Source organism: Leptosomus discolor, chromosome 2 (genome assembly GCF_034619465.1).
Source record: "Leptosomus discolor isolate bLepDis1 chromosome 2, bLepDis1.hap2, whole genome shotgun sequence".
NCBI classification, from domain to species: Eukaryota; Metazoa; Chordata; class Aves; order Leptosomiformes; family Leptosomidae; genus Leptosomus; species Leptosomus discolor.
The window spans coordinates 16,855,784-16,926,269 of record NC_141392.1 but is presented as its reverse complement, the minus strand read 5'-3'; the positions used below and the strand labels follow the sequence as shown (position 1 = coordinate 16,926,269).

The window sequence follows — 70,486 nt, the reverse complement described above, 5'->3', positions numbered from 1 at the left end:
GCTTTTCCCACGGAACTGATGAAGCCCAACTAATATTTGGCAGTAAAAGGTTCTGATACTTGTTCTACATTGCTCCTTGTGTACTATTACTATTAAAAATTTGTAGAGGTGATGAATCTAGGCTTATTCTAGCAATAAAACGAAACGTGGCCTTTTTTTTGGGCTAGAGAGTTGCTTGGATTTATTGCCCTTTTTCAGCCTGAGCAGAAATTCTGTTGTCAGCCACCACTGCCAATGACTCAGTTATGACAAGTGAAAGTTTAATACAATTAAATGGAGAAAAGACCAAGGATGTAACCTGATAAACTAGGACTTTGTTATCTACTGTACTATTAGACCTGGCGAATTTTAAACAGGATGTTTACCATTCTTCACTGTTTACCTTTTGCTCAGTGTTTGTGAGACTGTCTATTCCTAGAACAGGAAACTCCACCAGTGCTGTGGCGGATTGTTATCGCAGGTGGAAATATTTTTATAATAGTCCTTGATGGATTTTTTTTTTTTATTTTCAAAGTAGGATGAGAATAATGAGGCAACCAGTCTTTTTTTGTATGCTTAGCAGGACAAAGGTTCTAATTCTGCTAGCGTTAATTGTTTTTGCTGAGTTTGTAACAGAGTGGTCTCATTCCCACTGCTGGTATTACTTGCTCTGAAGTCTGATAGCTCCGTCGTGATGTGTACCGTGAGACTAATGTGTGCGTTCAAGTATTGAAGAAAATGGGCTTAGGTTTCTGTGTCCTTTCTAGTGTGTTAGTGTTGAGTGTGTTAGTAAATTCCAGCACTTGAATTATCCAGTCTTTGTCCGTGTTCTTCTGTGGACAAGGCCCTGGGCTTGGACTAGATGTGAACTCCAGAACTTGCTTTTTAGTTAATGTTACTAGAAAGAGGGGGCTTTTAGATCTGTTTCTATAATTACAGTTTAACTACATTAGAAATAACCATTCATCCTCCTCCCTGCTACTGCTGAGGACATATTGGTTATACTCTACAGCAGGCTAAAAAGGGGCTGTTAGCTTTGCCGTGCCTCCAGAAGCCAAGGTTAAGCTCCTGAACTGCTAGGTGAGATGGCAGGCTGTTGGTTTTCATTCACTTTTCTTGGGAGTACTTAACTTCCCTGGGGATAAAAACAGTGTCATTGTCTCCAGAGGAATAGGATTAAATACTGCCACTTTTTTTATTTTATTTTAGTTTTTCAGCACTCCTCAACTGTAAGTAGAATGTGTTAATTCTAGTGGAGTAACTTTAAATGTCCAGCGGTGTTTCTGTCGTTTAACATGACCAGTGATTCTGTCTTGGAGGCTGTGTCCATTGTAAGCCTCAGCACATCTGCAGCTTGGCTGGCTGTGTCAGAGCGAGCCTTTAGCTAGCCAGCAGAGGCACTGTGTGGAGTAGAATTGTAGCAGCACAGTTGGACAGCAGGTATGAAGTCACCTGAGCATTCTCCCTGCTCTTGGGTGTGTTTTCTCCACCAAGATTTGCGTGTTTCACAGTTAGGCTGCTAGCTGGCTTCAGTGTGCTGGTACGTGGTGCAGCAGTACTTTCCCTGGGTACCGTAAGTACCGCTAATAATGAGAATATCTGACACACTGAGACACTGCTCAACTTCATTAAGTAGTTAGCACTTTGAGATAATACTAATTGAAAAAAGCAAAGCATACTGTTTATACTTGTTCCTTCCCCCCACAATTGGGAAGAAAATAATAATGGTCTGATGGGGATGTTTTTCTCTTTGCAGGAGGTGGAACCAATAGACCTACTGGCATTCAACTCTGCTGCTGAAATGGAGGCCCTGGGTTTAGACAAGCTGAAGATGGAATTGATGTCTTTAGGACTGAAATGTGGAGGCACTTTGAAGGAAAGAGCAGCAAGGCTTTTTGCAGTTAGAGGTCTGTCTAGAGACCAGATCGATCCTGCCTTATTTGCAAAGCCCTCTAAAGGGAAAAAAAAGTGATTAAAAGAACCAAACCTATTTTGTATCCATGTGCTTTTAAATTTTTCTTACCTGTTGTCATTCTGTACTGCCACATACAATTCTTTGGCATCCCTGGATAGTTTGTGTTTCTGTTCTTGATGAAGCTCGATTAACATAACACAGAGCAAGTTGCTAGATAGCGAGTTAGTCATGTGTTCGGTGTGTTTAATGGGGAGGGGAACTGCCATCTTTTGATAAGCTTTACAAATGGCTGTAACAAGTCGTAATGCAACACGTAGAACAAACTGTCTGTATATGGAAAGAAATAACTCGAATGTTTTCTGGAAAGTGGTTGTGTGATGCTGTTGTCACCTGTTTTCAGAAAAATGGCAATCCTTCCTTAGCGTTATATTGAATCTCCTTTAATGTGTGTATTTCCAATTAGCACGGTTACAACTGTCAAATGAGAAACATTGCACTTACGATCCAGGCTTAAAAGCTGAAGTTTCTTTAAATAAAAAGAACAATTTTGTGTGGATGAGGTCAGTATAAATAAATATGCCGTTCTGTGAGTTTCTGTGGGATGTCAGGTGTCAGGATGCTATAAATTATTAATGTGTGTAAGTGTGTTAGAAGTTAAACAAGGGTATTTTCTTACTTTGCTCTGAAGAAGTATCAGAGAGGGGAAAGAGAGAATCACATCCTTAAGAAATGAAAAAGAATGAAGTAAGCTTGCTGGCTGCTGAAGGGTATTAAGATACAGAGTGATCTGAAGCTGAAAGGGAAAATCAGGAAGTGTTGTTAGTTCTTTTCCTATGGTAAACACAATGGAAGTGTCTCACAAGGACCCCAAGCACCACCACTGCAGACGTTTATCCTAGGGCAGCATCTGCAGTCTCGGCGCTGGAGTTACCCTGTGAGGCAGTAAGGGCCCCTTGCCGGAAGGGCAGCGTGCTCGCCTGACTGCGGGTGCAGCTGCCACTTCTCTGGTTTGCGAGGCTAGTTCAGAGCCTCAGATTTCAGACTTTACCACCGTATGCCGGAGAATATTATGTTTATGATCTGCTTATCAGATTTTCTTGTAGAGATTCTTGAAAAATTAAAAATGATCACTCCTGTTCTGACACCATACCATCTGTTTATCTGGTTTAAAGTTTGGATCATAAAGTTTTGAAGTGCAGTGCTGGTAGGAAACAGGCTTCAAAAGCTAGGAAATCAGTTCACTATGTGGTATTTAGTGTTTCTGACATGAGCAGTTTGTGTCTGGTATTTCAGTTAGTTTTGCAAACTTACGACCTCTCTCCTCAGAAGCTATTTGGTTTCTGCTGGGAAGTTTTGGATTGAGAGAGGGTGTTAAAGCTCAAGGATTTATTCTTGACAAACTCTACAGACAAGCTGTTATATCAGCCGTGTTGGAGCAGCTGCTCCAAAGTGCTGGTGAACCCGGCTGTTCATCCTTCCGTCACCGGCGTGACCTTCCCAGGCATGCTTCAGTGTAAAATGATGGCGGAAGGCTCGCAGCCCCCGTGGGTGGGTGGGTGTCTGTCGGCCCCCTCCCCAGTGTGGATGGGGAGTCCCGGGTCAGCAGGTGTCGCTGCGGGCCTGGGCTGGGTTTCCTTGGACCCCCCCCCGCCCCTGGCCACCAACCCCAGCAGCTGGCCAGGAGACAGCTCTATTCTGCACAGATCCTGGTTGGTAGGGGAGGAGGCTTGGCCCTACCCCTGCTGAGGATGGCGTGGAATTGGGAAACACAGGATTTATTTCTGATGCAGCAGCTGATGTCTAGGGAAGTCAAAACCACTGTGCCTACTGTAGGTTTTCTACCCGCAAGATGGATTTGAGACTATTTACCTCTCTGCAAGCATATTTGATGTTGAATAAAAGTCCTTGGTATCCTTTCAACTGAGTTATCCCTAACTTCTGAATTGACATCCGCAAGATAAACTTTATTAGCATCCTGAGGAGTTATGAAAAGGATGGGCAGGTATTAGCAGTGGTGGTAATTAGTCACACACATACCCAGCGCTTGTGAATCTCTGGCGCTGTTCAGAAAACATAAATTGTGGCATTTGAGGGCTGAATTGTTAAAGTGCGTTTAAACTCTTCTGCTTACCTGCATATGTGATCCAAAGGAATTGCACTTGGCATTTTGCAGCTTATCGTTAGTAAAATCTAGTTCATGTGATAGGAGTGACTTAAATGCAGCAAGTGATACAGAAGGTATGAAGTTGTTTGGTGGCAGTAAAGCTGCTGACATGTCTGACGTTTTAATCTATAAGGGAGTCTTGGAAAATTTGAAGAAAAAAAAAAAAAGGGGGAGGGGGAGCAGAGGAGCAAGAGATTGAGGTTCTGTAAATCACAACTTGTGGGGGCTGTGATAAGCGGACCCTGGGTAGAAAGGAAGCTGTTTTGTTGACTGGATATGTTTCATTAGGACACGGGAATGGAGGGTACCTGGGAAGTTTTGCTGGTGTAAATGTGCTGGCTGGGACTGCTACATGCCAGCAGCAGTCCCAGGTGGGTGGCAGGCCTGGGGTGTGCTTACAGCCCCCTGAGAAACACATGAACATTGTTTGGGTCAGGAGAGCCTCCTGAGCTCCTCTGTAGTATGGCAAAGATAGCGTGGGCCAGAAGTGAATGGGTCAATTTAATGACGTGTTTTGGACTCTTTCCTAAGTTATTTCCCCTTATCACAGTTGCGCCCTTGCTTCAGTTGCACAGGCACAGCCATTTCCAAGTCTACCCTGTGCGTCACCTATTTGCTTCTTTTGTTGTTGTGCGTTCTTCATTAAACCAGATCAGTTCCCCCATGGGGCGTATGATGTGGCTCTAACAAATTCATGCCAGCACAACTGAAGAAGCATTACACAGGGTACAGAATAAACACTGGTTGGTGAAGGGGAACTGGAGTATTTTAAACCAGCAGCGGTGCCAAACACTTTATTGATCAACTGTATCTTCAGTAGCACCAGAATTAAAAGAAATACCCTACATCTGTGTTAGAGGGCAACAGCTTATGCGTACCTTGAACCAGCACCACACTTTGGCACATTTATTTGGGAATTGTTTAGCTCCTGCTGAGCTAAACGGGAACAAGTGCTTGCTCTGGGATATGCCCACATAAAGGGTTAGCCTAGAGCAATAGTGTGTCTGGAGAGCCATACGGGCACTCCCTGGCGAGGTTAGAGTTGGGTGTTCTTTAGAGAACAACTGGAAAACAAACAGGACTCAGGCTGATCCTTCAACAGAACAGAAACAAGCAGGTGAAGTGCTTGAAGCTTTCAAGAATTTGTGCAAGAAAAGTCAACAAATACCAGTAAAAAAAAAAAAAGAATATAAACTGAAACCATCCCAATGTAGTGTGGGCCATTTCCATAGGAGAGAATGGCTGAAGAACTGAGGTGATCTTTCCGGTCCAGGGACAGAGGATAACACAGAGTTTGCAGCATCCCTGCCTGTATCTTTCTTTTTCCAAGAATTAATGCAGCTTTGGATTTCAAAAGTGTTTGTGGTTGTAAATACACCAAAACTGTGAACATCTTTCCAGAGAAAAGCTTCATGCTCCCACGCAAGCACTTCCCCAACAAGCAAGTGGTGTGACTTCCAGAATTCATCTGAAGTGTCATTTTAAATGCATTTATTTCAAACATCTAGATGATCTAGAGCACTGCCTCGTGTTTCTCTTGAATTTCAGAGTTACCGACTGAAAAAAATTGGTGAAAACACTGTCACGAACCTGAGGGAGGGCTTTTCCTCACCTCATACAGGTCTGCCCATACCATGGAAAGAAACATAAGTGCATATAATACACAAAAAATAGCAGGGAACAGGGCAGGTCACAGAGGGAAATAACTTGTGGAAGTTTAGAAAGATCATTGCCAGCGGACACAGCAACAGCTGCCAGCCTTCAACCAAAAGGCTCCTTTCCCATTTTCCTCGCCTACACAGTTCTCTGCAACATGGGCAGATAAACGAGTTACTAAAAAGGCACTTCAGTGTTTTGACCTAAACACTGCTTTGCTTGAGGGTGCAGGAATTTCTTCCTTTGGTTTTCCAAGTCTGAGAGCTTCTGCACTTGTTACTGTAGGTGGCACTGAACTAACAGCGGAGGATGTGTCCAGTTTCAGCAGCGCCGATGAAACCCTCGGCCCTTTGAACAAACTACCTGACCGGAGCCCCTGGCCCTGTCCCGTGGTGCACAGGCACACGGTGCTGTGGCAGGGCAGGGATATTAGGTCACGTTTATGTCATTCTGCTGATCCCAGAAACAGCCAAAATCAATCATTTTGATCCACCTGAAATTCATTCTTATCTGAGGTTTCGTTCCCTGGAGAATGTTGGCATTTTAAAGGTTGGTTTGTAGCAATGCCTATTCTCAGGAAGGTGCTATTTTTAAATTTTAAAGGTTCCTCCAAAACATTTAACTGGAGATGTTAAAAGACTGTACCCTAGTTCGTTAACACAGCCACCTCACAGCCGGCTTTCCTTTCAGTTACGGCGGAGCAATTAGGGTGGCTTTGCAGATTACCATGCCTAATGGCACCTGAAGGTGGGAAGGTGACAACTCTGACCTCCTCCGGCTGCTGAGGAGGGGCTGGGCAGGTACTGCTGCCTCCCAGCGCTGGTGGAGGCTGGGCAGGAGCTCATGCCGCCCAGGGTGGTTAGTCTTGGCTTAGACCCAGCAGCTATGCCTGCTTGGGAAGGGTCCCGGTGGCCTGAAGGCATGTGCTGCGTGTGCTGCTTCTCCCTGCTGTGTTTGCCATCTGCCTCTAAGTAGGCACAAGGAATTGAGAACTGTGTAAAACTTGGAGTGCAAAGGGGAACAAGAAGCTCTTGAACAACCTGCCTGGGATGTATGGAAAGAAGAGCAGTGTTTGTAAGGAGCCAGCCGGCTTGGGAAGTAGCTGCTGGAAGTGTGACACTGCTTAATAAAAGCATGCCTGGATGGCTGGTGGTTATAGATGGTACCTTATGGACTGCATGAGAGGAAATCGTCTCAAGTTCCACCAGGGGAGGTTTAGATTGGACATTAGAAAAAATTTCTTTACCGAAAGAGTAGTCAAACATTGGAACAGGCTGCCCAGGGAAGTGATGGAGTCACCGTCCCTGGAGGTGTTCAAAAACTGTGCTGATGTGACACTTTGGGACATGGTTTAGTGGACATGGTGGTGTTGGGTCAACGGTTGGACTTGATGATCTTAGAGGTCTCTTCCAACCTAATGATTCTGTGATTCTATACATGTAAGGTAAGTAGCCGAGACCTTATAAGGGTGATGGTCATCGACCACTGGCCCTGAAGCTTGCGGTCACCTTAGAACAGTTGCAACCTGATTGCGTTCATTTTCAGCAAATAGAAAACACACTTTTCAAGTGAATACAGCTATTTGGACTTTCCAAGTGGAACATTTATAACCACGGAGAAAGTCAGGAGGAGGAAAAATGCAAACAAAATTTAGGAATACCTTTAAAACAAAATTACTACATAGCTTTGGGAAAAAATAATAAATATCACTGATTCAACAATTGTCAAAAGGATACTGAGAGCTGTGAACGTGACTTTCCAGAGCCTAATATCTCCAGATAACTATTTCCTGCCAGGGTTAAAAACTGTTTCTTGGCTGTTCCGTACCTGCTGGTTTAGCTGCAGGAAACCCCAGCACTCACGCAGCTCTGGAGTGCCCTTGTACCCCTGGAGCGTAGGCCAGAAGGTAGCAGTTGTGATTAGCTTTTTATTCTGTTTTATTCTGAAACGTGCTGACATTGTGTGCGCTACTTTCTGGCACCTACTCCAGGAACGGACAGAGGCGTTCAGGTCCTGACTGCAAATGCAGCACTTTGGACAGGACCTAATTTCACATTAAATTAATGGCAAAAACTAGGAGATGTTGAGACTGTTAAGAGGCTCCCATAAAAATATCAAAGTCCTGTGGGATCTCCGCCTCCCCGCCTCTGTTTGCCCCTGGATTCCCCTTTCCCAGACTCCAGCTGTTCCCAGCCCAAGCAGGAGGAGCTCCCCTGATTATCACCTTTGCCGGGATGTGGATTGGGCATCTGGCTTTCCACTTACACCAGCAATTAGAAGGCTGCCCTGAAAGGCAAAGTGTCAGACACTCTTGGTAGGAGTTTGTGAAATGCAAAGAGGAGAAAAAAAGAGAGGGAGAGGAAGTAAGGTCTCGCCAGCAGGGTAAAGCTGCGACTTCTCAGGGATTTTGAAAGAAAATGGGAGAGCAGCCTTGGTTCAAATGAAACCGTGGAAGGATCAGACAGGGCAATGGAACTCAGCTAGCAGTGGCGTTTAACATGGCTTAAAACTTTCGTTCTCTCTCCTGAAGTGTAATGGTAACAGAGGGAGAAAGCGCTTCTGTCCTGCTCAAGCCTCTCACAAGAAAACTGAGACCAATAGATTTCCCCATGTCCAGCTCCATTAAATACTGCAGGACCTCACAGATCATCTTGTGAGCAGTGCTGTGGAGGCAGGTCAGAGCTCATGCTCACGATAAGCTTTAACTCAGACACGCTGCCACTGCGAATGCTTACACAAGAGCTTAACTTTAAGCGTGGGACTAACAGGGCTGTTGAAGCCCTTAATGCGAACAGCACGCGCCTCCTTCTCCTTGAGCACCCTGCGGGTGCTCTGTGCTCTCAGTAGTGCCGGAGGGTCCCCGATGTTTTACTGCTGGTTTTGCCTTAAAACACCTTGATGCTTTTTGAAATCGTTTCTGCTTAAATGCGATTCATTACGCCGCTGCGCTGCTCTTCCTTTTTTTTTTCTTACAGCACATGATAAATGTTAATGCTGCGCCACGCTGCTGCCAGGTACGTAAGATGTTCTGCCTTTCCTCAGAGACTGTGGTGCCGCTCATACGGAAAGGATAACATGACAGCTTGACAGCCTTTGTATGCGTTACAAGTTGTACCGATATAAAAGCAGCGAGGTGGCACACAGAAGGTATCACAGCAAATGCAGCCCGGATTGAAGATGACAGGTTGGGAGGTAATTTCCCACCGCACAGGCTGATGTCTGAAAAAGCCCCAGGTGTGGCAGTGTTACATCCACAGCCTTCTGCCTAGGAGTTCGAGCTGTAGAAATCTCTGGAGCCCTCCGCACGTCAGCCCGACCTCTGAGCCTGCTGCATTTTCACTGCAAAGCCAGCTGCAATTTGAGGAGCAATGTCCTGTCCCTCCAAAAAGCAGAGAGTTTCAATCCAAATGTGAGTTAAAAACTAGCCACAGCATCCATCTGTAAGAGTCGGTCCAGAAAACAGCATTGTCTCAACCTGGACACGGTGGACCATGACACCGTCATACTGAGACAATAGCACGACTGGTTAATTTTTGATTGAGAAGCTTAATTTTTCATCCACTTTAACAGATGCTGGTGATGCTTTGCACAGAGTCGGGGTAGGGAGGGTCTGAGCAATACTGGGAGTCCCCAGGAGGCTGCTGGGAAGGGACAGGGGTACAGACTGCGGGCACAAAGAGATGGGGACACCAGATGCCAGACATGGGTGTTAGTGATGCCCAGCCTGGTGCATAGCCACTCAGGCTATCAATGCTTATAGCTCTCTGTGAATCACCTCTTCCCCAGGCCTCTGCTCTGTGCTTACACCGGCCTCATGGTCCTGGACAGGACCACGCACTGGACTCGAGGGCTGTGAAGGCAGAGGGGCAGTGGGACTGAGGAGGGAGATGCCGTCGCATCTGGGTAGCTCCCCTAGCCATCGGTAAGTACCCATGCTGGCAGCAGGGCTGGCAGGTCTCGACTGCTCACAGATTTGTGCCCTGTCCCTGCACTGCAATACCTACAGTAACACTGGCTCTCCTTGGCCACCGCCTCCCCCTCCCCTTCTCCCCCCTGCTGTCACGCACATCCCACCGCTCGCTTTTATGTACCTTGTGTTCGCAGGACACCAGAGCAAAGGGAGCCGGACACGGTGCAGGATTCTGGCAGAGGAGAGTAGAAGAGGGCTCAGCCCTTATCCACCGGGCTGGCCCCAGCCCTGCATCCCTGCTGTGATGCTCTGCTTCCCGCTTCCCACAGCAGCCTGGCCCTGATTGCACTGGATGGAATTTCTCCCAGGCCTGGGGAATGATGTCTGGAGTCCAAGCGCTGGAGGCTGGAGGGAAGCCAGGGTTAATGCTCTTCATTCTCAGGCAGGAACCAGTTTAAACACTTTCTTCCCCAGCATAAATCTTCAGCTTTGTTCTTCACGGTGATAGCTGAGCTCATGGCCTTCAGGCCCTGAGCTGGGTGGAGAGGAACTGGGGCTGAATGCCAGTGCCCCTAAGATAGATGCTACATAGTCATGAGAAGGAAATGGCCAGAGATCCCTCTGGCTCATCCAATTCTGATTCAGTAACCCATGGTGCTGTTGCCCAGTGCTGGTGACTGGTGGTGAGTCTGTGCTTCTGCCTTGTTTTCTCCCCTTAAAGCTCTTATTTTGCCACAGGCATTTACAGAAGTGAAAGATGCCAGCCCACCTACGGGCCAAGGTGATGGCAGGGATGCTTGGGTGACATCAGACCTGGGGTCCTGCAGGACAGCAGGGACACGACATCTCAGCCTTCCCAATGAATGACCCAAAGCCACTGCGGAGTCCAATGGGTCCCTCTTTTCACCTGGTCCATGGCCCATGGCCACCCTGTCTAGCCAGACAAACTCATTTCATTGTCCTCCCACAGCAGCGGGTTCAGCCAGGGCCTCGGGGACCACATCCCACAGAGATGGATGGCAGGGACCACTTCATTGCCAGAGCCACCAGTATCTCAGTAGGTTATGAACCGAGGAAAGGACTCTGACACAAAGTGTGGAAATCATTATCATTGGTGACACCCTGGCCAACAGTTCAGTACAGTTCACAAAGGGATTAAACCACACTATCATTGCATTTCTCCAGGGGATGTGTTGGTCAGATGTCCACAAGGAAGGGCCAGGGTTAAAACGCTCCACCTGGGGAGGGAGGAGGTGGGAGGCAGCTCATCTCTTTCTGCACTACAGCTCCAGTTGATTGCCTGCGGGTGCTGGCGCTGCTGCGCTGCTGCAGCTCACACGGAGAGCATCGCCTCCTGCCTGTCAGATATGTTTCTAGGTTTTCTGTTTAAGGAAGTGTTGGCTTAAGCTCCGCAGCAGCTCAGGGAGAAGCGCTGGCGGTGTGGGCTCTGCTCCACCTGCCGATTCAGCCCCGTCCCAGTCCCTGCCTTTAAGGTAAGCTGTACCAGAAGCAGGCAGGATCACACAGGTAACTGAGAAGAGCTGTTGCTGTCTGTGTGTTTATAGGAGCTGGGCACTGGATACCTTCAGAAATAGGAAAGATCTTTTCCCTCCACTTTTAGACCAAAGAATAAATACAAGCAAACACATGGCTACTTTAATAATTGTATTTTATTTCTTTCCTTGAGTTTGAGAGCAAACAAAACTTGGAAAATACCCCTAAATTGAAATAACTGTAATACACAACCAGAAGAATGAGAGTCTGATTTTACAAACTGTTACTGGTGCGAGCAAACTTAAGTCCTAATATTCCCACTGACTTCAGGACTCTAAATTCTGCCTGAAACTGTGCTAACGCCCATGGCGAAGGGGCCAAAGATAGAATCCTTTTGAGTTCCAGATAATACTTTATGTACACATATATATGCATACAATACATATGCAGATAGATATATTCCTTTGAGCTCTAGATAATATTTTATGTACATATATGTATGTATGTAGACAATATGTATTGATCCAATGTGTATGTAGACAATACATACATATATTCATATACTGTATATATGTACATGTGTGTGTGTGTGTGTCTGTACACAATATATACACATAAGTGCTTCTGCTCTCCAGTTCACCATAAACACGGCTTGGACAGACAAGGACCAAAGCCAGGAGTCTAAGAACGAAAAGCTGAACCCACGCACTACTTCTCCACCTGGCGATGATCACTCCTTCTTTGCCTGTAGCTGTTTGCAATACTCTGGGGTGGGGACTGAAATAAATCAGATACAGGTCTATCAAATTCAGTGAAATCCGGCTAGCATCAAGGAGGCCCTGAGAAGTGTTAGGCTCCACAGGTACCCCTCACATAGGTATACGTGAAGATGGATGCTGCTCTGAGCCCATCTAGATGGACAGTGCCCTTAAGTGCACCCTCTCTGCAGGGTGGTGGGGTGTGTGAGAGAGCCGCAGCCCCAGCTGCTGCTGACCCTTGCAGGCAGGTATCTGGGGGTCCCCCCAGGACCTTTATCACGGGCCCCGGGGCTGGGGACCAGGGTGGCTCTGGGCAGCACTGTGGGGAATCGGGGGACTGGGTGACATCCCTGGCTGGCCACCCACACCTCACACCAGCGCCATGCCGTCCGTGATGCAGCTGCACTTCTCGATGATCATGTTGGGAAACTCGGCCGCTTCGATCTCGGTGCGGTTGCCCCTCTTGACGAGGTACATCATAGGGAGCGGGGAGCTCTCTGCCACGGCGCAGGTGCGAGCCCCATAGCCAAAGCGCCGCAGAGGGCTGGGGGGCTGCAGGCAGCCCCCCGAGCACCGGTAAGCCTGGTACCCTGCCGGCTCGATGATCCAGTACTGTGTCCAGGCGAGCTCGCGGAAGTTGACGTAGTGTTTCTGCCGGCAGCAGGTGGACTTCCCCGGCAGCACCGCCTCCTTGCAGTCCCCAGGGCCCCTGTGTGCCAAGGGAGAAACAAAAACTGGTGCCGTAACTGGAAACTGGGAAGGTGGGAGAAATAATCCCCCCTGTTAATAGCACAGGTGTGCCCTGAGATGTGAAATTTGGGCCATGCTTGGGTTTCATTTGAACATTCATACAACAAATATGGGAAGAGGAGAGGTGTGATTCGGCAGCAACTTTCTAAAACTCCTCTGTTCACAGTGGTTTACTTGTGAGGGCAGGAGCTGCATGCCCTGGGTTGGCACACACAGTACAGTAATTCAGGGACAAAGTTACACTGGGGATAGTACAGATTTAGGTTTCGTACGTACCCGTAGTCTTCCAAGTCGAGGGTGTAAAGCACCAGTTCAGGTTTGCTTAGGGCTTTATCCTTGGGGTCCTGAGAGGTGAAACGCACGGCTTTGGCCATTTCTGAGGCATGGCTGCCTACCCTTTCTCCTTCGATCCAGACCTCCAGGAACATTGGCTCCCGCCTCTTGTTTCGCAGCCAGTAATGCACGGCCTGTGTCACATCAAAGTGCTTCCAGCCCGACTCGCGTACAGGAACCAGCCTGCATGACAAGGGCTTGGCATTAGAGAAAAGCTCATCGGATAAAGCCCAGGCTCGCAGCGCTGTTATTGCAGCAGAATAATTTGCTTCCCAATAGGTTGTCACGTGCCTTGATCACACGATAATTTTTGCTGAGAGCTCTGGGTGAGCACCCATGGCAACTAACTCACACCTCAAAAAGAAGCATGCAGATCTAATAGACACTGAAGGGCTAAATAAAACCCTTTGTGCACACTCATGTCAAGATATACATTCACAGTCATACAGAAATATGGCAGTGCAGGATTATGTGTGGCCTCAGTGTTAGTGACAACAGCCTCGTAAACACCATTAGTCCCACCTGCTCCTGTCTTATCTGCATTAGGGCCATAAGTTTCTACTCATCTAGAAAATTGGTTTGCTGTCTAATTCTGCCTTCAAGGGTTCTAAAACTTCCACAGAGCTCAAGGCTACAGAATCAGATACTTTTTGCATAATTCACTTATTTAAACCAGCTAATGAAATGGCCAGTGGAAAGAATACCAGCAGCCAGTAACCCATGTGAGTTAGAGAGAAGTGAATCAGGGGGAGAGTTTTAGAGGGGAAGACCTAGCAGGACACAACATTGTTTGACACATATTATTTCAATGAATCATCATATATTGCAGTCTTAACCTAATACCTGCTTTTACAAACTCACTCTAGGTTTAGAGCCTGTAGAGCCTGATTCTACAGCTGTAACCCCCTCAGACTGACTGGAGGCACAAACGCATGACAGCTGAACCTGGCTCAGAGGACCCATACCCCGTAACTAGAGTCCTGCCTTTAGGAGGGGTCCCTTTCTTACCTGGAGTCTATCAGGGAGGTCCTGTTGGTACCATCGTGCTGCCGTTGCACCCAGTACACGCTGACCCTGGCATTGGAGACGTGCCTGTGAGACTGCTTGGCAGGCAGATTTGCTCTGTCTAGAGGTTTTTTGAAGAGTTTCAGTTCAGCCATTGTCACTTCGCTGTTTTTAGGTATTCTGCCCTCCATGTCAAAGATCAGGTTCTGGCGTGTGGTGGTGTCAGAGTAGAGGACTTCTCCTGCCATACCTGTGCACGTTAGGAACAAAAAAGACAGACCTGTTATTGCCTTCCTGGTGAGCAAAGCCCCCATGCTTTGTCCACAATTATCACCACAACATGCTCCTTCCACGCTCCCACATAGAGCCCTTGTGGCACAGACAGCCACTAAACACACCTTTTCTAATGCAGACTTGAATCAATGTCTTGCAAATGCCCTAATTCTTCTATGGCTGAGTCTCTGCAATCTGGAGGAAAGAAATCTACCATATCATTTGACCCCAGATTGAGCAAATCTCTTTGTGCCAGTGCTGGGCTTGAAAGCAGGAAACTGCATCAACCACTTGCAATGAAAAAAGTGTTTTCATTTGGTGCCCAGGGTGCTATGTCTTTTGAAAGTGAAACAAGCTCTAAGTGTCCTTGTAGACACCATTGTGTCTGTACAGCTGATTTCCTCCTTGATAGTTTTCCGATATAAACAAAAAAATGGCCAAGACTGGGGAGAGTGAAACATCCCCAAAGAGGTGTGATTCCTATTAGAGGACTTTATGGATTTTTGACCCAAAACCTGCAAGGTCTGCACCTTCTACTGACTTTTTTTTATTTTTTTACATCATTTTTCCACCTGCCCAGAATGTTGCCCAGGTACCAAGGCTTTTCTATCAAGTTCCAGCAGCAGCCTGCCCTTTGCAAGGACTGTGGGAACCTCTCTCCAGGTGCAAGGAGTTACTAGTAGGTGTTAATCTTTAAGATGCTGTTACATGCACCTTTTCTACCCAGCTCAGGTTGGGAGCCAGACCCAAACCTCATTGCCCCCACAAGTTTACCTCTGCCCATCCTGCAGCCGTCTGGGTGAGCGTGGGCAGCGGCACAGTGAGCTCCCGACAGACAGCAGACACATTACCTGCGTTGCCAGGGATCCCTCTGAGGATGCCAGCCAGGCTCGGCAAAGCTCGGCGCTTCACCCTGTGGCGCTTCAGCATGGAGATGTATTTGTTCTTTACGTGGTCTGGGATAACCAGATCCACAAAGTCTCTCTTATGAAGTTTGGGGACCTCAGAGAGCCCCAGCTGCTTCAGCAACACCTCCTTGAACCCTTCCTGGGTAAATGCTCGGACTGTGATGACCAGGCATAGTACGCAGAGCATCCGGGTGAACACCGCATCCATCCTCCTCTGTCGGCAAAGCAGCCGCCTGCCCAGCAGAGGTGAAGGGGGGATCTCCCCGGGGCTGCTCTCGGCAGAGATGCCTGAGGTAGCAGGCTGCCTGAGCGGGACAGAGGTCCCGTGTGCTGGGGTTTTATAGCCAGCCTCGTCCCACTGGCACAACAAATTCCACAAGTGGGGACGAAGCAGAGGACTTAAAAGGATCACTCCCCCGTTGGTAGACACATGCCAGTTTAACACCTTCATCTACTGCAAAGTTAATACCAGAAGGTTTAGGGGAGCTTCCAGATTCTTTCACAGGCAAGAAGTTTCCATCCTTTTTTAATTCCCTGTAAACTTTTGCCCAGAAAACCCCTGAGTGATCAGTGTCTCATGTTCAGCCTAGGTCAGGGAGGAAACATATCTGCAGAGTACATTGCTTTATGTACCGCACCATATGATTCTTAAAGGAAGCGTCAATCTTTACCACAGGGGACTTGCTACCTAAAATAGCCGATATCAATCAGGAGAATTATGCTTTAGCTGGAAGTCTATCTTTACGGCAAGCATTAAAAAATCATTTAAAATATTTTTTTGGGGGGTAGGTGCCACTTTGATCTCTGAATATTTGTATCAAGCGAATGAATCAAGGCAGTGAATCACAGCAGTTGAACGGTTTATGGCCTTTTACGCTGCTTCTGAATCACAGGAGGTGGAAGATGTACAGACCTGACATTTTAGAAAAATGTCCCATCACTCTTTATGGATTCCTGCGGGTTTCATAACACTTGTGCTTAAAAGAAGGCAGCTTTATATAAAGGCAGATCACCTTTCAGTGAACATGAGAAACCACTCTGCTCGTCCACAACATGGATGAAGAATATTGGTATTTTCAACGCTATTAACCACCACAATAGAGAGCTGTCTCTGGAGAGCAAAGCCGACCTGGAGGCTGGGGCGGGTGTGGATGTTTGCCTTGAAGTCAACCTTTAGACTTGAAGCTCACATCCTTTGCTTCCCTGGCCTTTGCTGGCATCATCAGATGCGGAAGTCTATTTTTGAAACCAATCCCAGGAGAAGTGAATTGAAGAAAAATAAAATGCAGTCAATGAAAGTGTGAAGGAGCATGGCACTTGGGGCAGATTCTCACCCTCTCCAGCAGTAACATGCCTGAGCATACCCACAAATGTCTTCAGCATCAGAAGTACTTTGGATTTTTATATATCTCTGAAAATGGTTTAAAATTGGTCCAGTTTCATCCAATATCCAGGCTGAATGGTGTGCCCTGAGAAATTCTAGCTGGAGGACCGAACGTATACAATTTTGTGGTTCTTCCCTCATTAAAACAAGTGTCAGCCAAGGCAGTCTGTTTTGTACACAAAGGCAACAAAGCCATCTGAAAGAGCCTAACTAAGCACTTCTGTTACTGCTTATTTTGTCTTTATAACCTTTTAAGAAACTTGTCTCCTTGAACATGATAAAGCCTCCATTAGATGTTAAAGGGGCACCTTATTTACTTGAATTGAGTTTTAAGGCTAAAATGGAAACATAGACTACAAACTAACAGTTCGTGCATGGCCCAAGGCAGCACATTCTTTAATTTTGCCTTTGTGTAGCTTCTTTCTTTGAATGAATCAATATTATCTGTTATATCCATTCCCAAGACGCAAATAGCAGTGAAAAATACGCACTTAATTTGTCCACCTCAGCTTCAACTCATGTCAAAGACTCCTGCTCTCATGAATAAGAGGAGAGAAGTTTTTTTTTTTTTTTCTGAAATCTTTGTGACTCTCTCAGCCCTTTAGGAAGGCTCCGTACGCCTGGCTGTTCCCTCTGGGCTGCCTCCCCAGCTAACTGGCACATGACTGATTCTCATGGGATGGGACAAACACAGTCACACGATGAAGTGCTTCGGAGGCTTGGGTCGCAAAGTTCAGATGGCTGACAAAATTTCCTTCAGATACGCTCCGTAAGTGTTGGCTAACTCAGTTCCAGCAGTGAATTTGTTATATTTATATAGTGACAGTCACCTGGATAAAACCGGAGTTCACGGATTTGTAATGGTCTCTCTCTCATGTCAGAAGACCTGATCCTGTAAACCTCTATCCGTCCAAATAGTCTTCACTCCGGAGAGTGGTCCTACTGTGTAATGAGGGCTCTTCAAAAAACCATGAACATGAAATGAAAATGCCTGATTGCTCCAGCAGCACCCGGCTTTCCTGGATCCGGATGTGATATCTCCTGTGGCTGATGTCTATTCTACCAGGACTCTTCACTGTCCAATGTGTATTGGAAGGTGATTTATGGGCTTCACAGGTAAAATAAAATTCTTGACCAAACACAGTTGAAGCTCAGCTAAGAAGAAAACAGAGGATGTGGATTGTAGGCTTTTCACAGGAGACTGATTATCTGGCCCAATTGGAGGATTTGCCATTCCCCCTTTGTCATGCAAACAAGAAAAAGTCAGGAATTTTATAACAGCTCTTTTTGTGTAATGTGTATTATAACCTGCATGGCACATTCAAAATGTCAAATAGAGGATTTAAAGAGGCTGCAAGGGATGAAGTATGAGCAACTTGTAGTTTTAATAAAAGCCAGTACTCAGTGAAGAGATAATCTCTGTATTTAAGCTTGTAATTTAGTTACAAATGGTTCTCTAAGACATTTGCTGGGCATATCTATGCAATGATTTTTGGTAAATAAATCCAATGGGTTCAAAGAGAAAGTGTGAAAGGCTTAGCCTAATTATGTAGCTATCACCCTGGGAAACAAGAATGTTTTGAATATATTTGCAGTATGTCAGTGAGGACCTGAATATTTAATTTTTCAATATTTGAATTTCCATGGACATAATTATTTTGTACTACAATTGTGTCTATATTAGAACAGCCTGTGCTTGAGTGCTGTGAAAGGCAACAACGTCTGTGTGAAATGCCCTGATTTGTGCAACAGGCTTATCAGACACAGATGGGAGCACATCTCTCTGTGGATTTTGGTCTGGTTTTCCCCAAAGTCAGGGTCTTTTGAATCCACGAGTGTGGAAGTGAGAGTAGCAGTGGCTAACCTGCAGGTATAAACTTACTGAGTTTACAAAGAATTCAAGCAAAAGTTCTGTTTCATATTCCTTTTCAGTCTTAAGCTAACCTGCAGGTACAAACTTACTGAGTTTAAAAAGAATTCAAGCAAAAGTTCTGTTTCATATTCCTTTTCAGTCTTAAGCACACCGAGTTTTACACAGCTAACAAAACACAGCACAATAGGCTGGTCATGTGAAGTGCTGGGTTAGAAGTTTCGAAAGTGGAAGTAAACTGCAGGCTACACATGCAGGCATGCCCTTCTCACGCTGCCACACCAACACACCCCAACTGCCACCAGCCAGTACTTCAAACTTCATATTCCCATCAGCATTTTAAATCCAGGTTATACAAGTTTAAGCGGGATTTTGCAGGCATCTTTGGCTTCCTTGTTGACTGGCACAGTCTGTGCTGGTGGTGGGATGCCTGTTCCTTTGCAGGGACCACCCCTGTGCCAAACAAGTCCAGACAGAAAACACGGAGCTGACCAAGGCCACCTCTGGAAAGCCTCCCCACTGCCAGCAGAGAGCAGCTCGATTTCACTCAGTCTGGGTTTATGCCACTGCTGGGGGTGCAACGCAGCACAACACTCGTCCCCCCACCAGAGAGGCAGTCCTGTATGCTGGTGTTGCCTATGTGCAAGGAGAGGGGAGCAATGTATGCCTGACTCCGTCCACCCTGTGTGGCTCCAGGGACGATGCAAAATGACTAGTGGTAATTCCTCAATAAGACTCTGTTATTCCAAAGAGGAAGACCTTTGAGAAATTTGAGAAATTCCTCTGGCACAAAGAGTAAGTGAGCACGCCACAGGGTTAGCATCACATTTGTTTGCCATTTAGCTCCAAACACCACCAGACACTGGCCTGGTCTAGAAATGCTCTGATTTGTACCAGACTTGTTCCTTGAAAATGGCACATGCCTGCTGAAAGATACTGGGAAACTATCATGCCAGGGCGATGCCTTTCTGTCCTCCTCTAACTCTAGAGACAGCTACCCTGTCTCTAGAGGGCATGAATACCTTGCTCAGTGCACAGAGCCAGAATAACAGCACCCAGAACTTCTGTGGGGCCAGTATAGCTCACCAGAGTTTGCATGTGTGCTCCCCAGCCTGCTCTGCAAAAATCCAACATGGAAAAGTTTCACAAGACATGGCCTGATAATACAAGACATCCAGCTTTTATCTGGCTCCCAGGGCCAGACTGAAAAGAGCAGAGCCACTCAATGCAGAGTGTTGATCTGCACTAAATCCTTTCTGCTGGATCTGATTTGTTCCAAAAACTTGGCCATGTTAATTTTTGTGCCAAAAGGCTTTGTGCTCTATCAGTTATTGCCTGACTTACCTGTCCTTACATATGCATTTCCACACCTCCCCCTGCCCCCAGTGAGCATAAAATCATAAAATGGACTTTACATCTGTTTTGTGAACTCTGGCTGATATGACTCTAGGAAGTATAACTTTGTGTCCCACATCTGAACCGAACCATGTTTATTCTGAACTGATAGCACACAGATCTCATACCAAAGGCACTGCAACCACAGCCTCAGTCCCTAATGTTTACTCTGCCTGCCAGCTAAGGAGGCAGTTTCAGTAGAAAGTTTTGTGCTGCAAACAATCATCTGCTTGAGCTGCACAGAAATTATCCAACTCATTTAATCTAGGCAAGGATGTGAGCCCGCTTTCCCTCATTACCAGTCTAGGCCAGACTGAACTGGCCATTTCCAATGGAAATATCTTACAGATCACGTGTCCTGTTGGGTTCCTCTCACAAATGCTGCTGATGAAGCCCCAGGCAGCAAGGACATAATGTTCCCTTATGCATTTATCTCATAATATATCCAGTACAGTAAAAACCTCATTTTATTTGAGCGAGATATTGTAAACTTAGTTTGATCTTGAGCTCAGTTCGCGTAACTGCTGGTGCTATGTGTCTTAGATTGCATCAACTTAAGCACACCTTCCATAGGCAGGCTTCTGCTTTTACTCACGGGCTTGTTTTGGTCAAATGGCCCAGACAAAAGGCTGCCTGTTTGAAGAGGAATGGATAAAATGTCCAAAGTCCCACCATGTCCTTGGTCAGCTGATGTCAGCTGGCTTGCTCACAGGGTTTGTGTTGGCAGCATTTGCAAAGTGCCAGTGTCCTGGCAGAAAAGAGATCTCCAAGATATTTTTTTTTTTTACAAAAAGCAAACACAACTGTTTAAATACAGCTTTTTCTGTCCGCTCAGCAGGCTCCTCCCCACCACCCTAGTCTGTGCCTTGCTCGTGGCTGGGGAAGCAGCATTTGTTACCACTCTGATGGCTACAGAAAAGGCTGCTAGCAAAAACGCTGACGTTCCGCAAATGCTGTTGAATCAGATAAATAAGCATGCAGCCCCAAATTGCTTGCTTCACATCACAGTCCACTTCATTAAGAATGTCCCTATTACTTGGAAACAGCTATATTTTGTAGGAGCACTGCTTAATTTTCTAATAAGAGCCCATTTATCTGCCTAGTGAAAATGCTGCTTTTTTTTTTTTTTTTTTCTCTTTGCAGCTGTGTGTTTACACTGTCAAAGTTTTACAGTTTTTTTTAGAATATGTTTTTCCTGCCTTAGTGATGCAAGCGATAGCCAACCTCCAGGCTAGGCAGGGCTGCTGAGGCTTTGAGAGGCAGCACAGGCTCTCCCTGCCCTTGGTGGTGCTTGCTGCCGAGCTGGGCTTTAACTAACGTGCTCCAGCGAATGTCACCATGAGGGCTCAGTGTGCGACCCCCCTCAGCTGCATGGCTGTTCAGCAGAAGGGAACCTGTGTCTGGGGAAAGCGTCAGACATGCTGGAGCACAATGTGCCAGCTGAAGGTTCTAATGCACATGGTGCTCTCACAAGAGCTAGGCTCCATGTAGATGCAGCTTTGGAGCCAAACGGCTCTATGGACTTCTGAAAGTTTGGTGCATGTCCACCAATATGAGCCAGCGGTGTGCCCAGGTGGCCAAGAAAGCCAACAGCATCCTGGCCTGTATCAGAAATAGTGTGGCCAGCAGGAGTAGGGAAGTGATCGTGCCCCTGTACTTGGCACTGGTGAGGCTGCATCTTGAGTACTATGTGCAGTTTTGGGGCCCTCACTACAAGAAGCACATTGAGGTGCTGCAGTGTGTCCAGAGAAGGGCAACGGAGCTGCTGAAGGGTCTGGAGAACAGGTCTTATGAGGAGCAGCTGAGGGAACTGGGGTTGTTTAGTCTGGAGAAGAGGAGGCTGAAGGGAGACCTTATCGCTCTCTACAGCTGCCTGAAAGGGGGTTGTAGTGAGGTGGGTGTCGGTCTCTTCTCCCAAGTAACAAGCAACAGGATGAGAGAAAATGGCCTCAAGGTGCGCCAGCAGAGGTTTAGATTGGGCATTAGGAAAAATTTCTTCACTGAAAGGGTTGTCAAGCATTGGCACAGGCTGTTCAGGGAAGTGATGGAGTCACTGTCCCTGGAGGTGTTCAAAAAACATATTGAAGTGATGCTTAGGGACATGGTTTAGTGGTGGACTTGGCAGTGATAGGTTAACAGCTGGACCTGATGATCTTAAAGGTCTTTTCCAACATAACCAATTCTATGTCCCATATCCCTTACAGATTCTGTGCCAAGTTTGCGTAGCAAGTAGCCTTCCAATAATGGAGAAATGCTCCCGTTTTCCTGTCGCTCTAATACACTGGAATACTATTCATATTGCATCTGTGGCAATGAGTAGCCTGGCTTAATTATGGATTTTATTTCCTCCAGTTAATTTTAACTCTAGTATCCTTTGCTTCACTGAACAGACATTCCTCTTTTGCTAAGAAAAAAAGAAAATTAATCACTTTTTCCCAACTCAGACAAACAGACAAAGAATAATACTATATCCTAGCAGTTGTAATTTATTTCTATTACGAGAAGAAGCTGCAAAGGCAGAAAGATTATGAACTACATGTTAATGAAAGCTTAATAATTTGCACTGCTATCTTTGCTGGAAGATGTTTGTTTTTTTTTTTTTCTGCAGACCAAAAATAAAGATGAAGGGCCAAGATGAGTGAGATCTAAAAGGAATCTCTTCTGTTAAGCATTGTGAGCTGTCATGGAAAACAGTAATTTGTTAATGTAGTGCAAAAAAGAAAAAGGGCTGTTCCTGGCATGGAAAATTACAAAAAACAGTGCAAGATTGTCAAAGACAAAATTAAGTCATAACATGCACAGAGATGACAAGATAGAACTGATAAATACTTTAGACTTCCCTGACTTGGTACATCAGATGGAGTGAGGAGTAACTGACCAAAGGCTTCCGTTAGTCCTCACTGAGATTTAAAATTAACTCGGGCAGTGCCCCTTAGCAAGCATATTGATTGGAAAAAAAGATACCTGCAACAGCAGGAAAATGAGCTAAACTACTTATAATGTTGTTTTCCATCTGTAACATCTGCTGCTGAAGTAACTTTGGGGCTATTGTGTGTCAGTAGGTTTTACACCATGGAACTTAGATGTATTCAGTTTCAAAATAATTACTTGCACATGGCTTTTTTCCTTGATGTTAACAGCACACTAGTGCCACAATCAAAAGGATGATGAAGTGATATTCTGAATCGGTCCAGCAACAACACCAGGCCTGCCTGCCTGAGCTCTGGGTGACCTGGGCTGATACTGGGGGAGGGTGTCTGAGAGGCTTCCAGCAGGGCCAGGAGATTCAAGAGGTACAAAACAACCTTCTTGGAAATTATGATCTGGATCAGATGATAATACCTCATCCCGATGCTTAATGTTCATTCTTTTTAAACAGAAAGAGCCAGGCTTAACTGGCTGTAAACATTGCATCAAACTTTGCAGGCATCTTTTCTTTGTCTTCAGGGTTCTGCCACCTCTTCCAACAATGGTCTTAAAGGGCTATAAAGTATTTGAAATGCATTTTAAAAGATTTTAGATCTGTTAATAACATTTCAAATCATTAACTCATTTTTTAAAACCCAGTGAGCTGTTTACTATTTATGCTGATTTATTATTTATCCTGTTCATTCCATTCCCCTTCTGTCTAGATTGGGTACCTTGTTACACCTTTGAGAATTGCATAATAAAAAATATCAAAATAGCCCCTGAATTTTCTTTTGCCTTCAAACAACATTGCAATGTTCAGAAAGGAGGGTGTGTGGATAGACTGCTTCTACTCAAGCAGTTACTACAAAGCTGTTTTCACTTAAATATTTATATTACCATTGTATTGCTTTTGTAACTTTTGTAGGACATTATTACTTTGTAATGAAAAAGGCTTCGGTAGGAAAGAACTGGAAAAAGTACAGTTCCTTGTGTATTTGACTCCAAAACAGAACACAAAGAGGTATTTTACTTCATGGCACAGGTTAAATTATGTAATTTCCTGCCATGTACTCCTATCTATGTAAACAAGGGGTATAAAGTCTCGGATTTAACATTGCCCTTGTAAAGAGTAAAAAAAAGCTGTGTGACCTGACTAGTTTTAATCCTTTTAGCATTCATACTACAGGACCCTGGGAGATGCATCATGGTCATTTGATTTTAAAAGGGAATCTAGCTACACTTGGCCAGGCCACTTGAAGCGTGAAACACAAACTTCAGATGTTGGGTTTTTTCTTTTCTTACCTAGCCATTTGCTTATTCACGAGTATTAATCCATGAATGGCCAACATTTCCACATAGCCACCAAATGTACCTCTGAACCTTAGTTTTAGATTCAGCATGAGATTCTGCAGGAAATGCCATGCATTTGAAGTTGGTATCTGCAGCTTTCCAGGCTGAGTAACTATACTAAAGACACAGTGACTAAAATTTGTCTTATTTATGCAGCATGGCTGTTAGCTTCAGCAGCTGCCAGTACAGCATCCAGGGTCTTTTGACAAATCATACATGCGGGGAAGATTTTCAAAGCGACAGAAAGGAATTTAGAGGCAATTTTTCACTGATTTGAGCAGAACTTGGGTGCCTAGTTCCTTTTCTCTGCTTTGATTCTAAAATAAAGTGAGGAATATTTTACCTCTGGGACATCAAAACTAGAAATAAATTACTACAATCACAGCAGAGACATAGATGACCCAGGAATGAATTTGAGATACTTACTCAGTTTGACCAGATCTGTTAGAACACCTCGAAGGCAGACTACAGGAAAACGGTGTCTTCAATAAAGTTCAGGTTCTGCAAATCCAGTGGAAGGGATTTGAAAATCATGATGTGCAGCAGACTTGGAAGACTGGCCCTTAAAATTCTTCGGAGACTGCATGGCTTGATTTGTTCTCAGTCCCTTGTGGTAGGAAAGCTTACCTCTGGACTTCCCCATGTTCCCAGGCTGGTAAACTCTTAAACATGTGCTGCCCTAAATAAGAAAATGCTCCGATTCATAATGGAACATGAAAATATACTATTGCCTGGGCTTGCCTTGAAACCGATCCAGAAACCACAGCAATTACAGAACACAGCTGTCTTGTTTCCTAAGGAAAGTGGATGGGAACTGGTTTCTTAACACAATTTCATGTCCTCTGAGAAATGCTCTCACTGTGATAATCTGAATAATAAGTTCAAGGCTTACATTGATGTATGAAACCCTTCTAATCTTCACAGGAACTATGATGCAAAGCAACTACAATCAACCTGCCTTGCCATTCCCCAGAGCAGTTGGAAATTTGGGGCCTTAAACCTCAGCTCTGCTCATCTCAGGGCTCCATGCGCAGCAGTGCCAATTTACACCTACTCTCTCAGCTGTGCCTGTAGAGTCCCAGGAACTGATCCAGACAGGGTGTAAAAGAAAAGGTGCACCATGTTGTAAAGGCAGGAATAGTTTGCCTAGGTGCTCCCATGCAACATGGACCCTTTCTTCTGCTCTGGAGTTCATCTCACTCCAGAATCTCCCACAAAGTGTCTGTGCCACTTTACAGGACCTGCTTTTAACGCCTCCCAAATTAATTCTCATCATTCATGTCATTATAATCTGGTATATAATCTGAATATATAAAGATACATGCTTTACTGAAATTGTACAGATATCAATAGGAACGGAGAGCTGAAAAGATTTGGGCTCTCTTCCCAGTTCTGTCCCTGAGTCAGGATAATGACCTTGAGCAAATTGCCTTAGCCAAAATTTTCAAGTCCATATTTAAACACCAAAATAAATAACCTGATTTTCAAAGGCACCAGCCAACCACAGCTTCTATCAACAAAACCCTAATCACCAATAGACTCTAACAATTACCGTACATAAAGTATCTTAGTAAAACAGGAGATATCCCTCTTGCCATCTGTTACTGCTTACTTACAGGGAAGAAAGTTCTCCACCGATCCATAGATTGCCCATGTGTTTAAGCTCAGCTTGCAGTGACCACGTTACTTTTCCTTTTTACACAGATCAGGCCACACTCTCACTCATGAGGCCATGTCAAAATGCCAAGTACAGCTGGAAGAGATGCAAAGGATTACCTTTATACCCTTTGCATACATTTGAAAGAAGACAGAAGAAAAAGAAAAGGAAATGATTCAGAGGAAATAAAATCATCCCAGAAAAGGAAATATGAGAAAGGATGAATGGGAGGAGGAAATAAACTACTAATGAAAGGGGAATGAAAGAGTGGATAGGGAGAGGGGAGAATGGGAACGTCAGAAGGTACGGTGATAATATGTCCGACAGGTGATCGCATGCTAGGGAATGTCCAGTATTTAGGCAACTCTTCAGTTTCCCTGAAGTGGAGGTGCCACAAAGTGCCCAGCAAGGACCCACATGCCTGCCGTGTGCCTCAACCGGCAGTCACGCACTTGGAACTGGTTGGATGCTGCTGCACCCCATCATTTCCAGTCATGCTCTAGCAAAGCCAGGCCCTGGGTGCAGGATCTTCCTCGCTGGAAAAAGCTGCACGGCCCTTCGTCATGGCTGTTTGCCGTTGCAATAGCTCTTCACGGCTTCCTGCTTAAAGCCACTTCGCATCCTGTCACCAATTCGCTCCGGACACTTGCGCCTTGGTACCTGGCACCTGACCCCCTGCTTAGGCTCACCAGGATCATCCTGCCATCATTAGTGGCCCCCTGTGCTCGCCCGCTGCAGCGTGTATCTGCAAAGGAGCCAAGTCACTGCCGCAGTGGAAAATGTAACAGGGACCTTCTCGGCTTTTTGCAAAGCCAAAATATGAGTTTAACAGACCAGGCCTATTTCTAAAGGCTGAGACACACAAATCTACAGAGGTAATTATTGTGCAAGCTCCTAGGCAGAATGCAGAAGCTAATAAAGTAACTCTTAGTTCTGATGCTTTGGGTTTGCTTCGAGTTAACCTGAGATTAAAATAAAATCAAAGCTCTGTGAAATCCTCACAGTCTGCACTCTGACTTTTATTGATCTGTAAATCCAGAAGTGGGAAGGGGGAATTCTTGCACAAGGGAAAAAAGATTACTCATTTTATAAGTCATTTAAAAATTATTTAATCCAGATTTCTATTCAAATACATTCTTATTTTTAAAAAATAGACTTATTTAAAGTATAACCACCTATATTAACGCTTAAGCTTTTGATACTTTAAAGAAATTGTAACTTACATTTATAAATGTTCGAGCAGTGTGTTTGATGCTGACATCTTAAAGGAAGTCAAGCCAGTGAATCAGGGAAGGTCATCACCAAGGCCTTGGAACCCAGTTCTTAAGTCCAAAAGCTGGGGATCCCACTGGGCTCTTTGCAGATAGAGTGGATAAAGCAGACCAACCAGTTTAATGACTAGTTTGCTCAAAGTTGTCAAACTGAGCAGTATTTTGGAAAAAAAAAAAAAGGAAAACCTAGTTTTCTGATCTATTCTGATCAAAAACAGGATTTGAGAGGTTGGTTAACAAAAATTGACTTTCAATCCAAGGTTCCAGCAAACCCTGATGACTTGACCCTTCAATGATTTAAACTGCAAGATCTCCTGGAGCGTTTTGTGGCTCCTGCACAAGCAATCACCCAGCTTTCTGCTGCAGGGAAAGCAGAACCTAAGGCAAGGATGCTAGATGTCTGTCCACAGTTACCCCAGTACTGCTGCAACAAGAATTACCATGTACGGTTAGAACAGCTCTGGAGCACACAGGCTCTTCAGAACACCACAGTTCTTCCCCAAAACGAATGTATACTGTACCAAAGAACAGGAAAACATTACAAGCTGTAAGTGGTTTGATATTCTACACTGGTGACAAATACACCTGCTCTGAGTCACCTAAATCCAATGGGTCATCTGGCCAGGTGTTGTCTTCTTCAGTGGGAGAGACCAGATTGTGACAGATGGTTTCTCCATCTCCCTCTCTCTCTCAGGGAGCTGCCTTAATTATAATTAGTGGTATGCCACCTATGCATTAACTCCCTTCAGCTTCTATACACACAGGGTTAACGCACGGATAGGCATTAAGATAATGCGTATATTCAGAAAACAATGAAGTCATCCATGTTTCAGGTCACCTTGTCCTAGTATTGTACCAACGTGTGTTACATCAACAGTGGTTGCATTTCAACAAGCTAATAATAAACCTAAAAATCCTATATATCAGCAAAAGATTCTCCACAGCTGCAACTATCCGCCAAACAGAGGTTTAAAACCTCACACTGCGCACAGCTGAGTGACGAGGAAGTCCATGCATTGCCCCTTGGTAAGGCATAGGCCTGTCTCAGCCCAGGCAGGACTACGGCAAGGTTCGGCAGCTGTGCGGCTGGGCTTGGCAGCGTTTATAGCTGGTGTATCGGCACAGGAGCCTAGGAGCACTCACAGGGATGCCTCTTTAGATGTAACCAGGATGATTAAAACCAATGAGCTCAGTGCGTGATGCAGGGACAATAATTCACCATTTTGTAACTCAAGTTTAACTGCAGAATACATGGTAATAAGCTTACTTTTTTCTCTTGTACATTTCTCCCATACTTTTCAGCATTGCTATTTTAGATTGCAATTACTTGTGTATTTTAATAAAATCCCAGTTTTAATCCAAATATAAGTTGATGAAGGTCATGAGAAAAATTAATCATGCTCAGGCATTAATACCAATGCCCCATTCACCACTTCCTTTCTGACACAAACTGTCAAAGAAAAGCAACACAAATTTCTACCATATATCACTAGACATATTTGGTTAAATATTTTGTATAATAGTCAATGCTCTTGATTAATAGGAACACATTCCAACTTTAATGCAAGGCTATTTCTGCCTTGAAAATCAACATATTATCTATGAATGAGAAGCAGCACTACAAAAATAATAAGTATAGAGAGAAGCCAAGACTAAATTGTTAATTTAAATCAACACTTGCTGCTTGCTTATTTGTATTATGATTAGAGTTCATTTAAATCTGTCTATCTGTCTAGGTTTTTCTATTCATTTGTTTTTATTATACACATATTAATGCTCAGGCCTTCCAAAGGAAGACTCCATAATGCCCACACTAAGTCCTTTGGTATATCAAGGCTTGTAAACAGATTGCTAGATGAAGGCAAAGATTAAAAGATAGCAAAGAGCTGCCAGGCTAGAGGCCTGAATTAAATCCATTAAGATATATTTGAATAGGCAGATAAGTAAGGAACAGCAAGCTGGGCTGATGAGTTTCTTCAGAGAGAAGAAACCACGGCGAGAGTTGCCACGCATGGTAAAGCATCAGGCCACCTGCTACTCACATCCAGAGACTATTGATGTCCTGTTGGGAGTTCACCCATCAAGGGAATTCCTGCTGTGATAAATCAAACTAAAGTGACTGCGGAGTTCTTCAGCCATAAGGTCATTTAATAAAATCAGGGAAGAGTCACACGTGTAAGTGTAAATACCCCGCACACTTGTTCAATGTGGTGCTAAAGAGCTGTTGAAGTGGATATGGAGCATGAAAATACAAGAAAGATGGAAGAATTTTAAATTCTGTTGACCTGCTCCCTAGGTCCTGAGGCTGGATTTCCATCTGCTCTAGCAATATAATTAAACATTTGCCAACTAATGACAGTATGTGGCTTTTGTCACCAAAAGAACAGACAGTGGTAAACAAAACCCTATTTACAAGAGGTAGGGAGCAGGGAAATGTGACTCTGCTGTTGAAATTAGAGATAAACAAAATCACACCACTTAGCTAAAGAGCCTGTCTAGACAGAGGAAGAGAAAAAAAACAAATGACAAAAGCTTAATGTTATTCTTGCAAGAAAGAGAGGGAAAAATTATTTTGTGGGGCAAAGCTGGGTAAAGTCTTCAGAACAAAGAATGTCAAGACTACAATGTCAAGATCACTGAATATCACCTATCTTATGCTGTAGAGTAAGATAGTCTAGCCAGAGCGAGGCCTTCTTAATTTTGAAAAATAAGGCAAGAATCAAAAGTACAAACAGCTTAGGAAATCAGTGAGAAAATCAACCAAATGGATTTTGGTCCTAGAAGTGTAAGAGCTCCAAGCATACACTGAGACTTCACCTACATGGTAGGTCTACTCTGCCGCAGCTACATCAGTAAAATTTGATTTAAAAGAAAGTGATTATAACTATTCCACTTTGAATTTCTGTTTTGAAATAAACTGTCGACAGGAAGAGTTATTCCAGAAAAGCCAGGTTGGAATAATTACTCTGCTACACTTATGGCACACAACTTTCTCACCAACACAGCCCTAAGTAGAAGAGAGTGCGTTTTAATGCTAAAATAATTGGCATCGTTCATCAACAGTGGAATTTCTTTATTCCAGCAGTGAATCTGAACCACTCTGCTTTGAGCTGAGAACTTTTCTGCCATTTTCTAACTAACATAACTGTTACGGTCAATTTAACATCACAGGTTATCTACAATGCAGCTGCTAGATAAATGATGAAATTCTATCTTGAAATGTCTCTCAGTTACTGCAGATAACTGGGACTTTTCCCTTTTTGTGGGATGGAGTGGAGGAAGGCACATAGCACATGTACAGCCAAACGCTCCGCTCCACTGAGCAGGCATTCCTGCAAAGTGAAATGAGGATTTGACAGAGAGTAGCAATTGTAGATTAATAAAATAGCAGGGAGCAGGATAGTGGTTATGCATGCAGGGCCCTGACTAGTAGATACAGTCTGAAGACATAGGGACATAAGGGGTTGAAGATGGAGAGGCAGGAGCAGGACTGTCAACTGGAGGAGATGCTGGCTCCTTGACAGATGAGATGCTCATTTCTTTTAAACATAGAAGTCAACAGTTGACTGAGATTTTGATCAGTGTAACCTCAGATTGAATCTTGCAATGCCCTGACAATTTTGGTTGGTTTTAGAGTGGGTCACTGTTCTGAAACATCACCGCTGCCTCATCCACGAGACTGGACGTTGGGTGCAAATGTTTGACGGCAAGTGGTCTCCTCGCCTCCCTCTGAACAGTTACATTTTCATGATTATCATAATCTTCTTCCTCAGATGACCACTGCTCATCGAGGTCAATCATGCCAATCAGGGGCAAAGGATGAAGACACAGGAGGAGGATGGTTGGCGATGCTGGGTATCAAATGGCCATTGAGGGAACACTAAAATAAAGGGTAGAGAAGAGGGGAATGGCAGAGCCTTGCACTACTGCAGTTCTGGCCTGTTGGCTGGAAGCAATTAACGCCTGAAAAGGACAGGGCGTCCTTCTGGATGGCTGGGAAACAGTCTCATGCCAGCTCTGTCATAGGCACATTAAGTTAAACTTTCTGAGTCTTGGTTTTTTCCAAATTACAACATTTGAATGCTATTTCTCTCTTCATAGGTGTGTGGAAACATTTCATGGAACATTCATATTACTGCTATTACTTAATTTATTTCAGTTACCTATCTCAGTGTATGGCCTGCTCCACTTGTACCCACATGCTTGCCTACTTTACCAGATTGGGAATTGTGAAATCTCTCTTGAAATGTCACATTTCTTCTTTTTTGTTGAAAAAAGCTCTGTTTGGATCTAGCGTTTTTTATGTTAATGGATCATACAAATCAGAGGCACAAAGGGGTTTCCTCCAAACCAGAGCACTGTAGTCCACCCTAACATTAAAACTGAGAAATCACCAAGTAGTTCGGAAATCCTTAATTATTCATGAGAGATTTTGTCTTTAGGATCCAGCACAAAATTTTCGTAGATCAGCTACGAACTTCTAAACTAACTGTTGTAAACCACCATGGCTATCATTTCAATGGTATTGCATAAAGGCAAAGCTTGGCTTAAGGTGCTTTAGAGGCAGTTCCGGCACCCACAGGCCCCTCGCTCAGAAGCTCTTGCTGATGCCCCCGTATGGGAACAAAACCAGCTCCCAGCAGGGCCCGCAGTGTCTCCTGTGCTAAAACAAAACCCCACTGAACACAACCGGGTGACCGCACCTCCCTGACCACCATGTTGGCGGCAGACGAGGTGGGACAGCAGCATAAGAAAAATGACAGCAACTTTCCCCCGGTTATTTTACTACGGGGTCTCTTCCCTTCCCTCAGAGAAACACCTCAGGGTCTGGAAAAAGAAGGTTAGAGAGGCGAGGGGCAGCCATACCCCCACGGAGACAGCCCGCCGCCCGTGGGGTTGTTCTGCCCCGCGAAGGACGGAGGGCGGAAGCAAGGCGGGGATCCATGGCCGCCGCCCCGGCCTCCCGCCGCTGGCCGGGCCTGGTCCGGGCACGCATGCGCGGCTGCCGGGGCTTGTTGCTGAGACTCGTAACTTCGGGGCCGGGACGGTGCTGCGGGGTCGGGCACCGTGTGGTGGCGAGGCGAGAGGAGGGGAGAGAAGAGGCGAGGCCGCCCCGGTGCAGGTAAGGGAGGGCGGGAGCGGCGCTGCTGGCGGCAGCCCTGGTCGGCGGCGCTGCGTGGGGACGGGAAGGGGGTGCGTGAGGCGGCCTCGGGGCAGGTCCGGCGGTGGGGAGGTGAGAGGGCGAGATGAACCCTGAGGGGCGGCCGCCGGGGCGGGGGTTGTGGGGCTGGGCTGCCCGCGGGGGCCGGCCGCCTCCCGCTGCCCTCCTCCTTTTCCTCCGGGACTCCGCGCCGCTCTCCCGTCAGCGGCCGCAGCGGGACCCCCGGCCCTCCGCCGGCTTGGGGCGGGGAGTGGGCGGCCGGGGCACCCCGGGGGGCGCCTCCTCCCTGCGAAGGGGCGGGGGGCTGACCCCGCACGGCCTCACTCCCTGGGGGCGGGCACGGAGCCGGGGGCCTGGCGCCCTGAGCGAGTTACGAGCCCCGGGGTTTTTCGGTGTGCCGCCTGGGGAAACTGGCCCCCATGTCACCCCCCGCTCCCAGGGCAGGGGACACTGTCGGGGTCCCAGCCAAAACGAGCGGGCCGGTTTCTAGAGCCCGCGCCGGTGCTCGCGTTGCTTGGGAAGGTGGCGAAGTGCCGCTCGTTTGGTGGCTGCAGCGCAACTCCACCCGTGCGCGGTCGTGCCATCCTCTTTATCTGCCTGACAGCAGGCTTATTTAAAAGTAATCGCTTTCGAGAATTGGAAACTGTGTCTGATAAGATCCAGTGTGTTGCTCGAAATTTAGCAGGCAGCGTCTGCGGTTGTTGTGATGAAGGTTTCTGAAATGTATTCATCAGCACTAAATTTCAATCCTTAGAAAGCATGAATAGATTCACGGCACAAATGTTACGTGTATTTTGGTTTGGTTGGGTGGGTTTTTTGGCGTTGTTTGGTGTGTGTCGTGTCCCCCCCCCCCCCCGCCTTGATGAAATATGCCAGTTGGGACAAAATTTCTTCCCCACTGTGTCACACAGTCCAACATTTAGGAAATGCTGTTTTGGGAGGAGTATTCTCCAGTTTTGGGAGGAGTATCCTCCGTGCTGTTTTTCCACTGTTTAAAGGAAGAACTTGTAGTTATTAATATTCTTGTTTGGTTTCGTTTTCAGCATCCAGAATAGTGCTGTTGTCACGTGCATTCCTTTTACAGAGGCATGAGATTGGAGGAAAAGTAGTGTTCCTGGACCTGTGATGAGGACCTACAATATTTGCTTTCAAAGGATAGAGTTTTTTGGGGTATGCTTTCTTTGTGAATTTGTCAGTCAGAAGTGTGCTCTGCATGAAGCATGCTTTTGTCCCAAATACTACATGGGAACCATCAAGTTAGTAAGATCCAAGAAAAATTTTTGAAGTGCAAAGCCCCAAAATAAGTGAGCAATTGCATGCAGTGAGAAAAAGACCTTTGTATCAATAGCCAAATCTTGTGCAGTCTTGTATGTTACTATGTTATCTAAGCAGGTCAGTTGACTAAAATGAGGTAGATGGCTGTTCTGTTAGCAATACGCTTAATTCTTTCTTGTTCTGATACACTTAGTTATTGTGCTGTTCTTCCCGTTGAATCCTCCTCTTAAGAAAGGAAAGTGGCACAATATCCCAAGAAGAGAGAGGAGCATGTGTATTTGTGTAGTAGTGGAATTACTGGCGAATTTGTTAATATTCTCAAGATCTTGATATTTAAATACAAAGTTCACAAGCCAGTACATTCACACATGCCCATCAGCTAGGAGCAAAATCTTCAAACTGCTGTTGTTGGAATATGTAATGCCCCGTGTTACTTCTAGAATCAGAATCCAGGCTGGAATAAGTACTTTGATGTTAAGGTTAGAAGACAGAGAAGTTTGTTTTGTGGGGATCTTCTGTAGTCTTCCTCGGATGCCTATAGAGGACATGGTTGGTTAGATGTCTGGAATTCTTGCTTTAGCACTGCTATTACAAGCCTGTCGGTTATTGTGAAATATTTTACGGGGAAAGAGGTCGTCAAATATGACTTCTCTTCCAAAGTTTCTTGGTTGAATCTTGCTGCAGTTTTTGTACTTTTAATGTTAATACATCTCAGGAATACCAGGCAGGCTTTTCACATGGTTGTTTCACTTTTTCTTTTCTTTTCCTTTTTTTTTTTTTTTTTTTTTAAGGGAAACAGAAAATGAACCCTTTCTTTTTTCTGGGTTTTGGACATTCTCATCTAGTCTACTTCCAGAATAGAAGTGTGTTTTTCAACTCAACAAATGAGACATACTGCTACAGCACTGCCCAGGGCAGCACGGTGCTACAAGGAGTAACTTTTGGTGGAATCCCAACTGTCCTGCTGCTTGATGTAACCTTCTTTTTTGTAAGCCCAGTTTCTGTTTCTTGTATTGAAAATCCTTCTGGCCTTCTTAAAAGTTAGATTGTTCAGAATTCTCTTATTTATTGGGTAGGGATTTGTTTCTGAGAATCTTCAGAATAATTAATGTGCTAAGGCCATCCTGGGAACATCAAAGCACTTTTCAAGTATTGACAAAGGTCCACATACATACGGGATGACAGTGGTGTAGTATGGTGGGTGTGCAGATGTAGAGAGAGTGCAATATCGTAGGGTCTGCGTGTGGAGTCATGGTGGGCTTTGTAGAGGTAGCTCAAATTTCAGTGTTTTGTCTTAATTGCAAGAACATTTTTCCTTACTCTGGGCTTAAGTTTCTTTTCAGGAAAGGAACACCATTACTAACTTTATTGTTTTTCAAAAGGAAATACAATATGGAAAATCGCTGTCATTTCACAAACTTTTTTAAATTTAGATTTTATGAAGCTGTCAAGGAAATAATGTACTGACCACCTCAGTCCTGACAAAAAGAAGAATAGGATTAGTTGCTAGTCTGGAGGCTCCAAGACAGGCCTGAGACTTCAATAAAATTTATGAGTATTTCTGTAAGTTTGGTCTAGGTGGTCTAAAGCCACCAGAAAAAGAGCTGTAAACCTGTACATTGGCCTGGTAAGTGGGGTTTGTGGTAGTAAAATAAGACTAAAGGGTTGACATAGTTCCTGAGTTCTAGAAAGCTACTGTGGAGAAACTTAAAATTACATGTGTAAGGTCTGAGCTGGTAGTTCTATAGGAACGTGGAAGATGTTCCTGAAGGTTATGAAGTTATGTAGTAGCATTCTTTGCTATTGATTTGGTATATGCAGCATGCTACTGTAAATCCATTTTCTGAGGATGTACAGAATTTACTGCTCTGTGTGACTGATGGCACAGCATGTAATAAGATTGAGTTGCAGTGTTTGGGGGGGACCTTTTTTTTTTTAAAAGCTGTAGTTGAAATTTAAGATACTGAATCTCTACTTTTGAGTTCCTTGCTGTTGAACTCTCCTCTCAAAGAGCATTAGGTAGAGAGTTAAATGCAGTGTAGAAGGCTTCTCTCTTCAAGTACAGAGTACTGCAATTTATTTAGCAACTCCTGTATTCCTGTTTTCGTGACACATTTACTGCAGATCCCTTTAGTAACTGTCAGTTGATGGGTTTCTGAATGTTATTTCTAGGCTACTTTCCTAAGGAAGTGAGGTTTATATATTGCATTGCCTTCCCATTTTTTGTCTGGCAGTTCCTCCTAATAACTGTAGAACACGTTAGCCAGTTTAGAACAAAGTTGTCAAAGAGTCTAGAGAACTTTCCTGCTTGCATGAAGTTTAATGGCTAGGTGAAGGAGGAAGATCTAAATTAATATTCCCTGTTGGGAGGAAGGCTCTTCTAAGAAGGTTGTATTCATTGTGAAATGCGGAAATTAGCTGTGTAATCTTGCCAAATAGATAATCTTGACATGTGTCCTGGCTGGCCAGTAGGTATTAGCATAGATCCAAACAAGTTACACCACTAGCACCACTTTCTAGCCAAACAGGTATGGGATGTAGGAGGGGCTAGAAGGTGAGGGCGTGTGCTACGTATGCATCGAAAGCAGGCCTTGTTGCTTCTGCTTCCTTACTTCTTACAGAGCAACGTGTTTCTTAAAAAAAAAAAAAAAAAAAAAAAAAAAAAAAAAAAAATTAAAAAAGTGCATCTATGAAATACATAGTGGTTTGTGGTTTTTTTTTCCCCTTGTTTTCTTAGCCTCTTTCAAAAAGCAAAAATACAGGAGGGGAGATAAAAAATACATTGCAGAGATCAAATGTAAGTTTTTGGTATTTATGAGTTATAATAATATATTAGAACAGGCTGCCCGGAGAGGTTGTGGAGTCTCCCTTCTCTGGAGGTATTCAAAACCTGCCTGAACACATTCCTGTACAACCTGCTGTAGGTGAACCTGCTTTAGCAGGGGGGTTGGACTAGATGATCTCCAGAGGTCCCTTCCAACCCCTGCTGTTCTGTGATTACTTTTACTGAGGATAAAAATCCCTCTCATTCTTGAGAAAATAGTTGAGTCCCCTGCAGCTTGTTCACATCACTGTTTAAAAATAAAATAAAATTGTGTCTTCCATCGTAGTTCTGGTCATTAAGTAATGAATAATAGTAAAGATGTATTTATGAAAGTTTTGACTTTCTTTCAAGTGCTACTTGCTCCTTTTCCTATCACAAACCCTCATACACTTGCAGTTCAGGAGTACTTTTGCATGCAGCTCTGCACCTTTATAAATTAGACTGGGAAGGCAGGTGTTCAGGTCCTTTGGTTGGTTTGTAGCATGGCCACAAGTTAACATATGACAGTTGGTTTAGGAGCTAGGACAGCATTTTTTGAGAGTTCCTACACACCTAAGAATAATTATTATGAAGTGGAAAAAATAAATATTCAGAGGTCTTTATTTTTGTTTTCTAGATTTTAATATTACTGTTTTCCATTATAAGAAAGAGATTCTGGGACTACGGTCGTGTTGCTCTGGTGTCAGAAGCTGAAAGGTAAAAAAGATAATGCAATCAGCCTGATTTGTGTAAACCATTTGGGGAACGTGGCAGTAAGTACAGTAAATATGGTTTACATTAAGTGCATTTGTATCAGTTCGATATGTTTGTAATCACATACTGCACATCTTTGTTAAAAATGTCCTTGTGCTGCTTTTTGTGAAATACATCCCGCTCACAGAGTTCCTCTTTGCAACGTCAGTAATAAAGTTGTGTGTTTGCCATTGTCATGAATTTCATTCTACGGTTGTGGGTTGAGGAAGTGGAGGTAAGAAAATAGGCTGGTCTGCTAACATAGCGCGTATTCACATGTTGATGTTCATGGTGTGTTTCTGTGATAGAAGGACGTTAACTGTTTTGTTTATCTTGGCTCAAGCCCAGTATCTTCCCAGAGCTCCCTGTGCAACCTGTGCCGTAATATTTCTGAAGGGTTTAAAAATAAAAAAGAAATGTGTATTTGCAGGTTTCTGAAATTCTTCACTGATAGTTAGGAATACTGCAAATGAGCTTTTGGTTATTTTTTTTAATATTATTTCTACAGGGTGATGTTTTGGAGTGTTTAAAAGCTATCTATTTATGAAGTGGGTAAACTTGAACAGCAAGCCTCTTCCTGGCTTAGTGATGTAACTAAGTTGTGGTAAATTCACAACTAAGCCACAGGAAAGGACTCAAAATGTGGTTTTAGGTGTAATCCATGTACAATTGTGAAAACTAGATGGTGAAATAAAAGATGGGCAATAACTGAGACTGCTTTAATCCGGCTAGCTCAGGCAGGAAGAATGAAGATGCTCTGGTATAGACTTCCATGTGGGCTGTAGAGGCCTGCAAGGGACAAACAGGTCCTTGAGGAGTCAGACACCTGGGAGCCTGTGTTATTGTCCCTGGAGCCTGTGTTATTGTCCCTGCTGGACTGCGACCTGAGCCAGCTAGGTCAAAATTATCATAGATACACCTATGAATACACTTCATTTTAACATGTATTGTCCTGTAATTATGGGCACATCACCATTATAACATTTCTTTTTAGCAACAAATTAAAAACAGCTACTCTGCTCTTTTTGAGGGCTACAGGGTCTCTACATGTTTCTGGCCTTGCTACAGGACTCGGTTTGTGTGAGGAGGTGGCCCTGCAAGTGAGGGATTTAATTGTGTGGAGAATTCTGAGTAGTGGCTATAAGATGAAGGAGGAAAGGTGGAGGGAAAAGAGGTGATGTCTTGTAATGAGGAATATCTGAACAGGAAGCTAGCTTGCAAATCTGATCTTCGCTAGGCTTCCAGACCTGTGTTGCATTCTCTTATGTTACTGGGGTTTTAATATCCCGATAAAACATTGTTTTCTTTCTAGTTCAGTTATAGGCTCTCACAGCAGGAGCTCACGTGACCTCCCGTTTCAATGAGACATAGAACAAGTTTCTGTAATTAAGCAATGCTACAAGGTGAAACCTGCAGCTTTCATAAGTGAAAAGGTGTTTTTGTACTACTTCCCTTTGTTACTTCAGAATTGTTAAAGTTGAAATAATTCTGTGGAATTCCATCATCTGTTATTAAAGATACTTAAAAGCATCTAATATATTTTAGTGAATCAAGATACAACCGATTGTCAACATCTTCATCGATACCTGAAGATCTCGAGTATGATAGGGTAAGTATTCTAGAGTTTTGGCACAGTTTTTTTTTTAACGTAAACTCTTTAATGGAATCTGTTGTAATTTGCCATTCCACCTCGCCCAATGAACTTCCAGCCATTAAGCTGGAAGACCATCTATATGCAAAAATCAGTAACGCGTTGTTTACTGTGTTTTTACAGAACCATATATGATCTCTCTCTGTTTCCTGACAAACTATTGCCATATCATAACCAGTATCTTGTGTTGTTGTTTTTGAGTAAGTTCTTTTTTTTAATTAGGAGGGGGACTATATGTTTGAGTTTTGAAGGGGCAAGAAAAAAGGACTAGTAAATAACTTGTACTTAAATAACAGTTCAAAAAGTTACATTATGTTCACATTGCAAATAATACCTAGTTGGTCTCTATAGTGCATTGTTTTCCCCCCAAAGCTGAGAAAACTGGATGCAAGTGTGAGGCTAGGAATAGTGCCGTGTACTCTTAATATTAAAACTGGTTAGGAGTGGAAAATAATTTTTGGCCAAACTTTAAACTGATTCCTTCCATGGTCTCTCTGGAGTCTTTGAATTCATAAATCTCTAGCATTTGGAGTTGTGGCTTCAGAATGAACCATATGAGAGTTGTCCAGTGGCGGCAGCCTACATTTTAACGTGTTATATATGCATCAACTTAATATCTAGCCTTGCAACTAGATAGTTGCATGAGCATCAAAAACATGCTAGTGTTTGATCAGGATTGCTCTGCTATTTGTGGGGTTTTCTTCATCTTTTTTAAAAACCCTAAAGGAACTTTATCATTGAAGCTCTTGAATAAAAATGTTGAATCTCTCCAGTTGGATACTATTCACATGAAAGATGAGGCCTTTTGAGAGAGGAGGGTTTTTTGAACCATACTGGAACATTCAGTGAGATGTGATCTCTGCTGTACAGTTTCAGAGGAGGATTTATAAGAAGCCTTTCTGTTAATGTAATGACAATTTTGTTTCTAACTACCGTTTAACTGATTAACCTGTATTAGACTCTCATGGAGCTTATCCTTGAAATTGGAGAGTCTTGGGAAATGGTTTTGGAAAAATTAATCACCTTTTCTGCTCTGAAACAATCCATTAAAAAAAAAAATTCCTTAGAAGCCTCAGTTTTGACTTCTGTTTATTGGAATTTGGGCACACTTGTATAAATTTAAGAAGCTCAAGTGGTACGCATGCAAGTAATAAAAAACCCAAACTCTTAAATACTCTCTCAAGACAGACATATCAGGTACATTGTGAAAAATTTGTAGAGTATTTGATATTTTTCTGTGTGTTTCTAAATGATGATTTCAAAGCAGCAGACTTGTCAGCTTTTTTGCTTGGAGGCTGGCTTAGTAGAAACACTTCCCATTGTACAGATTAGAGACTACATTTTTTGTATGTTAGTTCCTAAAACCCCCTTTCATTATTTGTAGGGGTTTTGTTCTTGGATGACAGCTGCTTTTCGGATGCAGTAAGTATAAGAAACAGAAATAGTGAGCTGTGGTTTGCCTTGCTCTTTTTTTCTTCTTTTTTTTTTTTTTTTTTTAGTTAAAAAAGAGGGGGTTGCATTCAAAAATTTGTTGGTTTTTTTCCCTTGAGTAGACAGAATTTAAGACAAACAGTGATACAGGTGCCTCTGGTGGGGTGGAAAAAGAATATAAAACCAAGGTGAGCCTAAGGGAATACATCTTCAGGATACAGTCCTTCTGCTGGCAGCCCAGCGACTCCTGGTCTTGGGACAGTGTGTGACCCTAAGTGAATCTATGGCATTTATATGGATTCCGAGCTAATAACTAGGCTCTAGGCTTTTACCCTTCAAAGTATGCTGTGTGGGTGTTCCCCTGTTTGAAGCCAGTAGGGGCTCAGGCAGGAAATAGGCTTTCCCTGCAAGGATTTGTGTGGAGAACTGGTGGTTTAGTTGGGGCTGGAATTGACTAACTAGGAAAAGCCCGTCCTACTGTTTCCCAGAAACTGAGGGTTAGACATGTGACGTTTGTTCTTTGTATCTCTTGGGTTTTAGTAAATAATGATTTTTAGAAATAAATTTCTAGCTTGGGTACATTGAAACAAAATAGGGATGGAGATTGAGCCTGTCTTTCTCCATTTTTGCTAGTTCAGTTCCTTCCTTTTCCAAGAACTCTTATTTTAATGATCTGCCCTGCTGACAATGGATAGATGATGAAAGTTCATTCCAAAGCCTATTAATATCTTCTGTAAATTGGATGTCGTAAGAGTAAGGTGATTCTGTTGTCATTTTCCTCATGGGGAGCCTTTATGGAGATGAGTGAACATTGTCACGGTGTGATCTTATAGTTTGAGAGCTAGACTTTACACCTTGTGACTGTCATAAAGCAGGAGGTCACAGCAAATGACTTTGTCCTCTTTTAGGCTGATAAAAAAGAACTTGGATTTATATTTGCTTTTCAGATTATTTGTTTCTGTTTTAGATTCCCTAATGTTAATTGTATATGTTGATACTGAACAAGGAAAAGACACTTTTGGAACTTAAGTTTATGCATGAAAGAACACAACCATGTTGAAAACCGGTAGGGGTTGATGGAGATGTCACTGGGTAGACTGAGAAATTAGTGTACATTCAAAAAACATCCCCCAAAACCCCAAGAATATTAAGTAGACTGACTGTGTGCCTTTCTGTCTATGATACAGTGATGACGAGATTCATGAGAGATGTGGTGAAGATGCCATACATTATCTTGCCTTCCAGCGTCACATCATCTGTTTGTTGATTGCTGTCAGCATTTTGTCTGTGTGTGTTATATTGCCTGTCAACCTATCGGGTGATCTGCTTGGTAAGATTTTTTTTTTGTATTGTGAGAAGAATTTTGTGTTTTATATAATTGTAAAAAGCTTTTAGGGTGCTTTTATTTTGGTAAACTTTAAGGTTTGGTTTATTTGTGTTTGGTTTTTTTGTTGTTGTTGTCCCCTGCCCCATCCCCCTCCCCCCGCCCCAGTCTGGTGTGTGTGTCATTTTGTGTGAAATTCATATGAGTAGAGGGTTCTTTAGACGTCTGGCAAAACCCATTGTCAGAAACAAGGTGGCAGACCACATGCAGACATAGATAGCTAGACCTGGAAGGCTCAAGGCAGATTAACTTGACCTATGCCCTCTTAGCTGGTGTTCATCTAGACACTCTTTATGATTTTTATTGGTGGTGATTGCTAATGGAAACTGCCTTCACAGTTGAGAAATCTTTTTCTAGTTCCTGTCTGAATCTCTTTTGCTGCAATTTAAGATCACTGGGGAGAATAGATTATTCTTTTCCTCTTTGCAATATCCTTTTAGCTGCTTGAGGATTATCAATTCATCTGTGCCTTTTCTTCTTTTTGATAAACCAGACCAGTTAATTCAGTCATTAATGAAAAAATGTTTTCCATTTGCCTGATGATAAAATCATCAGTCATCCTCTGAACATTTTTTTAATCTAGCCAGACTATCTCCCATTGTTCACGTCTGTGTCTTAGTTTGCAGTTCAAAACTGGACAAATCTTCTCACTGAGACTTTGTCAGTGTGAACAAGACAGAATTATTTCATGTTTCTTACAGTCTAGTCCTGATTATATCTGCCAGTGTGACACCTACCTCTTTCCATTATTAACTCGCACTCAACAAATACAGTGTGTCCTCTAGTCTGCCATTCAGGTTGCTAATGAGAATACTGGTGGACAGAACTCTGTTAAATCCTGTTTAAATGTTCTTCCATTTTTGATAATAAACCCTTCTAAGCACAGTTTATACCTGGCTTTGTATCGGTCTTGTCCAGTTCATGTTTACAGAGTTGTTCTTGGTGAATAGTGATGCCAAAGAAAGAAAGGCAGTAAATAATTTGATTTTCCCAGGAGCTTTCAAGCCGAGTACTTGCTTGTGTTTTGTTTTGTTTGTTCTGATACCACAACAATTGCAACTTATTTTGTGTACTGACTTTGCTGATCTTTGTCGCTATAATTTGTTCTTTTCTATTGTCCTTAATAATGCGGCCTAGTTTTTGTTTCCAGTTTACTCCTACCTGTGTTTTAAAGAGCGTTGTGACTTAGCCCTCAGCTGTAATGGGATACGTTGTACCTGTGCTGTTAGTCTTGTTTCTTTGTGGACCTGCCATCTCTGGCTTCCCTTTTATGAGCTCTTTCTTAGCAATTCTCTGTTTATAATAATGTCTGCTTTCTTAAAGACTGTTGCTGTTCTTTTCTTCTTCTTTGCATTTCTTTTCTTTTTTTTTGTTTTTTTCAAAGGGCCCTTTATCACTTCACAGTCGCTTCTCCTTCCTTACTTTCCATCTCTATGTTCTCAGCCAGCATCCCTAGTTTTACAGAATCAAGTCCAACACAACTGGTGCCCTAGTTGCTGTGTTCACCTCCTTTGTAAAGAGAGAGATGCTGATGCCTTTCAAGAACTTATAGAATGCAGTTCCCTTTTCTGGTCTAATTACTGCCTGTATATTTATACCAAAGGGGATTTTGTAACACGTTTCCATTTTTGCATGCTGTTCTCTTCTAACTACAATTTGGTAGGAGTTGTAGTGTATTAGATACCAATAGATGCTTTCTGTTAATTCAAATGGCAGAGTATGGCTGGCCTTCTAATGTAGGGAAATACAGCTTCTATTTTCCTGCATTAATTTTTGTGATGCTAGGAAATACAGCTGAAAAACAAATATGAAGTTTTAATGTCTCTCCTCTTCTTCCTCCCCTTTCACCGTATGTTGTTTTTGTGCATTTGCAGTTCTTTCTGTTGTGATGACTCAACTTGCAGTGTAGTTTAACAGTCTATGCTAGAAGATTGTTTAGCTTTCCAGATACACTTAGCTTTTTCCCTTTGTGAACACGTACTCAATTTTCACTCAGTTTGCATTACCATTTTTTAAAATACTTGACAGTCTAGAGAGACAGTGTCATATAAATTCTCATTTTTGACCTTAGGTAAGGTTATCGGTACTGTTTTGTCAACACTGAATTAATGCAGTTTAAAAAACTGAGATAAGAAATCAGTGAAGATGGAATGAAAATGTGAAGCCAATATGTTCAAATCCCTAAACAATGTTGTTAATGGATGTGAAGGGAGATTGGAGGGAGAAATGAACTGCTGAGAAGACCTAGTATTCAGATTTTTAAAATAATCTTATTTTTTCTCTTGATGGGTTGAATGTGGTATAATCCTGGGGTTTTTTTCCAACTTTAAAATGCAATACAGTGTAAGCCAGCATTGATTATGATTCTAAATCTTTTTAACAATGAACGTGCTCAGCATTAAAATGTATACCAACATTTAAAAAACAAAACAAAACAACCAAACTGAATAAAAGCTGGCTTTCTGCTAGTGTGCATGTGAATGTTGCACCAGCTAATTATGCTACTTGCTTTTGTTCTTTTTAGATAAAGATCCCTATAGTTTTGGAAGAACAACTATAGTAAACTTACAAACGGGGTAGGTAAATCTTGCAGAGTACTTTTATGCTTATGTCTTCCTGCCATAGTCTCTAAACACATGAATTGATACTTGCAGCATGGCTTATGGGGTAGGAATTACTTATTCACGCTTCATCAACTGAAACTGGGATACGTTCTGCTTCAGGCTATGCAGTTACAGTGCTGATAAGAAATCTGGAGACTTGGCTTCTACTCTCTCAGCTCTTGCTTCTTACACCACATGTTTCTCTTGGCTAATGACTGCACATCTAGCAATATTATTTTCAGAAATTTCCACATTAAAAGAAACCATGCTTCAGAAGCAAAATAAAGCTGACAGTTTTACTAGAATGTGTAACTCAGCTGATTTAAATTCTCTTACATCAGATTTATGTGTGTGCATATCTCTCCCATCTGAGATAATGATTAAAATTACTTCGATGTGTTTTAAAAACAGTCTGTAAAATAGTTGAGGTACAAAGCTGTACAATTTTTCTGTTTTATTACTTGATCAGTCCACATCTATCCGTGCTGACATGTCCAGCACTTTGTTTCTTTTAACCACGTTATGAATCCTAGTAACTAGTGGGGATTTTTTGTTTGCTTGGGTTTTTTTATCTGTAAAAGATTTGTGTATTTTAGGTTAATTGTATTTACTAATGCTCTTCACAAAACAGAACTGTTCAGAGAACAGAACTTCTGTAAGCTTTGAGGAGGGAGCTATCAGAGCATCAGAGTTTACTGCCTGTATTAGGCTGCTTTCAATTTGAGTAAGGGCTGTGTTCAAGGAGAGTTCAGTTATGCACTCAGCACCGTGACTAACGAGGCCAATAAAAAACATTTCGACAAATAGCGTGGTATCTGCTATTGGTCATCTGAATGAGAAGGCACAAGGCAAACGCTGCCTAAAAAAGTTTGTGTCGTAGAATATCTGTTTCCTTGGTACGTCTGTTACCCATAGAATTTTATGATAAGCAAGTAACCCTAATGGCTGTCCAAGGCATCTGCATAGGTGTGACTGAGTACCAGTAACTACCTTTTTTTTTTTTTTTTTTCTTTGTGTTCAATGAGAGATTCTGATCTGCTTAGCATTTTGATGGCTACTTGTATCAATTGGACAATTAGTTCTTCCTGTTTCTCATATTCATAACATTTTGTCCAACAGTAATAATCTTCTTTGGCTGCACACAGTTTTTGCTGTTGTTTACCTCATTCTGACTGTTGTCTTCATGAGACATCACATGAAGTATGTCACATATAAAGAAGAAAACATAGTAAGTTTCCATATTGGGGTGAAAAAAAAACAAACCGTACAGCATATTTGCAAGTGGATAAGGCTAAAAAAATCAAATTGCTGAGATGCCTCCTGCTTGCTAGAATGTGATATAAGTGTGAAGGAATTCACTGAAAGCAAATCCACTGAGTGAGTTGTGAAAATGGGTGGAGTGAAGTGAGTTGGGGAGGGATTTGTGAAATTCTGGTGTAACCTATTACCAATGTAGAAGGTGAACATGGTGCTATCTTGAATAGATGCAGCTCCCACCAAAATAAAAATTTCCTATCTTTTTTTCCCCTCTACAACACAGCTACTTGTGCTGTGTCACTGCCTTCCTCATGTTCTTGTTTTCTCTTTCATCATGTGGTTTCTCAAAATTGGAGTTGCATTTTCTCTTGCAGGTTAAGTGCACATTATTTATAACTGGTCTTCCAAAAAATGCAAAAGAAGAGACGATACAAGGCCATTTCACGTAAGTTCCGTGCTTGAGTAGTATTGTTAGGAACAGGAGATTTGTTGTCCTAGTAATTTTACCTGCTTGAGCAGAAATGTTTTTTTGACTTTTATACTGTTTAAAATCCATGTTACAGTATACGTGTTCTAAAAACATATCTAATTCCTTAAACAGAATTGAGAAAAGACTATATTTCAATAAAGTTAGTTAGATGATCTTAAAATTGTAGTCTAAGAAAGTGGCTGTGTATCCACGCTTTCCATTCACGCTCTCACATGGCCTTTACTTGGGAATAATGCTGCACATTTCCTATTAAAGTAACTTTCAGCAACTGTCTCTCTGGAAGTCTCTGCTCTATGATACCTCGTTCAGAAATGAAATGAGTGATCAAGATGTCCCTTAGACATCAGTGATGTTCTTTGAAACAGTTTCTTCATTCTACTTTCTGTTCTTAGTGTTCCCGTGTACTGCTTCCTTTTCAGTGCTGCCTACCCAACCTGCAGTGTGCTGGAGGTCCAGCTGTGTTACGATGTAGCCAAGCTTATTCGTCTCTTCAAAAAAAGGTACTTGTTTTTGTAATCTAGCCAAGTTTAGTATAAATTTATGCATGCTTTGCCAGTCCTTAATCAACATATACCAGTAGTACTAAGCTTGCACATACTAGAAATGAATTCTGCTCTTAAAGTTCTGGTCTGGACTTCATTTAAGCTCAGCTGCGTTTTCAGGTGACTTGTGGGGTTCAGCCCGTGTCTTGTAGGTGTGATATATTGCATGTTGCATAAGATAAGCTTTCAGTGGCTGATGTATGCATTTAATTAAAGTGGAAAAAACAACTATTGATTTAATAACTCTGGGACCCTGCTTCTTTGGCTGGAGGTGGTGGTCACAGGAGAAAAAAAGTGTTATCTTCTGGGCTGTACACTGTTGTTTTTTCTGGAACCTCACTACAAGTGTAGGCTGTGTAATGCTATTACAGACTTGAAAATAAATTATACTAAGTAGCCAAAACAAGGTATATGAATGTCTTTGGTGACTGATAAATTTGTTATTAGTCCTTATCATAACTTTTTCTCTTGAGGATTATATTCTTCTTAAGCTTGATGTTGATACTATTTCCTTGCAAAATGTTATGTTCTGTCCAGAAAACAGGCAGAAAAAAGCCTCACTTACTATGAACACCTGCATCAGAAGTATGGAAAGCGGGTCCAAATCAACCCGAAGCCATGTGGTCAATTCTGCTGTTGTGAAATGAGAGGATGTGAAAGGGTAAGAGATTGTATTAATTTTTAATTATGTCTAGGTAGATTGTTAGAAGAGTGGTGAACAGTTTCTTGTGTGACATCTTGTTGAGCTTCAGAAAATTCTTTATTCATTTACTGCAGATAGTTCATCCTTAATGTACTTGCACTGACCAGAAAAGGGATTCCCCCAAACTTTAGAAATGCAATCTTAGCGCAAAAATTGGAGTACAAGAAAAACTTTCTGTTTGTTTGTCTTGTTGTGATGTGCTTTGTCATTTGTGGAAGTCGTATGAGAAAGAGAGACTATGGTTTGTGTAAGCTGTGTTTTAATGAAGATATTAGCCATCTGGTACTTGGATGTAACAGTCATCAATCTCCCAACAGGAGGATGCTGTAGATTATTATACCAAAGTTAGAGATGAACTGATGGAAGAATATTCAAAAGAGGAACAAGCTGTTCATAATAACCCGCTGGGAATGGCTTTTGTAACATTTCAAGAGAAATCCATGGCAACCTAGTAAGTTTTGTCTGTGGTCTTGTTTGTTCTCTTTTAACTATAATAGCACAACTGATCTCCTGTTTGTGTTGCTTGTTGGCTTATGTTGGTTCTTCTTCCTTTCTTCTTCTTCACTATCCTGTGGATTTGATCTGCTTTGCTTTCTGGTAAGTTTTCCTGTAAGTGTGCATTTAGCCTCTGTGCTTTGAGTGAAGAAAATACCTAAGGGACTGAATGGCTCTGGGCATTTATTGGGATAAGGAGCCTTCTCTTCTGTGTGGGATCTAGTCCATCAATGTAGGTTAATAGTAGGCCAGACTAATTGGCTCTTGAATAGGAGTTACCGATTTCTCCATTTTCTACTGTGCAAATGGTCCAATTACCAAACTATCACAGTGGATGCAAATTACACGGCTAGTTGGTGGTCTCGGCAAAGCAGAGTCAGTGACTGACCTGGCCACAGGTGATAGATACGTGTTATGGGTATCTCTTGCTTGTTGTTACAGATGTGTGTGTAGGCCTAATATCGGAAGTTGTTTAGTGCTTTTTACTCAGTCATTTGTAGAGAAAATGCACGTAGCCTCTTGTTTTCTGTTGGCACTGCCAGCGTCTTTTACTGAAACAAAGTGGGTAAAGGGAAGCAGAATAGTATTTGTATTACAAAGATAACACATCATGCTTTTCTTATTCTTCATAGCCTCTCTGATTTAAATTGTCTGCATTCTTTTGACCTTCAAGACATGTTAGCGAGCCAGTCTTTCAGGCTTTTTTCCAAGGAAGTCCAGGATGGAATTCCTTGCAAGAATTTGAGATGCTGGACAAAGTTTTGCTTGCTGCTCTTTGAGTAGTGATTGTGTGGTGAAATTTGCCCCCCTCCTAATTTCGTGATGTTACACACCATATTTAAAGACTCTGGAGCACAGATTAACATTTTAAGATGTGAAACTGAAAGAAGAAATAAGCACTGTAGTTCCTTCTCTAGCTGCTGATTTGCCATACACAATTGTGATGGGATAGTCTCTCTCTGGGCATGTGTTCTGAGTTGCACTGCAGGCATCTCCAAGTTGAATTATCAAGAACTGAAAAGATTTTAGTTTGTTGTTTGGAATTGATGGGTGGACTCTGTTCTCTGGAAAATTAGATCAGATTGCATGTGAAGCTGAGGCTACCATCAAGTTAGAAAATTATTTGGTGCCCTTAGGGGGCTTTGCTCCACAGAGCCCTGAAATAGGGTGGGAGGAACAGGAAGCCAGGACTGAGGTTCATGGAGTCAGGTGGTTGTAGAAGCCTGGTTAATGATGGCGCGTGGTAGTATGACTGGTAGTGCTAAAGCTTGGTCTGTATGTGTTTTGTAAAATAAACTCGAAGTGTAATTAACTTTCTTAAATACTTGCTGCTGGAAGATGCTGGCAATTTGACATCGCTACTTCAGTTCTGGTAAGGTGAAGCTTTGGGGTTTGGGGGTCACTTTTGCTTGTCTGTTTGGTGTTTGTGTGTGTGATTCTCTGTTTTCTTTATGCTAACAGCACAACTGAGAAATAAGCACGTTCAGAAATTTTAGAGTCTACCTGTTCAAATACAGTATGTACTGTTTCCATGCTAGCCTAATAGAGCTTATCTGGAGTGGAACAGTAATGCGCACACCGTTGTAGTGTCTCTCAGTATATGCCTGGCACTTCTGTTGCTGTTTTGAGAAATCTTTCAAAGCATTTGTTCTGGGCACGTTGAAATCTTGTTTAAATAGACTGTCAATCAACTCATAATGCTAGAAGATAAAATTAAATATTGTGTTTGTTTTTTTTTTTAGGAGTGAGTGAAAGGGGGTAGTATTTTGAATTATGAGAATACCAATATGATAAAATTTCTAAGAATTGGTACTCAAGGCAAAATTGGCTAGTTTTTATACTAGTGTAATGAAATGAAAGTGCAGACTAATCCTTTAGTCTGCTTTGATTTGAAAACAGCTGTAATTATGTAAAGAGGTGTTTGGGGAACTGGCTGGTTTTATTTTTATGTTTTCCGATCCTCTCAGACTTGTATTTTTTTTGGTTTTTTAATACGAGTCAGTTGTTGTTTGTGTTGGTAGAAGCACTGAACAGTTGAAGACTGCTTTTTGTTTCCAACTTTGTCAGATCTCAAAGACCCGTGGTAGTAACTGCTTATGTGATGGTCAGTACATGCGTAATACAGTGTTAAATTGTTGTCTGTTACTCTGGTTAAACAAACCTTTATCACTATTCCTAGTCTTTCTCATTTAGTCTGCAGCATTTTAAGGTGTAAAAATTTGGAAAAATCGTCCTTTTTTTCCTTACAGTATCCTTAAGGACTTCAATGCCTGCAAATGTCAGAGTATTAAGTGTAAAGGAGAACCCCAGCCATCGTCCTACAGCAGGGAGCTGTGTGTATCAGACTGGGAGGTTACATACGCTCCTTATCCTGAGAACATTTGTTGGTAAGGTTCCTCCTGTCTTACATCCATTTATTTATGATAATGTAGGTTTAGAAGAGGAACAGGAGAAGGGGGCTGAGTGCGTTTGTCTTTAACCCTAAACTAAGACTTTATGTAGCGTTTGGATGTGACTGATCTGCATCTTTATTTCCATTACTGTGTTCTTCATTGACTTTGGGGAGGCCTCTCAGAAGCTGACTAGTTTTGCCACCCCAAAGTTCTGGTACCTGCAGTTCCTGTTAAGTAACATTAAAAAAAAAAAATCAGCTTATTAATGTTTGTGCGTCACTGCTTCCATTTTTTGAGGTTAATGCGTATCTACTGTTGAGATCTGAGGAAAGCAGCTTGGTGTTAGTGCTGATTATTCTCCAAGTATGTGTAGGTTTTTTTGAGTCACCACATGGCAAGTATAACTTGATGCAGTCTGTGAACTGTCTTCTAGCGGCTTTTTATTGACCCAGTAAATTTCCCAGATTCTACCCGCCACTTACAGGAGAGCATCGGAAAATAGACAGATGCTTTTTGAATTAAACTGTTCCTGTGCTGCCTTCTGTCATGATTATAGGCTAAAAATGACTAAACATTTTCCAGTTGCTTTGCAAATAACTTAGGGCTGGGTCAATATCCCCTGTTCATATTGCAGTGCATTTGTTCTGACATTTCCATTGCCTAAGCCAAAACTGTGAGACAGGCATGCACAAGTTACAGTATTTCACCTGTATGTAACTTTTTTTAAAAAAGTACACTTTTTTCCTAATTATTTCAATAGCCAATTCCTTTTAAGGTGACTATGCCATCTGACTAATAATTTAGGGGTTTTCTCTAGACCTCCAGTTCTGCAGTTGGGAATAAAGTATAGAATCCTTAACCATAAAACAGACAACCATGATTCTTAGCTGTGCCTTTTGCAGCTGTGTTATTTTGAGACATGAATTAAAAATCTCTTGCAAGCTGCTTTCCCAAGTAGAGTTGGTTTAATCTGCCTTTTTCATGAAAAGATTCTTGCATACACGTGTGCTTCATTTCCTCGTCCTTTACTCAACACAGGAAATTATCATGGAGACTCATGGGTTGAAGCACTTAAAGCTTTCCTAAACATCTCTGAGAAGGGAAGATGGTGGGGGTCTGTTGTTTGGTTGGTTGGGTTCTTTTCTCCCCTCCCCCTTGAAGAAGAGGAGGCACAGGGATTTGCCAAGTTACTTACCTAGGTTCAAAACCAGAGTTATCATAATTGGAGATGTTACTGAGCCTCTGTGTCCCTGTTTTGTCTGTTCTAAATACGTGGCTTTAGCTGGGGTTCAACTCATTCCAGTCCTTTTGGGAACCATTTCAGATAACATGGAAGAACTTAACCTGTTTAAGACCTATGGTTGCTGTTTTAATATGGCAGGAAGGGGTGCAGGGTTTTGTTTCATATTTTTTTCTCACGTCAGTTTCTTGGTAAATTCTGTCTCTTGATAGCTATTCTACTTGTAGAAATTCTCTGTCTCTTCTTGTTCTAACTTTTAGTATTTCTGTTTTATTAAATGGTGGAGGTGTTTCATCCCAAGCCTTAACTGCATTAGACATTGTGTTTGTGTTATGAAAGACTAAATATGTTGTTCTACAAGTGCGGTTTATGTTATCATTCAAGAAGGGTTGCACAGTTTTCTTTATTTCTGATAGCAACTGGAATTTGTGTAGTGCTTTGTTATATAACTTTGAGACTATGAAAGCTCAGTTTAGAAAAAGCAGTGCCACCTGTTACTCGACAGACAGTATACATATATTATTTTTTTTCAGCAAATGCTTACTGCTTGTTTTTATGTCCTTTTTAATTTTTCTCTTTTTTTTTATATTTGTAGGAAAAATCTTTCAGTGCATGGACTGAAATGGTGGTTTAGATGGGCTTGCATTAATTTGCTGCTTTTTATTGTGCTGTTTTTTCTTACCACTCCTTCCATAATCATCTCAACCATGGACAAGTTCAATGTCACTAAACCTATTCACTACCTTAATGTGAGTATCACCATATGTTTGGATATAGCTGTGTATCGGACCAAAATGTTGATAAACTGATAGATGCATAGTAAGACAATGAAACAATATCCGTAAGCTAAATTAAAGTGAAATTCTCCGAATTCTTTTGCTTAACAGCTGATTAAAAAGCGTATGTCCAGAATCAGGTAGTCCTCCTTTGTGCTTTGGTAGTAAGCTGAAGTAATTTAGTCTGAAACTTTATATTATTATCAATGTCTTGTTTGTTTGTAGTAAAAATTTGCATTCCAAATTTTGTAATCAGAAACCTTTGCTAAAAATGGTATTTCAAGTCCAACTTGTATTTTGATTTTTATGATGAGAAGGGAAAAATTTAGGTTTTAAACTCTGAAGTAAAATGCCATGGGTTTATTTTGCTTATTGGATTCAAAACAGGATGGCACATATATCTGGTCCTAGTTTGACTGCAGCTAAAGTCTCTTGCAAACTGTTCGTTTTCAGTACTTTCCCAAGCTAGTGTAAACTACATAAAATCTGTATGTGAGACTTCACTCTCATGGAATTTAATTCCCAGTCTTGCTCTTGTTTTTTGTCCTGCACACCAGTGCTGAGCACTTGCTCATGTTAAGACTGTATCTGAATATAATTCCCATAGTCCAACCTGCTGTAATTTACGAAAAGCAAAATATTGCAGCCTCTGTTCTACCACAGCTGCATTAAAATGTTTTTAATACTTATCCTTGGTTTTTTTCCCACCACTAGAATCCCATTGTCAGTCAGTTTTTCCCAACGCTCTTGCTCTGGTCCTTCTCAGCTTTGCTACCAACAATTGTCTATTACTCAACTTTGCTGGAGTCCCACTGGACAAAGTAAGCAAGATTTTCTGGTTTTGCCTTATCAGCTGAATTACTAAAATAACTGGAGAAAGTGCTTATCTTTCGTGGAGCTCTTAAATCTGCGCCTCTTGTGGAGAGTGTCACGTTCTTGTCTTTTTTGAATGTTACAACCAACACCTTGGAGTTTAGGTAATTTGTAATCATCACAGCAAGTGTAATCTGACCACACGATTTGCTTATGCTCCCCGGCCCCACCGCTTTGTGTTTAATTAGAAAAAAATGTATAAGCAGGGTGAGGGGGTGTAGCTTCAACAGGAGCATGGAAAGTGCCTCTGATCCCATAACTAGCTCACTCTTTGGGAAGATAGGAGGTGTGGGTTTGGATCCCCTCCAGGCTGAGAACATCACAGAACCCCAGAATTCCACTTCAACAGAAAGTGCTCCAACTGCCGGCATGCTACTTACAAAAAGGTCATCTATCTTTTTGTGGGTTTGTGTGGAAAAAATGGTCTGGATGTAACTCTTGGTGCACAGCTCAGTTGCTGTTGGATATTGTTAGTGGTGATCTGAGAAGACCTATGGGAGTGGGACCAAGGCCCAGGAGGTGTGTTAATGTAAGATTTTCAGATACTACAGGTGCACTCCAGAGATGTCAAGCACAGTGACATGCTGCTAACTGAGAACACAGCACAGCTTGGTTTGGCGTACCTACCTACAGTCAGATAAAAGCATGATACCACACACTCAACCTCAGCTTCATTCAGTTTCACTCAAATCTGTTTCTATAATGCCTGCAGCCATTTTTTGTTTGTTTTTGTTTTCAGTTTTTTGACTTCTAAATTTTTTGTACCATTCCCTTGTAAGACATCATGTTCAGAATCTACCACTTGTTCATCAAAGTTGTATGCTTTTTATCAACTTTTTTTTTTTGGTGGTTGCACTGGGCACATGAACTTTGAGCCCTTCTCAATCAGCTGAAATAGTTTTCTAAAGTCACTAGTGATCCCAGATCTGATTTCAAGCCTTGGTATAGTTATACTGATACGTCCCACAGTGCCCAAGGGCTACATGATCCTATAATAAAACCTCTGTGTTTTTCATGCCCTATCAGATACCACCTTTAAGAGTCTGAATTGTTTATAGCAATCACTGCACTTTTCTGGCAATGATGTGTCACCAGATAGATGTTCCTGCTACTGTAGTAGGGGTATAGCATTAGTAGTGTCATGTTGTGCCCAAAGACTTGACACTTGGCAAGCACAGTTGAGTAGCTTGTCGAAGTGTCTGGTTTCTTGGCAGCGGTGCCCTTTTACAAGTTGCCTAATCCCTCTTGGCATAGCATTTGAAGAGCTGTTTGTTTACAAGCTGTTGCGAGTTGTGAGTATCATTGGATGAGAGACCAGCTGTGATTGTCTCACATCCACTTGCTTGTGGTGCAGACATGTAGTGGTGCTAATCCAGAGCCTGGATTAACATTCAGAGATGTTTTCTTTGCCCAAGAAGATACTGAAAGCCTGCTTGGTCCAAATTAGTGAGTATCTCAAAACTGTGTGTTTTGTGGGTATCTTGTAGCAATGTGATACGGTGGGGGAAGCTGGAAGTCTGATGGGTGCTGACATTCTCTGGGCAAGATCCTTCAGGTGTGGTAATCTTTTGTATGAGTTTCTTACTTAGTGACTTTTTATGTTGGTAGATCTGCAGAGAACAGAATAATGATGCATAAAGTCTACATATTTTTGATCTTCATGGTATTGATTCTTCCCTCACTTGGTCTGACCAGGTAAAGAATCATAGTTTAATGGAGTAATGTTTGAGTATTTTTATCGCATGAGACAACTTACTTCTGTTTTCTAGTTGCTAGTTGAGGTATAATTGATGTGCCCCCACTCCCTCCAGCGTGTATGTTTATGTTGTCATTACAGATTAGGTTTCAGTGTTCAGCTTTAATCTGAGGACCTCATAGCCCTTAGAGTTTCCAAAGGCTGATATCTCTTTTAGCAAAGAAATTTAAGACCTTCTAAGATCACGACTAATTGAAAGTTGCCCATACTCACCGTCATAGCTGAGAACCCAGTTTCCTGACTTTGTCTTATACTTCAGTTATAGTTGTCCTTTTCTTTCCACCTTTAGACTGTTTCCCTGGCTAGTGGGGTGACATGTGTTTGTCATATCTATAGAATAACTGCTAAAAATGAATCATTAAAACTTTAGTATGAAGTAGACATTTCTGTTTTGTTTAATTCTGTGTCTTTTTTTTTTCCTGTTTCTGACTATCAGTAATTGTGGTAGAGCTAAAGTAGTGTTCAGACTGTTTGATTAAAGTCTCTCTATCCACTACTCTGGTCTGAACTACTTAGAGAGAAGGAATTTTGCACAGGACTAAGCTGTTGGAGACTGAACTACATTAACCATCTTTCTTTCAGCCTTGATTTTTTTTTCCGCTGGCTGTTTGACAGAGAATCATCTGATTCTGCGGTTAGGCTGGAGTAAGTATTAGCAACTCTTTACTAAAGGAATACTTAAGACTCTTTCTTCCCTGCCCCGCCCCGTTGACTATCCTTGGTTAGTGTTTATTAACATTTGCTTGGGATGTGGGATGACGTTGAGCTTCTGAATAAAGGGAGGAGAATGCAGGTGATTTTGCTATGAAGAAACTGTACGTTCTTCCTGCTAGCTAAATGAATGCAAACATTCAATAGAGACAGTTATTTCCCAAAACTTGACAAATTTTTAGAAGACAAGAAAGAACATGATGATATTGATGCAGACGAGAAGGGACCAGAAAACATACTGAGGATTGTTGCATATTATGGACAGCAGGTCTTCCCAAGGATTACAGTGAGACCAGATAGCTGCAGCAGCTCTCTTTCCGAAATCTATTGAGGCTTGATTTTAAGAAACGTCAAAGTTTCTACACCAGCATTGCAAATTTGCAGACATTTGTTGTTATAAGCTCTTGTGACTGTGGCTGGAGGGAAAGAATAGAATGCAATTATTAGGCATAGTTAGGTTTCCAAATGCTGTTTCAAAATCGGTAACCAGATGACAATTAGGAGTTATTAAGCTAGGAGAGACTGTTGCAGTCTTATCTCATCTTGTCTCGGGTTGCTGTTGGAGGCATCAAATGATGCCCTTGTCTGCCATCAGCCACCCATCAGACTGCTGTATCTTTTCATGAGCAGTTTATTCCTCATCCAAACTGCAACTCAGCCAGGCTCTTACAGTATGCTGCACTTACTGCTTTGATAGCTGTGTAGTACGCCTTTTCAACAAGGTTATGGGAAGACTTCTAGCCACTTCTTGTGGTGTCCAGTGCTTATCCTTATGGTGAGGGATTTCCAAAGGTGATAGGGTTCCGTGGTATATATGCTATATTTGCTTGTCTGCTCTCCAGTCAGCGTCTGATGTCCTTCCTTGCAGATGTGTCTTTTTGCCTGACCAGGGAGCCTTCTTTGTCAACTATGTGATTGCCTCTGCTTTCGTTGGCAATGGGATGGAGCTGCTGCGCCTGCCTGGCCTCATCCTTTACACCATACGCATGATAATGGCCAAGTCCACAGCAGAAAGGAAAAATATTAAACAGGTATTAGAGCTCCTCCTTAGCAAGAGGCAATTAAATGACTGATCCTTATCAGAAACAGTGGGAGGCCCCATCCTTCATAACATTGACTATCATCTCCTGTCACTTTTTTTTTTTTTTGCCTTTGTTTCACTCGTCCGTGACAGGCTCATGTTCCCTTCATTTGCAGCACAGGTAAGGGGGAGGTATTTATTCAAGTCAGAGATCATCAAAAATCAAAACCCAAGCCCTGAACTTCAGGTATTATTCTCTTCATAGCTCCACATCAGAGTTTTATGATTTGGATTTTATAGGATAATTTTGATTTTTATCTTATAGTCTAAACATCAGGGTTTTTTAAATTCAAATCCGTCTATAGTATTTTCTTCTGTCAGCCCACAGGTGTGTACACTTATTAATCTGAACATACACATAGCAAAATACATACTTACTGTCTTTATTGCACTTTAAGTGGTGGACTTTCATTTTCAGATGATGTGTCATCTTAACAGCTTGAAATTCCAGGTGTTACAACAGGAACTTAAGCCTGTGTACAGCTGCCCCTGTTCTTTTTCTTCTTTTTGTTTTTTCTTTTTCTGGGTGGGTTACATTTTTAAAAGATTCTTTTAAATGTTCAATTCTGTTAACTGTTGCATATTACCCCTCACTTTGATTGAAATTATGTATATTAATTGCCTCATTCCAAGACAAAAAAGTGGGAATACTGATGACACCGAAGCTTAGATATCTTGAGCTTTCCCTGCTGGTAAAGCCAACACAAGGAACAGTATGGATTTGATGGAATGTGCAGTGAGAAGAAGGTTCTGAGTTTGGCACAATTATTTTTTGCCTCGTGGTCTTAAGCAGGTGCTTCTTGTAGATGAAAACAGGTTCCCTGAGGAATTACTTTAAGGCTATGAAAGAAATGGATATTTTCTGTAAGTACAGATGCTTAAAAAGGCGTACTGCTTCATCTCTCTAATTACGTCATTAATGCCTCTTAGGGAAAGAACTGATCTCTCATAGGGAGAAAATAAGAGACAGTGAATCGTTGCTTTAGTGAATCTATTCTTAACTCCTGACACATTGACGTGAGAGTTTTGGGTGTTTTGTTTTTGTTCCTAGCAACAAGCATTTGAATACGAATTTGGAGCGATGTATGCCTGGATGTTGTGTGTGTTCACTGTCATCATGGCCTATAGCATTACGTGTCCCATCATTGTCCCGTTTGGTAAGTTTTCCGATGAGCTGCAGGGAATGTGGGAGGTTTGGAAGGCCTAGTTCTGCATTCTTATTCCGGTTCAAATGCTGATAATCCTTAAGACTTGGCTTCAAGTTTCCTTCCCATCTTGTGGAAAAACAGGGCAGAAGATGGTGAATTACTTAGCTCTTGTACTGGCTTTAGAAGTTGAAAGTGTATTTAATGTCTATGAGATGGTTATTTTATTTCTCAAGTTTGAGCATATTAGCTCTGGTGATTGTTTCTAATAGTTAAGCATAGGAAATTAGGTAGGTTTGGGAATGAGGGGCTTATTTTTATCTTTGGTTCTTGAGGTCTGGAAGAAGCAAGGTGCAGAGGGTACCCAGCCTGGAGGTTCAACTTAAGCAGCCAAATCTGCCTTCAGACATTCTGATCCCCAAGTCCTTTAGGCACATTTGAAATAATTTTTGTCCTAAAGTATGTAAAATGGAGCACAAAAATAAGTGTGTTGATCCAGTAGCAAGAGACTAGAAAACTACCTGTCCTTTTCACTACTGCAGCTCTTCTGCACTGCAAACCATTTACCTAAAATTTCACATCCTGAATGAGGATGAGAAAAGGGGCTGTGGTCATCACTGTGCTGTGGACAGTGTATGCTCCATGGCCCTGACCCTAGGCGTGTGACCTGAGGATGTGCTGACTGCTTTGCTGGGATATGGTCTCGGTGAACACTGTGGCTGTCCTTTGGCTGGAAAAGGAAATGCTGTATACTCTGGTAGATTTGCTGGCTTAGAAAACCAGTTAACTAGGACTTTAGGATGTGTGGGTGGACTGCAGCTGCCCTATGGTGTGGATGGAGCTGTAGTCCTACAGGACCCTGAGAAGGTCTCCAGATCTCTTAAGTTACAGACTTCCTTTTTCTAGGATTTTTCTCTTATTCAGTTCATTTATCTCTGTCCCATGAACAAAACTTAACATTTCTGCCTTAAGTTGCATATATACCTGACTTTGACCACTTTCTTCTTCCTGTACCAGCCATTAAATCCTGTGTGGGTGTGCAAGAAACTTAGCAATGTCTAGAACTCACGGACAGTTGTCCATTTTTAGTGACTGACATGATCTCTTTTTATTGCATCTTTCATTTACAGAGATTCTGGACTGTCACAAGAATTAAGTATAATCATTTCAGCAGCTATAGATCATAGAATCACAGAATGGTTTGGGTTGGAAGGGACCTTAAAGGTCACCTAGTTCCAACCCCCCTGCCATGGGCAGGGACACCTTCCACCACACCAGGTTGCTCCAAGCCCCATCCAACCTGGCCTTGAACCCTGCCAGGGAGGGGGCAGCCACAGCTTCTCTGGGCAACCTGTGCCAGTGCCTCACCACCCTCACAGTGAAGAACTTCTTAACATCTGATCTAAATCTACCCTGTTTCAGTCTGAAACTGTTACCCCTCATCCTATCACTGCACTCCCTGATCAAGAGTCCCTCCCCACCTCTCCTGTAGGACCCTTCAAGTACTGGAAGGCCGCTATAAGGTCTCCCTGGAGCCTTCTCTTCTCCAGGCTGAACCACCCCAACTCTCTCAGCCTGTCCTCACGGGGGAGGTGCTCCAGCCCCCTGATCACTTTCGTGGCCTTCTCTGGACCTGCTTGATCAGGTCCGTGTCTTTTGTACGCTGGCAGCCCCAGAGCTGAACACAGCCCTGCAGGTGGGGTCTCACTGGAGCAGAGTAGAGGGGCAGAATCCCCTCCCTCGACCTGCTGGCCACGCTGCTTTTGATGCAGCCCAGGATGCCATTGGCTTTCTGGGCTGCGAGCGCACATCGCTGGCTCATAATCGGTTTTTCACCCACCAGCACCCCCATGTCCTCCTCCCCAGGGCTGCTCTCAATCCACTCATCGCCCAGCCTGTATCTGTGCTTGGGATTGCCCTGATCCAGGTGCAGGACCTTGCACTTGGCCTTGTTGAACTCCATGAGGTTTGCACAGTCCCACCTCTCCAGCCTCTCAAGGTCCCTCTGGATGGGCTCCCTTCCCTCCAGCGTGTCCACTGCACCACACAGCTTGGTGTCGTCAGCAAACTTGCTGTGGGTGCACTCAATCCCACTGTCCATGTCACCAACAAAGGTGTTAAGCAGCACCGGTCCCAATGCTCATCGCTGGTCTCCACACTAGAAACGTGTCACTTTCCACTCTGGAATCCTGTTTATCAGGCATAAGTAGTACTAAATAATTTTATATAGTTGGTATTTTCCTTTTCTATTCCAAAACTTCAGAGTGCCAGATACAACATAATTAGCTAAATTAGATATTGTATAGAACTGGTTTTAATCAACAACCTTATTATTGGGAGAATGTGGCCAATTTTTTTTTTTTTGTAACAATGTACTTGATATTTATTTACATTTCATTTTGCATGCAGCTGTAAGTATCTGAATGTGCTACTGCATACCAGAGCTGTTGCAATTCATAGCTGCCACAGCAGTAACTGGCTTTTTTTTGGGGGGGGGATAAGAAATAGCTGACTAGAAATCCAGTCATGAATCTGTTGAAGGCCGAGAGGGTGATGTTAAGCCACTGTTAGAGCTTTCTTCCTTACCAGTACGGTGGTGGAGGAGTTACCAAGTCTTCCCTGCCATCTTGGCCTCATGTGCCAGCTCTAGGAAGGAACTCTGGGTTCTCTCTGGGAGCATGAGTGGTGCCACAGTGAAGTCTGTGGAGATGGGGAGACCCTGGGGGTCTTAGGCTGGGGCTGCAACAACCTGAGGAGCAGGCTGCTGTCATGCATCTGTACCCCTTTCATTTTTGGGCTGTATCCACCACTGGTACCCAGATTTTCAGTCACTTGGTTAGTTTAGATCTCCTCACAGGATTGCTGCTTTCTGTCAAGTCTTCAACAACCTCTCCCTGGCTCTCCCTTTTTTCCTTCCAGGTTTAATATACATACTCCTGAAGCACATGGTTGACCGTTACAACCTTTACTACGCATATCTCCCTGCCAAGCTGGAGAAGAAGATGCACTTTGCAGCTGTGAATCAGGCCCTCGCAGCTCCAATTCTCTGCCTTTTCTGGCTCTATTTTTTCTCATTTGTGCGGCTAGGTAAGTATTACCTTTTCCCACCTAGAAGCTACTCCCGGCTCTCTTGCCAGCTTACCTAAATTACATGTGAAGTTTTGTAGGCTTTGTGGGCTTTTCTTTTTGCTTCCCTACATGGGAATTCATGGTGGTTACCTGTGGCACTGAATTATACAACACTTGTAGCTTACACAAGTTTGCACCGGATACTCTGATGGAGATGGTCGGTGTGTTAACTTAAACCAGTTACCATGGAGCTTCTTGTTTCTTTGTTTTACAGCAAATTGTGTATTCCCTAGATCTGTAGAGTTTGAATTGGCCATTTGGGCTGTGGAGTGACAGACAGTAAAAATCACGAAATGAAACAAAAACCTATTCAGAACTAGCTCTTACTAGAAAGATGGTCTCTGGCTTCACTACCTGCATTTGTGTAGTCTGTGCATAAGTTTAATTTGCTTGGGTGAATTGGCTACTGCCTCTGTAGTACAGCTGTCATTTGGAAAAACCTGTTAAAGTGCTGGCTAATGCTAGTAAGGCCAGTGTTCTACATCAGCCATCAAACTTTGCATGGAAGGCTGCAGTGAGATGATGACTCTCCTGCTCGTATTGTAATTAAAAAACTTACATTTTGTGTGTAATTTATTTTAAAAATAGGGATGTTCTGTATTTTGCAGATACTTGGCATTGATAGTATTGGCTGTGATGTACTAACAGCTTTGACATCAGAAAACGTAGACAATAGCTTGTGGATTTTTATCTGTGACATAGGAGGAAGCATTTAGCATGGTTATAGCGATGCTGGTGATGCTGGAAGAAGTTTGGCTTCCCTTCTTGGGAAGGAGGCCCTCGATATCTAACCATATTTTGCCCTCTTCTCTGCTTTCACAGCACCAATGATGAATGACCATGTTTGCATTGGGATTTTCTAGCATACCAGTAGTGAAAAAGATACTGTTGGCAGACTGTCATCTAACTTTAGAGAGAGTTCCCTGTGGATGTAAGAGGCACTCGGAACTATTGCTTCAGGCTGTCCTTGGATTTGAGCAGGTGTCCCTGCATTACTTGTATGTTTGAGAGCTTGGTTTTTTTCCCCTGTTTTCAGAGCTGCTTTGCAACCGGGAAGAGCAACAAATCTATGTCCTCTGAAATAACAGCAGAATTTCTAGAGCATGCTTTAGAAAAATCAACTCCAAACACGCAGCAATTGATGTGCCTCTTTAATTGTTGTGAGAGAAATCGTGGTGCAGTAGAAATTAAATCTTTATAATATTGTTTCCTAGTTCTGCATGTGTGGTAAAGCCATCAGTTGTCATGGAACTCAGTAATGGAAAATACAGGCCAGGTTACCATGTTTGGCTTGGTCAGTCTGGAGGATCCTGTTTACAGGATGTTGTTCAGTGATTTGTCAGTGCACAGGGCAGTCTAGCCAAGTGGTATGAGTCTGGGAGCTCGGGACCTGAGATTTTGATTCCATTGCTGCTTCTTGTGCCAAAGAGAAGGGAGGAGGGGGAAGAGTGCTCTGCTTCCTTATCTGCAAAATCCATCAGTTCATGGTGTGTGAAGCTCGGTTGCTTAGTCATGGGTTTGTCTCGTTTGCCTGGTATGGATATGTCAGCCTGGTTGCAGAGTATAGTGGTCATACTCCATTTTCTCCCTCATTAATGTAAGGCTGGAAGGACCTGTATCCCAGTTCTCAGTCAGGATGAAGTATCGCTTGGCTGCACACGGGAGGTGACAAGCTGTGCTGCTGTCATCTATTTCCTTCCCAGTCGCCGTTTTCTTCCTCAGCTCTCGCGCCATCCCTCCAACATGCACCTGAAGCACCAGGCGGCCTCTCACAACAGAGGAGGCGATGGGACTCTCTGCAGTTCAACCCCTGCCTCCTGGGGTAGGCGCTTAAGCCCAATGTTCTCTAGAGCTGCTGGCAGGGAGGAGTGCTGAGGACACAGGGCAGGGAAAACTGATCTTTGGAGACTACTTCTTCCCTGGTCTCTGCTGTTTACCTTGTGCTTCACACCACACGTGGGCTTTGGTGTAGACATGCCTCACCAGCTGGTAAATACTGAGGTAACCTACACTTGTGAAAACAACCTCTTCTAAAGGACATTGCAGAATACCTGTAGGGAGGTTTCTTCGCTTCCCTTTTTGGGTTGAATAATGACATCTTTGTGGGGTTTTTTGGTTTTGTTTTTTGCATGTGTGTGGGTTTTTTCCCCCTCTCATGAACAGATCTGCACAGGGCACTTATAACATGCTGAAAGGTAAAACTTGTCTGTTCTGTGCCACTGTGTATGCTGGGGTTGCCACAAAAATACTTGAGGGTTGGTGTTGCTTCTTCTGGCTAAAGAAGGTTGAAAGCAGCTATGTTTGTTTGTTCTTTTCTTTTCTTTTTCTTTTCCTTTTCCTTTTTTTTTTTTTTTTTTTTTAACCTAATGTCTTACTCAAGTCATCTTTGCTGCAAAATGAGATTAATTTCTTCAGAACATTTCCCCAATGGACCTGGAGAATAATAAGTCACTGTAATCATTGTAACTTTTTTCATACTAGAGGCTGCTACCATGTCCTTTCCTATAGCTTTATCTCTCTCTCTCTCTCTCCCCTTACCATTTAGCTTAGTTGTGTTTAGTCAGTTTCTTCTCTTGTTCCTTTCCCTTGGATTCCTCACAGTTCTGTCCATATTTTATTGTGGTGTCCTACACGGACAAGGCTGCTCAAGCTGAAGGCTCAGTAGCACCAAAATATTTTTGTGTAGGTACCAGAGACTTAGTGGTGTGGGGTTTTTTGTTTGCTTTTTTTTTTTCCCTTTTCCCATGTTTTGTGATAGCATCACACTGTTGACTGCTTTCCAGCTTGTAATCATCAGTTGTATTCTGCAGTGCTACAGGCTTGTTTTCCCTCATATCTACATTCAATTTTTCCTTCCAAATTGTAGTTATTTACAATTTTCTACATACAATTAAATCTTACTGTTTATTTTTTGGGTTTTGTGGGTTTTTTCCTTGAAAGAGAGTGGGGTCATCTAATCTATCAAGGTCATTTTCATATTTTTTTTTAAATTATTACTGGATTTCCTTTGGGTTGTTTGCAAGCTGTCCAGTTTGGTGCTGTCATATTTAATAAAAGGACTCAATCTATTACATTTCACAGATTGTTAATGAAAGTATTTTAGAAGTGGGTCCAGAATAGTTGACTGAGGGAGGAGAAGCAGCACTCTGAGTCATGTTTATCATTCAAGCATTGCAGCCACCTTTCTTGGCCTTTAAGGAAACTGGGAAAAAGCCTTGTTCAGCAGTGTTAGCAGTGAAGGAGCTTTGTGCATAGTGAGGTTCTCCTGTTTGTGGCTGGAAGTGGCGTGCCTAGTCCTCTAAGGGGAAAAAACCCGCGAGGCTTCTGAAAATGGAGAAGATAAAGTAAAGGTTTGGTGGGGGTTTTTTTGTGCTGTGTATTTTTACGTTGTATTCTCTGGATATTTTTCTAGGCTTTAAAGCACCTACAACCATGTTTACCTTCCTAGTTGTCAACATCACAATTGTTGTTTGCTTGGCTTATACTTGTTTTGGCTGTTTCAAGTACCTGAGCCCACTGAACTATAAGGTAAGTGATGGATACCTCACACCTTTCAGCACCTCCCTGTGTGCTTGATGTAGCACCAGCTACTCCTGCTGGGTTGTCTGTGCCCTCTCGCCAGCCACGTCATTCCACAAAGGTTCGTTCTGGTGAGATGGCTGAGGAGGGCCGATAGCAGAGGTGGGCTGCTCAGCACAGGGGAAGGTCTGCCAGCGCTAGCAGGAGCTGAACTTGAGAGGAGAGAGCAGTTGGAAGAAGTATGCCAGAGGATTGGAGGAGAGAGTGCCAGTGTTGCACAGAGACCTGTCAGTGCAGGTTTTCGGGTGCTTGCAAGCTGTGTATATTGCTTTGACTTACCTGTTTGATATTGTGTCTCTTCCTTTCCCCACCTGTTACTGGTTACAGATAGAAGACACGCAAGGTGAAAGAGGAAATGACACAGATGTACCAACCATCCCAACATCTTCTGTAAGAAGTTAAGAGTTACTCATGTCCTCTTACATTTCCTAGAAAAACTTAATTTCTCACCCTGCTTACCAAAGAGCTTGCGTAGGACACATTAGTCTGAAAGGACTGTGGGACTTCCCGTATGCGTGTGGGACCAGAGAGTTCTGCAGCTGGGCTCCTTGACTGTTCCCAGGTGGTGTTCCAGAAGTACCTTCGGCTGACGCTTTAGGAGTAGTTGAGACACACTACTTGTGTACGCTGTGTTCTGGGCCTCACACCAGGCAGATCCTCACACCTGGACAGCTGCCAAATGCAGTCAGTCGCCACTGCTTTGTGACTTGAAAGTTGTGACGTGTAGCAGATCTTACCTGCCATGTCACTAAAAAGGATGTAGGACTGAGGTAGAAATAGAGGCCTTTGTGCCGCAGCCTGCAAGTGCAGGGGAGTCTTCATGCACCAGGAAGCCTCCGCTAGGGTGCAAAAGGCCTTAGGTGTTAAGGTGAAGAATGGGAAATGGATGAAGAGAAGAGTGGCGAGGGGAAAAGTCATCCTGGGTGAATTATCCCAACGTTGTACTTTGAGAGACTAGTAAAATCCTTACGCTTGTGATTTCAGATGTACGTCCCACGAGTTTTGCATCCTCACTCTTCAGAAAGGACGATTCTTGCCCCTAAGGAGCAGCAGTCGTATGGCACCATGGGCGACACTTGTTCACAGGCAGAAGGAATCGTGAGCTGTTCTGCTGGACCTGCAGTTACTGAGCCGGCATGGAGAGGTTCACTTTGAATGCCAAGGACTAACACAAGGTGGAGCACACGGTCCACGTTTAGGAGAACTGATTCCCCACCGCTGCCTACTAAGTATTCTGGTGTATTTACGTATTCCTGCCTGCAGAAGAGGTACAGAAATAATTCGTTGTGTGGTCTGCAGCTGTGCTCGGAGATTAGAAAGCAGATGCCTTGGGACTGATTGTTCTCCAGGCTGTCTACACACATTGTGAAACAAACATGTTGAACACAGGGATGCTGATCCTCAGGGACTTCACTTCTGCTATCTCATCACTTGCCTTATGAAGATGACTTATGCTGCGTATAGATAACTGGTCACCAAAGCAAGCGCAGCTGTTACGGCTGTCACTTATTTATTCAAAATTAATTCTTGCTTTTAAAAAAGACCCCAAACCAAAACCCTTTTGTATTTATAAACCTCTTGGGATGTGTTAAATCCTGAGGCAATGTCACTTTTGATGAAAACGCTGTTTGTGTGGGTGCTGAGGATGGTATGTGGGAGTCTCTCCTCTTGCCACCCAAAGTAGTCGGTATAGACTTGATCGTGTTACTTTTTCCTTAAAAGAGATGAGGGAGTTACTGTGCACTTGGGTACTAAAAGTACAAAAGCAGAAAGACTGGTGTAAAGAAGGGAATGATTTACCTGATACTGGTTTTATGTATTTTTTAGAGGGCATTTAGGTTGTTAGTTTCTGTTCACTATTTTTAAGGACCTTCCACAATGAAAGTTCATCTGCCAACAACAAAGCATGTAAACATTTTATCTTTCTTTTAGTCTTGGGTCAAAATTACAGATCTCTGGGTTTTCTCTAGTGCCAATTGTATGAGCTGTAAGATACTAAGTTTTTTAAATTATGTAATAGGTGCCAATTTATTCTGAAGTACATGGTGTCAAAGTTAACCAATAATCATGAATCAATAAAACACTGAGTTTGGAGAAATTTCAGGCTGTCTTGATTGTTTTATTTTTTCTTTGTGTATTGAAACAACTGTTTTGCTAGCTGCCACACGGCATGATTGATGTTGTGAACGGTTCATAAGAGCACTGTCACGAGGCTTAGAAGGACAGTATGTGCCATGAGAGGTTTGAATACCTTTACATTTCTCCAGGGGGTGAGTCTTGGTGACCTTTGGGTAGGAGAAGGTTTTGGCCCTCCCAAGCCCTCTGATTGCCTGCTCATCGTTAAACTGTTGGTTCCTGAACTTGTCCTTCTCTAGCATGTCTGTGAAGCAGCAACATCTTGAGATTGGAGCAGAATTTGTGCTGTGAATAAGAGTGCAGGTGTTCAGTATCTTGCAGGGCCGCCTCCAGCTTCCTGAGACCAGCGCTCTGCACGAATGCTGAGCAGGAGACCTGCCCTGCTGTGAGAAGGACCCTGCAGAGCTCTGGCAACCCTGATGACAAGTCCGTCCTGTCAGTTGAAGGTACACGTAACTCTTTGTTCTTAAAAGGCAAGCGAGGAGCCTTGTCTAGTGGTGGGGCATGGATTTGTGTCAGATTGCTTTATACTTCGGTGTTGCAGTTTAGTCAGGGGGTGTTGTGGGGGAGAGGGGGGAGTGTTTTGGTTTTAGCATCATGGTGTTACTAGAGGTGGTGTGTACACTGAATATTGTGGGGTTTTTTAGCAAACATGGTATTACTAGAGGTGGTGCGTATCCTGGATACAAACTGCCATTCAGGATTTGTATTCAAAACAAGAAAAAAAGAAAGCAAACAGATTCCACATTTTTTACTTGTCTCTGAGTCTGTCACACAGGTGTGAGGACAGAAGGAGGAGACAGAGCTTGTTGTATTAATTAGATCAGCCACCTATGATTGTTTTAACTCATTTCTAGCTGCAGTGATGTCACCCCATCTCATACAGATGTATGCAGAAGCAGTGGACGCTTATGTGTGTACTAGTGGAGAAATGGAATGATTCAGTGACTACACTTGACCTGTTTACAGTGCTGGCACTGCGAGATTTTATGCTCTGTGGTATAACTTTTTTGAACAAGTGATTTTTTGATACTCACTGTGAGGTTCTATATGTCACATCGAGGACAAAAACTCTTTTGGTGATTGGATTTCCTTTCTGCACTTGGAAGGCTGCTGTGAACGTGAATAAACTCACCTCTAGTCGTGCTAATGTGCTTCAGGTATGGAATATGGCAAACCTGCTAGGTAATGGAAAGTTGCGTCCTGCTGAATAGTCATTGCTGGCGCTTGAGGAAGCAGTTGATGTGGTGGTTTCCCCATGAGACACGTTTCACTTACCATGTAGCAGCCATTCTTGTTTGCCACTGCACTCTGTTGCAGTTAAACTCACAGAAATACCTCTGATATTAGGGCATGCACTAGTTTGAGTGAAGGCTGGGATCACCTATTAGTAAATTATCACAAGACCTCCATGTGTAGTAACAAATTAAAGGCTGGTTTATCAGCTTTGGTGTGTTGTGCTTTTTTCCTTAGTATCTTTTGAGTCTCTCTCGGAGAGCTGGAAGTAATTAGGAAACTGCACTGGCTCTTAATTCATTCCTTCATGCTGGTGGGTATCTCTGAGAGGATAAAATAAGATCAGCAGGAGAAACTCCTTGCATTCCTTGCTGAGCCTTAGAGAAAAGCTGAGGGATGGAAGCCTCAGCAAATGTGGATATTGGCTGCACTGTATTTGAAATTCATATTTAAAGCCATTGCACATTCTTTACTGTTCTTTTTATAAATCTTTTGGCAGGAAGCCTAACCAAATGGCCCAGCTGGAGTTACTGATTGTAGCTCCCAGAAGCCATATTTGTTGAGATCCAGCGCCTGCTGCTTGCCTTGCATTGCTCAGTTGGAACAGCTCCTCCCCCCGCCTCGCTCCTTGCTAGGTCCTCGCTTGCGTTCTAGCAGCCGCCACCAGCACTGCTCCTGTGGAACATGGGTCCTGGGCAAGTCTGGCGCTCACGTACAAGCCCTACAGCGGGATCTGCGATGGCATTCTCTGCAACACAACTGAGGGGACAACCTCTGGAAAGTTGGAGAACGGAGCTCATTTGATATTGCACGATTCAGGACACTTCTGCAAAGACTTCACTATAGGTGATTTTCTTCTGTAGCAAAGAAAATGCTATATGGTATGCTGAGACTCCAAAAAACCATGGCTTGTTTAGATATACCTAGCTCTGTGCCAGTTAGCGCTCACTCTGTACGTATGCCCCATGTGGTTCACCTCCAGCCCTGTTACAACACATCCTTGACACCCAAGTGATTGCAATTTCTCCTCTGCGTTAGGTGCCCACGTTCGTGCCTTGTTTGCCTTCGGGCTTTTCCCGTGTCCTGGGGTAAAAGCGGGTCTCTGTGCTGGCTAAGCCTTTAAATGTGGCAGTGTAGCACGAGGCCGTGGTCTTTCTCTTTACAGAAATCCAGTTCCCAGCTCTGCTTACCCACAGATGCCAGCAGCACAACTGAAAGCGTTCTCATGTGTGACCTGCAGATGGTTCCTTTATTAGTGTTTGGAAGCCTTTTACTTTTATGCTTTTCAAGAAGGTGGCCTTATTCTAGAAGCAGCAGACCACAGGGTTGCTTTCCTGGCTTGTAGCGAAAGTGAGGTGAGAGGCACAGGAAGATTTGGGGAGGAGGGTCTTTTTCTGTCGCTAACACAAACCCAAGTCCATTGAGTACAAAGAAAAGATAGAATTTATTGTCTCTAAACTACAAAAGTACAAGGAAATACACACTTTTAATTCTAAATGACAGCCAGGGTCATGACTTTAAAAAATGATGTGTGTCTTACCTTCTTGAAGTGGTCTTGTAAATTCCTTCTCTGTCTAATCTAGACAAGACTTCTGGAATGATTCTGCTCATCACCTGTCCGTAACAGCTGCAAGTGCCTGTTTCAGATATTTGAGAGGTACAGAAGTTGTTCGTTCTTTCTGAGGACAGCTGTCCCAGAGATCAAAACGGCAAGGAAGTGACCAAAAGTGAAGATTGGGTCATTGTAACAGAATGTTCTTCCCTCTGATTTTGTGGTTCTTGGGTTAACTCCTGGCTCTTGCTTCGTACCTGACATCCTGCCGGTTAGGCCGTAGCATCTCAGCTGCAGCAAGTGCAACTTCCCAATTTGTTCGTGCTCAGACATGGAGCTCGTGGGTTATCTTCCCTTGTTCTGTGTCAGCGGAGTCTGTAAGCATTTGTCGCTTGGAGAGGATGTATCAAGATCAGCTGTCTTTCTATTGCTTGTACCGTAATTAGCTTGTAGTTCTTTTGATGAATCAACGAATGCAGCCCCGTGGATTAACCGGTGTAGTATACGAAGCTGCTTCTCCCTACTTGATGTGCCCCTGTTACTAATCTCTCCCAGTCAGGAGCCTGCAGTCTCCAGTACAGGGTGCCTCTGGACTCCCGGTTGAAAGCAAACGTTGCTTTCCTGGAGGAGGATTTCTTCCCTTCTGTGGCAGGTTGTTTCCTGCCTTCCTAGGTGAGTTCCAGCGTAACATGAATCTGGTCTTCTCACTTTTGAATGGGTTGAAAGTCCCACCTCAAGACCAACTTTTATGGCTTGTGCAAAGTAATGTTCTGTGTGTTAAGAAAAAATTTCACTAACTTAACAACTTAAATATACTTCAAGCTTCAGTTCTGGATGGCATTCTCTTTCCATTAAAGCTCTGGTTTGGAAATGCCTACTGATACAAAGTTTGTGGTCTTCAGTAGTGCAGAGCTTCATCCCATCTTATCATTTCCCCGAGATGTGATAGAGATGAGATACATATGGTATAACACAGATATGATAGTGGCATTTTAGGGCCTTAAAAACACTTTTGTCTTCCAGACTGTAAACTGATGATTAGATCATCAGTTAGATCTTGAAGTAAAATAGCTTTTTTTGAGCAGTGACAGGAGAGTGGTTGCAAGATCTGATATCCTTGAACGCTCTGCACTAGATCTGTGAATGATACTCAAGTGGGAATGGGTGGGACTGTCAATAGCCAGGAAGAAGAGAGGAAAACTTTCGTATCTGTTTCTAGACTCAGTGGTAAATTGAGTGCTGGTTAATGGTTAATGAGGACACTGTTCTCAAAACTGTTGTTTAAAATATTAGAGTTCTAGAAGTCTAATGTATGGTATGCCACAAGGTACTCCTAAAGGAAATAGGAG

At 42.9% G+C, this 70,486-nt stretch overlaps 3 protein-coding genes across 9 annotated transcripts in view; 2 read left to right on the top strand and 1 right to left on the bottom strand.

Moving 5' to 3' along the window:
- The window catches only part of SDE2 (spliceosome associated SDE2), a 9,195-nt gene extending 6,726 nt beyond the window's left edge, over window positions 1–2,469 (top strand). For both annotated transcript variants that reach the window (XM_086461908.1, XM_086461907.1), the window contains one exon: window positions 1,736–2,469. In XM_086461908.1, coding sequence (XP_086318034.1) covers window positions 1,736–1,951 — 216 coding nt within the window. In that variant the 3' untranslated portion in view covers window positions 1,952–2,469. The remainder of the gene's footprint in view (window positions 1–1,735) is intronic.
- Window positions 2,470–12,245: 9,776 nt separating this feature from the next.
- LOC104344468 (left-right determination factor 2) lies at window positions 12,246–15,353 on the bottom strand. Its single transcript, XM_086461052.1, has 4 exons — window positions 15,089–15,353; window positions 13,968–14,205; window positions 12,903–13,142; window positions 12,246–12,585 (listed from the first exon to the last, which is right to left on the bottom strand). The coding sequence occupies exons 1-4, from the start codon at window positions 15,351–15,353 to the stop codon at window positions 12,246–12,248; spliced, it is 1,083 nt and encodes a 360-aa protein (XP_086317178.1).
- A 16,675-nt stretch (window positions 15,354–32,028) lies between these two features.
- On the top strand, window positions 32,029–66,314 carry TMEM63A (transmembrane protein 63A). 6 transcript variants are annotated; one of them, XM_086461902.1, is made up of 24 exons: window positions 32,029–32,104; window positions 33,187–33,313; window positions 34,210–34,391; window positions 36,859–36,938; window positions 38,520–38,583; window positions 40,010–40,047; window positions 41,244–41,386; window positions 43,965–44,016; window positions 45,163–45,271; window positions 45,675–45,745; window positions 46,210–46,290; window positions 46,870–46,993; window positions 47,353–47,486; window positions 49,780–49,917; window positions 51,759–51,912; window positions 52,654–52,760; window positions 54,421–54,507; window positions 55,151–55,213; window positions 56,148–56,310; window positions 57,412–57,517; window positions 60,425–60,592; window positions 64,047–64,162; window positions 64,541–64,603; window positions 65,198–66,314. In XM_086461902.1, the coding sequence occupies exons 3-24, from the start codon at window positions 34,221–34,223 to the stop codon at window positions 65,366–65,368; spliced, it is 2,403 nt and encodes an 800-aa protein (XP_086318028.1). In that variant the 5' UTR covers window positions 32,029–32,104; window positions 33,187–33,313; window positions 34,210–34,220; the 3' UTR covers window positions 65,369–66,314. The 6 variants fall into 6 exon arrangements, with proteins under 6 accessions (XP_086318028.1, XP_086318027.1, XP_086318031.1 ...); XM_086461901.1 differs by having other exon boundaries at window positions 34,210–34,406; XM_086461900.1 differs by lacking the exons at window positions 32,029–32,104; window positions 33,187–33,313 and adding an exon at window positions 33,513–33,539 and having other exon boundaries at window positions 34,218–34,406.
- The last annotated feature ends 4,172 nt before the right edge of the window (window positions 66,315–70,486 follow it).

Excerpts from the sequence above, each read along its gene's own strand:
- LOC104344468 (XM_086461052.1), bottom strand. The coding sequence starts at position 15,353 with ATGGATGCGGTGTTCACCCGGATGCTCTGCGTACTATGCCTGGTCATC. Across the intron at positions 13,143-13,967 it reads ACCTCCCTGATAGACTCCAG|GCTGGTTCCTGTACGCGAGT; the intron begins GTAAGAAAGGGA and ends CTTGTCATGCAG. Across the intron at positions 12,586-12,902 it reads CTCGACTTGGAAGACTACGG|GGGCCCTGGGGACTGCAAGG; the intron begins GTACGTACGAAA and ends CTTGGCACACAG.
- TMEM63A (XM_086461900.1), top strand. The coding sequence starts at position 33,513 with ATGTTACTATGTTATCTAAGCAGGTCA. Across the intron at positions 38,584-40,009 it reads AAGATCTCGAGTATGATAGG|GGGTTTTGTTCTTGGATGAC; the intron begins GTAAGTATTCTA and ends CATTATTTGTAG. Across the intron at positions 46,291-46,869 it reads ATTCGTCTCTTCAAAAAAAG|AAAACAGGCAGAAAAAAGCC; the intron begins GTACTTGTTTTT and ends TGTTCTGTCCAG.